This window comes from Mobula hypostoma, chromosome 6 (assembly GCF_963921235.1).
Source record: "Mobula hypostoma chromosome 6, sMobHyp1.1, whole genome shotgun sequence".
Lineage (NCBI taxonomy): Eukaryota > Metazoa > Chordata > Chondrichthyes > Myliobatiformes > Myliobatidae > Mobula > Mobula hypostoma.
The window spans coordinates 60,751,173-60,812,120 of record NC_086102.1 but is presented as its reverse complement, the minus strand read 5'-3'; the positions used below and the strand labels follow the sequence as shown (position 1 = coordinate 60,812,120).

Below are 60,948 nucleotides of genomic sequence, written 5' to 3'. Positions count from 1 at the left end.
TCTTCATAATCATTTAGTTTCAATTACTAAATACAAATATTAACCCCATTTTCAAAATACAACCTGCAAAATTAAATTTGTAACTTAATAAATTAGTTCAGTAGCCCTGAGAATACAATAACCTAGAGGGAATTATTGCAGCAAAATAGAACTAAATTTATTATCAAACTACACACATATATACCACCATATACTACCTGAGATTTGCAATTACCATTACAAAAAACACAGCAGCACCTCTACTTCCTTAGAAGTTTCCTAAGATTTGGCATGTCCTAAGACTTTCACAAACCTCTATTGCTGCAGCAACAACCTTGCACTCAACGTCAGTTAGACCAAGGATTTAACTATAGACTTCGGGAAGGAGAAGTCGAGGGAACACACACCAGTCCTCACCTTGGAGAGGATGCTGACTGGTTGCACTACGGCCGGGTATGAAAACACCAAAGCCCTTGGAATGGAAAAACCTACAACAAGTAGTCCATTCTATCATGGGCTGGTTGCACTATGGCCGGGTATGAAAACACCAAAGCCCTTGGAATGGAAAAGCCTACAAGAAGTAGTGGATACAATCCATTCCATCATGGGCTGTGCCCACCATTGAGCACATCTATAAGGCATGCTGTCAAAGGAAAGCAGCATTCATCATCAAGGATCCTCACCATCCAGGCTATGTTCTCTTCTCACAACTGCTATTGGGGAGGAGGCACCAGAGCTTCAGGTCTCACACCACAAGGTTCAGGAACAGTTATTACTCCTCAACCATGAAGCTCTTGAACCAGAGGGGCTAACTCAATAACAATCAACACTGGCGGACATCGACGGTGATCTGTACACCCGTGACTTTGTGACTAAGCGCAGCTCAAATGGCATCTATAAATATGCTGACCACACTACAGAATTTCAGATGGTGATGAAGAGGCATACAGGAGTGAGACAGATCAGCTGGTGGAGTGGTGCCACAGCAACAACCTTGCACTCAATGTCAGTTAGATCAAGGGTTTGATTATGGACTTCAGAAAGGAGAAGTTGAAGGAACACACACCTGTCCTTATCAAGGGATTGGAAGTGGTAAGAATGAGCAGTTTCAAGTTCCTGGCTATCAACGTCTCTGAGGATCTATCCTAGGCCCAAAATATTGATGCGATTACAAAGAAGACACGGCACTGGCTATATTTCCTTAGGAGTTTGAGGAGGCTTAGTACGTCACCAATGACAAACACAAATTTCTACAAATGTACTGTGGAGAGCATTCTTACTGGTTGCATTACTGTGTGGTATGGAGGGGCTGCTGCACAGGAACAGAAAAAAAAACTGCAGAAAGGTGTAAATTCAGTCAGCTTCATCACTAGCCTCCCCAGCATCGAGGATTCCTTCAAAATTTGATGCCTCAAAAAGGCAACATCCATCATCAGGGACCTCCATCATCCAGTACATGCCCTTTTCAAGGATGTGGTAGGGCAGCCTTAAGACACACACTCAACGTTTCAGGCACAGCTTCTTCATCCACCATCAGATTTCTGAATGGACAACAAATCCATTAACAAACATTTTATTTTTTCCCCTCTTTTTGCACTACTTTCTTTGTATCTACACTAAAGCAGGGATCTAATTCCTGATCTTCAAAGTTAAGCAGGAGTTATTTTTGTTCAAGGAATTAATTTTGTTAATAGGCTTTGAAAAGGAATGCAGATGTTGCTCATGTCACATTACTTGTGTATACCCCTGAAGAGAGCAGATGTATAGCAATAAAATCTGCTGCTAGTGCCCATACCTTAACAATTCACCAGAGATTATCTTAAAAACATTTCAAGATTTTTGACTGGAATGCATTTCTGATTCCCATGTGGTAACTTAGCTTAAAATATCAATGGTTATGTTCAGCTTTACATTAATGGGCAACTGACTGTACTGTCATTATTCAATATTTCTTTTATTCTGCATTTTTACATCATCAGCTTTACTATTCATCCATTGCAAATGTAACATATATCAAGTTATTTTATCTTCAGTTTTTCTGTACACTCTTCCACTTAATACACAAAATACATGCTGTGACAGCCTGTGGATAGTTCTCCTTCTCAAGAATGTAAGTGGAACTATCACCATGGTCTTTATTTTGAATTTTCTGATGATAGCAGAAACTGGTTTTGAATAAAACTGCAGTTCATCCTACTGTTAACAGTGACACACAATGTTAGAATACAATGCATCCTCCCTCCACCATGTCATGCCTATCAACATTAGTTTGATATGCCTTGTTCATATTGGTCAGTAGATCAGTGCATAGTTTTCATTGTCCTAGTAAATATCCTTAATGCTCCTCATTCTGATAGAACTGAAATCCAAATCATAAAAAGGACAATAAGTGATAACCTACAGAAATATTTTGAACTGTAATAACCTGAATTTTTAAAAATAGCAAAAGTAGTACTCGTTACTCGTCATAATCCAGATGGCTAATCTGCTACTAAAGCGAATACCATACAGGTTCATTGCTAACAGTGAGCAGCAAAATTACTACAAATATTATTTCTAAAAAGCCATTGGGGACATTCAGTAGGTGATGTTGTGGAAAATAATTTGAATTTTATTTTGTTTACAGATTAGATGTACATTGTTTAGCATAAAAGTGACACTGAAAATGGTTTTGTTTACAGGTACAAGGATATAAAGCTTCCTTCTCAAATCAACTGGCTTTTAATTAATTCATGTTTAATCCCAGTATAAAAAAAAAGTCTACACCTATTCAAAGAATTCTCTTAGCTGCCCTTAAAAGTGTATTAAATCCAATTCAATTGCTCAACAGTTTGTATTCCCTCTCAAGATTTGTACAATGAGCAATTGGTAACATTAATAAGAATTTTTTTAATAAACATATACATTTCCCTATTACCCACTCTCCATAATTTTCATTACTCTTCAAAAGTAAATTTTTCCTCAGAAATTCTGTCCAACACCAGGCCTGCATTATGATAATGTACAACACTGCTTCTTGCTGTAGTGAGTACACAAACCCAACCAAAAGAACTGCATTTGTTGTTAGTGCAATTTTCAAAGCTCCCAATGTCACAGTACAAATTAAATCCCAAATATGTATCTGTCAAGATAAAAATGCAACATAATTTCATCCACATATGATTATTTTATGGTATTGTGAATTACAATTACAAAGTGCTACAAGGACACTGGGGCACTATTGTAATATCAGGTTTGTGTTAACTTAGAAATCATGATGGGGAGAAGATGCTCAAATTGCACTGTGGGATTCAATTTCATGCGTTCCAATTCGGATACTTTAAACAGATTTTAGACAAGTTTATATTCTCTATATTTTGTAGGGATGGTGGGGGTCAGGAGTCAGCTAAATTACAAAGATTATGTTCAGAATAAAATTAGTATTCCTAATGATTTTAACAAATGTATTGCTTAAAACATGTACATTGAGGATAGTACGCATAACATTAAAGACTTCTGAAGACTTTTTTGAGTAAGTAATGTTAATCACTGTGTTGTATAAATTATTTAGTACCCCTTTTCTTTTAAATACTGTAATTTTCTCTCTTTTCATCCAACAGTGTGCAAATTCTTGAGAATATATTGAGGATTTAGTCTGCAAGTTATACAATAACGATCATAGATAGTTCATTTAAAATTAGTTTAAACTTAGATGCTATTTTAGGCACTAATGAATATAAAGCCCAACTTATACTTGAAAACTTACAGGATCCTGTAGAAATCTGATGTTGCATGCGGCTTTGAATTAAATATTTTATAAAATATAAAAACATGAAATTTTGGAATTATGCTGTACTATTTAGTTTCCCTTCACCTTCCAAATTAATCCTGATCTGCTGAAGACTTCAAGAGATTACTCCGTATTGCATACTTTCCATTAATCATTTCTCAGTACTTTTAAAAAGTTGCACCCCACTCCCCTTTTGCTTTTTTGTTGGAAAGATTTAATGATACAGAAAATACTAATCTCTGTTACTCACCTCCACCATGAACCTCAATCCAGTGTAACTAGATTGAAGTACATTGTGTAAAATAGGGTATTGCTAACCACCTGAGTTATTTCAAACTGACAATACAGTTTTTAACTTGCTAACTTAAGATTAAGCTGCAGTGTACTACAGAAAGCACTGGACCTTTTTTTTAAAAAACATATAGTGCTATTTCTTTTATTTATACAAGATACAGACATTGGCAAAATATAATTTTGGAAAAAAATGTGTACACTTGTAAAAACATGAATAATGTCATTCTTTTTACACAATATCTGGAAAAGTAAATTAGCTGAAAGAACTCTGCCACCACGATGCTTTGCTAGACCACACAATACAGGAATGAAGCGCATCTGGAAATACAAGTAGAACGTGGAAAGGCGGAGGAGGCCTTTAGGCTCAATGGTATATCACTGAAGAATTTTCTTTTAAAAGATGAAATTGTAAAAAAAAATAATTCAAATAAAAACAGAAAATATACTATTACCATAATACATTGCAGCTTCAGAAGCATATCGGAAAAAATTAACTATAGCGCAAACAAAAAGGAAGTAACAAAATACAGAATATGCTGAGAATGTGTTCAGCCAGTTAGCACAAAAACTGTAGCACTCCAAAAAACTGAGCAATAAGACAAACTGATAAATGGCCTCATTTGCCATCAATAGTTAATATGAAGCTAAATTGTTCTTGAATACAGTATCTAATCTTGGGTCCAGTAATTATAATGGCAGGGACCATGATCTGCAGCTGACTGGTTGCAACTAGATTGTTAGTTTCATCTCTTAAAAGAGTTGACACCATGTTGCAAAAAAAATGTCCATTTAATGGATTTCCAAGTCAAAGGACATACAACTTTCAATTCAAGCTAAAGCTCCAATCCATGACACAATACAATGGAGAGAGAGAGAGAAAGAGAGGGAGAGAGAAGTTAGTTCAGTAATCAGCATGAACTTAAGTTTCCAAGTCTTTAACAATTAAAGGACACAAATATTCCTTTTTTGTACAAATGATGAGAAGCAGATGCTTTCTAAATTGAAAATAGTTCACGATAGCCCCTCCACCAAAACAACATCTTTATGATGTCGAGAGATATGTTGGTTCTTTTCTGAAGGCCTTCGGAAGCCCTTTTTGCAGTAATCACAACGATGAGGATAGTCCTTTGTGTGAATAGAAATAACGTGTCGTTTAAAGCCCGAGGCATCGGTAGTGCTATACTCACAGTACTCACACTGATAAACTTTTTTGCCACTGTGGGTCTTCATATGCTTCTTGAGCTCAACCTGTTGACGAAAGCCCTTTTTGCAACGTTTACATCTGAATGGAAGATCCTTGGTGTGGACTGAAAGAATATGCCGACTAAGAACAAAAGGATCTGCAATTTTAAAGTCACAGTGCCTACACTGGTGCAGTTTTTTACCCTTGTGAGTTGACATGTGTTTCTTGAGCTCTGAGGGTCGATGAAAACCCTTGTCACATACCTCACATTTGTGTGGATAGTCCTTGGTATGGACTGAAATAATATGGCGCTTCAGATCACTGGAGTTAGAACTCCTGTGATCACAATGTGTACATTGGTGGGTTTTGTGTCCTTGATGAATGGCTGTATGTTTCTGCAGTTCTTTGGCATCCGTGAATGTCATTAAACAATGCTCACACTTGAAAGGCAGATCCTTGCTGTGCTTTGTCTTCATGTGGGTCTTAAGATTGGAGGCATCTGCTGACTTATAGTCACAGTACTGGCACTGGTAGGGTTTCTCCCCAGTGTGGGTTCGCATGTGTTTCCTCAGTTCTGATGGATGGCGAAAACCCTTTCCACACTCCACACATATATGAGGGAAATTCTTGCTGTGCACAGCTAAGAGGTGTCGGTTCAGAAGCCCCTGTTCTGCAGTCTCATAATCACAAAATTTGCATTTGTGCATCTTTGTAGCTCCCTTTTCCCGGTGAACCAACTTATGGGAAACCAGAGCTCCTGGGTGAGTAAATCTCTTGCCACATTCATCACACTCATAGGTCTTCTCCACCTTGTTCATGAGCATATGGCTTTCCAGATGATTATGTAAACTGGTCTTCTTGTTGGTAGTGTAATCACAGTCTGTACACTGGTATTTTTTCTTAGTCAGTTGCTCCGGATGATTCTTCATGTGCCTCTTCAGAAAGCCTCTGGACTTGAACTTTTTTCCACAGATCATACATGGATAAACTGTAATAGGATGCCCATCAGGCCCTATGATGATTGCTGTATCAGAATAAAGAAACAAAAGTAACTTAATTGGCATGATTGATAACAAGGATAGAGAAACAAAATTGAGAGAGGGATCATCAAAGTTCTTTAACTAAATTTTAATTCTTCACAAACCTATTTTATGTAGATTTAAGCAAAAGCCTTTATTTGGAAATTTCTTGTCCCCAAGTACAATAAATCAAGACATATCAGCTTCTCGGAGTAAAAGTAAACCCTTAATATTTGCTTCCAGCCCCAAATATTGAAAAGATCATCTGTGCAGATAAAAAAAACTGGAATATGGTGCAGGTTTGGGGGAATGGAAGGTTAAAGGAGTGAATAATGACATGACTCAGTAGCTTTATGAGGAAATGTGGTGATGGGAAAAAATAATGGGTTCCATTTTTTGACAGCCATTCACTTACAAGGTCTGGAAGCAAATGTTCATGCTTGGAGACATTAAAGCAGCCGGTATACTAAGTCATAAAAAGGTTCAATTTACCAAATACATTCACAGCATTTGGACACCCATTAAGTGCTAATCTTTGCAGAGCTCTACATATTTTTCTTTACTGAATAAGCATGGTGATTTGCCTATATTTTGTTACAATTTGCAAATCCATCTTCCAAAAACATCACACATTTATACAATGTAATCAGCCTTGGAGAACCCCTATCCATTGCCACCAAAAGCAGTTCCCTTATCCCACACTGCTGGCTGCTACCTCCTACAAAAATCCACAAAACTGACTGTCCAGGTAGGCCAATTGTCTCTGCCTGCTCCTGTCCCACTGAACTCGTGTCCTCATATGTCAACTCCCTTCTGTCCCTCTTTGTTCAGTACCACCCCCCCCTACACCACGACACTTCTCATGCTCTCAATCTTCTCACTAACTTTCAATTCCTTGGCCCTGAACCGCCTCATTTTCACCATGGATGTCCAGCACTTCTATCCTCCATCAAAAAGCTCTTTCCCTTTCTCTTATGGTCCACTCTCCTTTTCTCTCATATTCCTTACTCTGCAGCCCTTTACCTTTCCCACCCACCTGACTTCAGCTATCACCTTCTAGTAATCCTTCTTCCCACCTCCCCCCTCCATTTTATTCTGCTGTCTTCCCCCTTCCTCTCCAGTCCTGAAGAAGGTCTCAGCCCGAAAAGTCGACTGTTTATTCATTTCCATAGATGCTGCCTGACTTACTGAGTGCCTAAAGCATTTTTTTTTTTTTTTTTTTTTTTTTTTGCCTAATGCCTAAAGCATTTTGAGTGTGCTGCTTTGGATTTCCAGCACCTGCAGACTTTCTCATAGCTAATACATTGTACTGCTGCACTACAAAGTCAACCATGGAGTAACAGACTTACAAAATATAAAAAATGGCCCTTCAAGATAACTCATCCTTGCTAACTAAAGTACCTTCCTAAGCTACATCCAGTTGCCTATCTTTAGCCCATATCTTTCTAAACCTTTGCTATCATTCTATCAATTCAAACAGCGCCTTATAATTGTAAACACCTCTACTTCTTCCTGTGGCAGCTTGTACCACATACCTGCCACCACTTGTGTTAAAATACTTGCCCTCAGATATTATATAAATCTTCCTCTTTTCATCTTAAACCAATGCCCTCTAGCTGTAGACTCCCCTACCCTGAGCAAAAAAATATGAATATCCACCTTTATTAATACCCCTCATGATCTTGCACCAAGTTTCTGCAAAACATGTTGAGGTATAAAAGTGTCAAGAGATAGATGTTTCACTTTATGATCACCACATGATAAATTGCTCTCAGCATCACCAAAGGTGGTACCAAGAGAAGATTAGGAACTTACCTGCAAAGACTTAAAATAATTCTGTTTCAAAATAAAAGACTGACCAAGTTTTCGTAATCACTCACTCACATCTAAGGGAACAATTTATTTGCAACAATAGCAGAAGTATTCAGTCAGTGAATAAAGCAATATGTAATAAAATAAGATAATAAATAGAAGAAATTGATAGAATATATCCTTTCCTCCTATCAAAACAAAACCATTTCAACTACTTCCTGAGTATATGACTGTCTAAGTTTATTATTTGCTGCTTTAGGAGCAACAGGAGTCAATTAATGGAAATTTTAAAAAAATTAAAAATAAATTAATTATTTAAATTTGAGAGAAACGACATTACCTGCATATGTGAGAGCAAGAAAAATGCCAGATTTTTTCTGTTTGAGTAGCTGTCTCCCCCGCCATCTGTCAGTGGATTACAAGCTTCCTGACTGACAGGGTGCAGCAAGTGAGGCTGGGGAGCATCATTTCTAGCACCCAGACAATCAGTACCGGTGCCCCCCAGGGATGTGTGCTCTCCCCACTGCTCTTCTCCCTTTACACTAATGACTGCACCTCACAGGATCCATCTGTTAAACTCCTGAAGTTTGCAGACGACACAACTGTCATTAGCCTTATCTGAGACGGTGATGAATCTGCATACAGACAGGTGGTGGAACGGCTGGCCCTCTGGTGTGGTCAGAACAATCTGGAGCTAAATACGCTCAAGACTGTGGAGATGACAGTGGACTTCAGGAGGAGCCCCCCAATACTCCCCCCACTCACTATACTCAACAGTATTGTGTCTGCTGTGGAGACCTTCAGGTTTCTGGGTGTCACAATCTCCCAGGACCTGAAGTGGACACCCAACGCGGACACTCTTATCAAAAAGGCTCAGCAGAGGTTGTATTTCCTATGTCAACTCAGGAAGTACAACCTGCCTCAGGAGCTGCTGATTCAATTCTATTCAGGAATAATCCAGTCTGTTCTCTGTTCGTCCATCACTGTCTGGTTTGGATCAGCTATCAAACAAGACAAGAATAGACTCCAAAGAACCGTCGGGGCTGCGGAAAGGATTATTGGTGTGAAGCTGCCCTCGATCCAGGACTTATATGCATCTAGAGTCAGGAAGCGAGCAAGCAGCATCATTGTAGACCCATCACACCCTGGACATCACCTGTTCCAACTCCTTCCTTCTGGTAGGCGCTTTAGATCACTGTATGCCAGGACAAATAAGTACAAGAACAGTTTCTTTCCATATGCCATCAGTCTTATGAACACTTGAATTTTAGTCTATTATAAACCAAGTCCACCTGTACATACACAGGTATACCTCATTGTATATAGTTCACGATTATTTGCACTATTGTTTTGTTTGCTTTTTGATACTGTACAGCGAGAGCTCAGGGAAACCGGCATTAAATTCCCTGTATGCGTCCACATACTTGGTGATAATAAAGGATTCTGATTCTATGTATTAAAGAGCCTTGCAAAAAATGTTTTCAATGCCAAGCAATGACTCATAATAAAAGATCAAGGAAAATTAAGTACCTGTCTGATATTGTCTACTTTCAAGTCTCTTCCTTTTCCTTGATTTTGGTTTTACCAGCCTGGTAAGCTCATTTGTTCCATCTGCCTGGAGGAGGTGACTGCCTGTTTCATTTTTGTTGTCTACAGCATCCGAACTGTTACCTGAGATGACAAAATGACCAGTTTCAGGTATCCATTTTATTTAGAGATTTTAAGTTAATTCATATTCTATATAACCTCAAAAGCCACTTTATTATGTAGTTCTGCTGTTGTAGTCCATCCACTTCAAGGTTCAATGTGTTGTGCTTGCAAAGATACTCTTCTGAAGACCTCTGTTGTACCACTTGGTTATTTGAGTTACTGTCATCTTCCTGTCAGTTTTAAGTTGTCTGGCCATTCTCCTCTGACCTCTCTCATTAACAAGACATTTTCGCCCACAGACTTGTTGCTCACTGGATGTATTTTGTTTTTCACACCATTCTATGTAAACTCTTAAGAAAATTCTTGACCATGCTTTTAAGCATTTGAGTTGCTGCCACATAATTGGCTGTTTAGATATTTGTCTTAACGAGCAGGTGGACCTAATAAAGTGGACACAGTGTATATAAATCACTCTCATAATTCATCAGCTTTAGCCATTACAATCCTTACAAAGGGCTAGCCAAGCAATTTTAAAATATCAACTCAATCAAAAGTGGATTTAGAAAAATTGTCAAACCCAGTAATTGGAGTTGATTTTGTTTCATATATCATAATTCTTTGCATGCAGGAAAAAAATGAACTTTGATCCATTCACAGATTTGTATCAGTTACATGTGATATAGATCCAAAAAATTGTGCTGTTGATCTGACATTATCAATAATATGATAACAAAAACAATGTCAAAGTTCAACAAGTGCGTAACAAGTACTGCAACTGTATACATAGTCTCCTAGGTATCAATATCTGGCTTGCATGCAATACTTTAAAAACAGACTGAGCAAGCAGCTATGAGGTTAAAAATGGGTGCATGGTCTTTATGATATATAAAATTACTGAACTAATCCAAAATTCTTGGAGGAAGTCTTCAACAGAAAACAAAAACCCAAGTCTTGTGCTTTCATTATACATACATTGACTGAAGAGTTTTAAAAATTGTCAGAGACCACCACTCACTGGCCTCAGTTAACATGTATCTACAATGTGCTACTGCAACAAAAGCTTTTGTTTTGGGAGCACTGATATCAGTGAACATATTTTTTTATTTGATTTTCACAGCCAAAAATGGAATTAAATGATTTTATTTTAAAACTTTTCAATCAGTTAAGCAAGTTTTTCTCTTTTAAGTCAAACGTTTAGCTTCATTTGTGTTTAGGGTTATGATGTTCCCTAATTAATGGCTTAATTGCTTTGGTAATAGTCCTTAACTTATCTTCTGAGTGCACTGTGGTAACAATTTTCCACAAACTTATGACATTAACTACTTAGCACAAGAGATCAAACACTAGTTACTCAAACTTTATTCTAACTGGAAATAGCATTGATCACTGATCTTAACTGGTAGCTTTTTTAAAAAAAAGATACTTACCATATGCAGTAGCCCAAGCTACCGGAACAAATGTTTTGCTAATATCTGTTTCTTCAACTTGTTGTTCATGGCCAACTGCTGCTTCATCTTCTCCTACTATGACTTCCATGTAAACTTCATCTGCAATGTCAGCACAATCTGGGAAAACAAGCAACAATAAAATCTATTTCAATTCCTTCAAATAAGTTAATTTTCCAAGTTTCGCACTTTAAAAAATCACTTGGAATCACAATTATTATGCAGATAAACAAATCTCTATCAGTTATGTATTTGCAAATTTGTTTGGACCATAAGCATTTACTGAAAATGGAATTTTAGCCCAATCAGCCATGCAGTTCTAAATCTTCTTCTTGTGTACTTAACCCTGTGGAATACCACTGTAGCTCAAGCCCAGTGAAGAATGATTCAACATTATTCTGCTCAATATTGGATTTATACTGAAGGGATTATACAGAGGGAGGTTCTTTTAGTGAGAGGATGTAAAATGAGGGATTGTATAGTGAGAGGGTATACAGTAAGTGGTCTCAAAGTGGATATTGTACACTGAGTGGTCCTGGTGGCCTTACATGGAGGGGATTGTACTACAAGTGGTTTTATCATGAGGGTATTGTACATAGTGGTCTTAGAGTAAGGGGATATACCCTGCAGGGATACTGAGGATTATGTGGGGGTGGGGGGTGGGGTTGGGTTCAATGAGTGGTCTTACAGTAGGGATTGTATAGAGTGACCATACTGACTGCATGGACAAGAGGGATTTAGGGGGCTATGGGACTTGCATCTCTGGGCAATGCATGATATAGAATAGAATCATAATTATGGATATGGTTGGCTGAAGTGTGTGCTTTTATCCAGTAAGACTCAATGACTCTTTATTGTTTATAAAATGACGTAAAGACTCATTGACCATGCAGATGAGAACACCTACTCAACACCACTGAAGTTCCAGAATACCAATCAGACAACATTAAGGCATTAATTCAAACTCTGAAGCAATTTATCTGCGTGAAACAGGCCTATTATCGCCTGAAAATTGCACTAAAATGAAAAAAATTAAAGTCACTGAGACAAGAAGGATAACTGTACAGTGACTGAATTCATACCAAACATAAGTCAAGATGGTTTTGGCATTGCATACCAGTCGTAGCAGCCCCAGAACCTGACAGCAAGTACTCCTCAGAAGGCATAAGCATCAGATTAATTCCCTATTGTACAGCTTCTGCACTTACTAAGCAATTCAATCATTACTTCAGCACCATAGTCTTTCTGACCACTATCTGAAAGATGACGTCTGTTATGAGATGTCATTGCCATAGATAAACATCACAGTTCAACATCATGGGGTCCTGAAATTCCCTATCCAACATGGTTCTGAAGTATTTTCACAAAAGGAACTGCAATGATTCAAGATGGCCAACCCTTTTTAGGATTAAAAAATGCTGCTTCGTTACCCACAAATCAACAACATAATATTTTTCAAAAAGTTGGTATTAACATTTATACCAGCAGATAAATGGGGTAAATAAACTGTTTGTATTTTAGTCTAAATGTAATCTTACACCTGGTCAAACCTTGAGTACCTTATTAAGTATAAGACTCCTGTTACTAGTGTCAATGCTGCCTCCATTCAATTCTGTCTTTATCTTCTTCATTAAATTTATAAAATTTTCCAGAGCTAATGGTATTAAATAATCTATATGTTCAACAGATAGTATGCAAATACATTAAATCACAATATCTATTTTCAACTGATAAACATTTCCTTGTAGTAAAAATCATGCAAATTGTACAGTATGTACAGTTTATGATAGTATTATGTACACAGCAATAATTTGATTAATAAGCCACCTAGAATTTCTGGGTGTTCAAATTTTTGAACCGACAAATTTTAGGAGCAGTGAAATAAAACAATAGGCACTTACTTGCTTGAAGGTAGCAGTTCTCCTCATGCTGTGTTGCGTTCACTATGAGATAATCCATTGAAATGTATTAACTACTTTAACTGTAGAACATGTATATACCACTTAAATTTAAAAATTCACCCAATTTTAATATAAATTACTAATTATTAGTTTTAGTTTAGGTGATTAGTTTTCTAAACTAGCAAGCCAGTGGTTGAAAACTGAATGCACTTTGCCAAGGAACATAGTGGAGTTCAATAAATCTTGTAATTCTGGGCTCAGTATAATTACTGCAGCCTGGCTAATCTAGTTGACTAGCCAATGGATGAATGATATGATATAATCTCTTGAAGACCATGCAGAATAATCACTCAAAGCCTGCCTTTTCTGCCAACAAGTAGTGCCTGTATTACCCATACTCCAATAGTAGCCAAAATGTTTCACTGACAAGGCTGAACAGATATATTAAGATTAATTAAAATGGATTCAATTTTGCAGGATTTCCTCTCAAACAAGTCAGTGGTTTACTACTGTGCTCCTGAATGTGTTCCAATGGTGGACTTAGACATCAAGGAAAAAAAAACAGCAAAACTTCTGCTAATTCTGCAGTGGAGAATTTGCATGAACATTCTGTATCATGCAAATGTTCATTACTTCAGTTAAGGTAAAGAGCTATGCAAGTCTAAGTAGAAGATAATCTGGATTTTTTAAAGCTCTTAAATAGCTTTTAAATGTCATACAGATTCAAAGATTTTGACAATCATTGCATTTGGTTTAACTGGCTGTCAAAATAGCTTTAGGATTTTTATGAGTGGCGATTAAATTATTCTCTTTTCCAACATTTGATTGTTTTACACTGGGGTAGACCCTGTAGGACAGGAATTGAATAAACTTCAAACCACATGGCATCAAACTGTCATCTACATTTCAGGCATCAAGAGACTACTCACATGACCTACTATTCTAATACTCATCATTAGTGGTCACAAAATTTCACCCAACACAAACTCCAAATTAAATTATTTTAAAGTACCTATCTTAGATTCAAAATTGCATTCTAATTGGTATTCAAGCAATGTCATCACAGTTTAAGGTGGATTTCTAAAAGATGCTTGGAAACAGTAATCCATTCTGACTCACTAAATTTCTTTAATTTGCTCTGGAAGGACTGTATTTACATTGGGGCTCTATTTTATTAAGTACAAAACCTTTTTAGAAATCTGTACTTACTGATATCCTCATCTTCTTGATTAGGGTCATTAACAGTCATGTACACCATTTTCTCTCGCGATATTCTGCCCACGTTGCCCTGATCCAGTAGTCCAACCCCATGATCATTATCAGGTTCACTTTCGCCGATGTCTACAGTTCCACCTTAAGTTGCACAACACAAAAATTCATTATATTTCACCATTAAGCTAAAAATCCCCATGAATCGCACATGATCACTTTGTAAAAATAATTATTTACCTCCCCTTACACCACTCTTCTCCCCTATCTAAACACTTAAATTATGTGGAAATTTCAAGGGAATTTATAATGAAACAATGGAAGTACAAGATAAAATGGAAATTGTCTCAAATAGCTTTTGTTCTTTAAGAGTTGTCCCAAATAAGTGGCTGCCCTGATTAACTGATAGCCCAATTAACCAGGATCCACTATATAAGCAAACTAATGCTTTTTGACTCATCTTCATCAGCTACAGTATTTCAAAACCAGCAGCACAACAAAAAATACAAAGATCCTTACATAAAATGAAAGAAATCGGTGTGTCAAATATTCTTAATTTAAGTAACTGGTTGAATCACAAATTATGCCCACAATTCCTACTTGCCCCACCTAACCATGTTTTTTTTGGTAGGATTCAAAATGGAATACTAAAATGACATTGATCTACCTGATTACTCACCTAAATCATCCTCACCATCATCTGCCTTGAAAATGTAAACTTTAATGACATCACCACAGGTACTATCTTCTTTTAAATTTTCACTCTGTGTTGACAGTCCACTTTCAATTTTCAGCTCACCATTTCCTCCATGTTCAATCTTTCCTCCATCATCATCCACTTAAAAAAAACGAAGTTTAGTATTAACCACACACACGTCCTGAAACATGCAAATTAGGTTTTTACAAACTGCTTAGTGATCTGTGTCAAAGTAATTGTTTAAATATTTTCATTTTGTACAGAGTTGCATAATTCATGCTAAACAAAAATGTAGCTTTCTACAGGGAAAATACAACAAAATTCTGAAATACGAAGAAATTTTTAAAAAGTATTATTGGATAAAACTATTTCAATAAGTAAAAGCATCCTAGTAGCACTTGCTTTTCCTGGATAAAAATACCATGTAATTAGCAAACGACTTCAAAAATTAGAAACTATACTTAATCCCTTCTTATAGTCAAATATTCATTATGGACAGATAGTCTGCGCTGGTAATTGCTAAGTGTAATGGCCTGGTTAAGATTTCTGCCACTATGCTGTGAGGTAGTTTTCTGTAAAAGCAGTGTGCTATGCTGGAAACTGTGTTTTGGCTTCGGTAAGTTGATGACCCATGTCGTTCAACATAGGATTACAAGTCAGCCAATCAGGATTGTGGGATGTGAGAGAAGGTTCTAGAGAGCTGTGGGAAGGAGTTTCCTTAAGGACAATAGTGTAGCTTGAAGTCTTTGGCAGAAGCTGCAGAGTAGGGCAGAAGGGAAGATGCTGCAGAATGCTATTGGAAGGAGAGTCCCTGTTGCAAAAACTGTTTTGTCCAGATGAATGGCTCCAAGGAGGAAGGGCCAATATTCCTAAGAGAGCCAGTCCATTCAAGATAGTCTTCGAGGGGAGTTCAGAATGAGGCGCAGACTATGGGTCCAGAGCGTGAGTCAAGAGATACACCCCGACCTCTCCAGTATGAGCTCCAACATTTTGTGCACATTGGACTGGTTTAACAGTTATGGGCCATTTTATATTTCCTTTCTTTTTCTGTAATTGTTTGTTAAAGTTGAAATTTGGTAAATATATTTTCTTTATAATTTTATGCTGGTGTATGATCTGCCATTTCTGAGCGACCGATAACTGTGTATGGGCAGTATTTACACAGCATTCACTCAAAATCGAGGTTTCTTTAATAGGAATATCACTAAGTCCCTTTTTGGTTGAACCCCAATCATATTGACCCTAGACATATATTGTTTATGAAAGGTGGCCTTCTCACCAGTCACGTGGCTGTTCGCAGAGTTAGCTTGCGAGCTCTGGTGAGAGGGTCACATAAGCAATAAATGGGTGGTACCTTAATGAATGTGTTTTCTATCATTCAACCACATAGTATGCATTTTCATGTTTTTGTAGCTACTAACTTTAGCAGGAACACAGAGTACCCAGTGACTGTCTTCAAATGTGCTTGTGATATAGCAATAATCCCGACAACTTCAAATTCAATCAGTGACCCTTTTCCCAGCCAGTCAATCTCAGTAGACAACAGCACAGGTTACGACCACTCTCGGCATCAGAGGGAAGAGGAAAAAACAATATTTCAAGGTATTTATTATAAAAGCTAAGATGGGAAGGATTATTTAGAATACCAGATAAGGATAGGGCTGCACCTGGCTATGCTGAACTCATGGATAGGTAAGTTACTGTCCAGACTTATAAATGATGAGAAAAATTGTCACTAGCAGCTGCAAAAACATACACCACTAATGGAGAAAATGGAAAGAAAAAACACCTTAAAAGTTCACAGAGTTGTAACCAGCAAAAGCATAAACGCAGCAAAAATTCAAACCAAACTGATGCTAGAAAATAAGTATCAGGGCAAACAACAATGCAGGAAACAACGGCACAACAGGAACATTGAAAAATAGTGAAAATAACACAAAAATTATGCACCTTTCAAGGCACTATATGTCTAGGAATAATTATTATGCATCAGGTTTAAAGCAAAACAAAAGTGACACTTGATTATGACCAATAAGTTAGAAACCGTATGGCCTGAATACCAAAGGATGCCTATTTTATAATTAATGTACTCCAGGATAAAACATCAAAAAATGTACACGATAAAATGATAGAATGAAAAAACCAAAAAAAATGTCTACAGTTAGACAGGGAGAAAACAACCCTAAACATTCTCCCCCTCTTCCCTCTCCCTCCACAACCCTAAACAACATTCTCTAGAGTCGGAAATGAGCTCTTCAGGGTAACATGTCCATACTGTTTTGCCCATCTACTCGAGTTCCATTTGGCCAGAATACAACCATATTCAAGTGCTTGCCTAAATGTCTCCTATGTGTAATAATTGTATCTAATTCTACCACCTCATCGGACAATGAGTTCCAGATAGCAACTACTCTCTGTGTTTAAAAAATGTTCTCCTTGAAATTTCCTTTAAATTCCTTTCTTCTCAACTTAAAACCCATGCAGGGCGAGAGAGACTCTGCCTCTCACAATTTTATACACCTCCATCAAGTCACCCACCAGCCTCCTTCAACACAGGGAAAACAACACCCGATCCAATCTTTCTCCAAAGTCCTCCAATCCAGGCAGCATCTTGAAGAATTTCTCTCCAGCACAACTACAATCTTCCTTTCATGTCACAACCAAAACTGCACAAATGATACTGTGCTGGAATTGTATTGGTCCTCTGTAATTAAAATAGCCTACCATTATTAATTAACAAGGGTCATAAGTAAGACCAACTTGGGCAAGATATTTGAAAGTACCCAATGCTTGGGCAGGAACATTCGTCATCACTATGGAAAGGAGAAATATCACTGAGAAAAAAAGACTGGTTATAACTTTTAAAATCTGCTGGATCTCAAGGCACATGAGTGACTTGACACGACTCCATAATGTGTGAACACACAAACAACTGGATAGACATACGTATATTAGGAAATAATTTAGTCAGCTAAGTTCTTGGAAATTAAAGTTAAGAATCTATCCCAAACGTGCATTTTGTTTTACTAATCAACAAAAAGAGAAATAATTATCAGATCCAGTAGTTATTTTATAATAAAACCCATAGAAGCCTCAAAATGACTTAAAAACTTATAGCATGTTAACTAAACAACTAGTTAAAATTGAAGTCTGGCTTTACAGGTCAGCAAAGCAAGTTTAAACAAACTTGGAAATTAGAAATTAATGAAGGACAGGATGCAAAGCTTATGTCAAAAGTGCTAAGAGAATCTGGGACTATAGTGTGTAACATCTGAAAGTCACCCTCTGCAACAACCTCAATTTTGATGTGGAATCGTTACCCTAACTTAACATATAGATTCAGACAGCACAGACATAGATCCATTTGTCCAGCTCGTCCATGTTGCCTGTGATGTTAATCTATGCCAACCACATTTGTCTGCATTACACTCATTTCCCTTCCCAATCTAACACTTATCAAGATAAAACTTAGATCTCCTCTAAATTTCTCCTCTCATTCAAACTTGTGTCCTCTATTTATAGACTCTACTGTCCTGGGGAAAATAGACTCTAATCATCTACCCACTCTATGCCCCTCACAGTGGAAACAAACATAGCCCATACAATCTCAAAAGTACAGCCCTTCATTATCCCGCTGAATCTCTTCCACACTCCCTCTATTGATACATTGCTTCTGTAGTGTGGTGACCACAACTTCTATAGCTACAAAATGATGCCTAACTCTTGTACTGATAGACTCAGGGTATCAAGGCAAGCATACCAAAAGCTTTCTTCACTGCCCTGCCAACTTGTGTCACTACTTACAGCAGCAAGTTATGGGCTTGCATCAAACCAGGTGTCAAACTGCAAAAGTAAATGGCATTAATATATATTAGCAACAAGGGTCCCTACAGCAATCCTTGCAACGTACAATTTTTTACAGACTTCCAGTCAGAAAAACATCAATCCACCATCGCATTGCCTCCTTTCACTGAATCAATTTTCAGTCTAGCTTGCCAACACTCTCTTGTGCCTTAATCTTCTGGACCAACCTAACCAGCAGGAATTTGTCAAAAACCTAACTGAACTTCTCAAACTTGCACCCAAGTGATGCCAGTGAACCAACAATACACCTACTATTTCAATAGCAAAGCACATATTGAATATAAAATTAAATTATTTTTATTTCATACGTAAGGACGTAAACCCCACCAGCCTTATACTCCATTCATTCTAAGGACTGGATATAATACAGGCAGTTAAAATCAGTTAATCCATGACCATCCTAAACCAAAATTACCTTTTTAAGCTCATGGACTAGATTTCACAATTCTTCACTGAAAACAAATGTGTAGGTGCAGCGAGCAGTTCATAAGGCATGTGGCATTGTAAGAGGTTTTGAGTACAAAAGCAAGAATATCTGACTGCAGTTGTACAAAGTCTTATGAAGATTCATCTGGAGTGTGTGCAGTTTTGGTTTTCATGTCTTAGAAAAGGGATTTACTTGCTATAGGAGTACCAGAAATGTTCATCACAATTCTGATAAGGCTAGATTACCTAGATATGGAGACGGCATTTTTCATGCCTGGGTACCTAGAACTAGGAGCCACAATCTGGGCAAGGCATTTGGACCAGAAACAAGGAGAAATTTCTTCATTCAAATGGTGACGAAAAGGTGTAATTTTCTACCACAAAAGACCATGAATAAGTTAAAGAATTGGATAGGCAGATTGTTATATACAAAAAAGGATCAAGGGTTTGGAGAGAACAAGAATATTAGAATAGTTGAATCGTACAGTTCAGAAACAAGCCCTTTGGCCCACCATGTCCAGGCCAACATTTTTGACAATTTATACTAATCCTATAATCCCACATTAGTACTGAGACAGAGGACCAGCCATGATTGCATTGAATGGTGGAGCAGACTCAACTGTTTGAATGCCCTCATCCTCCATCCACTCTTGTATTTCACTGAGCTAGATTCTTGCAAGTACATATTTAATATAGGAGAATAAACAACTTTTATTTTTCCCCACAGCTAAAAATCCATCTCAAATTTACTTGCTCTTTGGGACTGAGCACATGATGAAAATTTGTCTGAACTCAAAAGGCATGTTCTAAACCCTTTCACACAACACATATAATTGCAATTCATGATTTTAAGCCATGAAACCAGGAACATTCACCATTTAGCTTGAGGGCCAGTTTTAGCTATCCTACCCACACTGAGTTTGAATTTTTTTTCAAAGGGGCTTGCAATTTAAACCATTTTAGTATTAAAAATTCATGGTGTAAATCATGGGCTCAGGGTGGACAAGCAAACTTGAGAAGGACTTTGTGCATTGGGAAATAGTGACCAAACAATAGAAGATAGTGCATAATTTGCAGATATGGAAACTGCAACTCTGGCAGTGCCAAAATTATCACAGTATCCAAATCCCAAATATTTACAGCCTCCATTAATGACATTAAAGTGAACAAGAATATGGCATCGAAATGTACTGAAGATATAAAGGGAGTTGGGAAAGCAAGATACGAACAGAGACACACAGAATACTCACACACTAAACATGAGAAGCTAGTATGTCAGCAAAGTAAACAATGATGATGGCAAGTGGAATATTGGCACATTTATTGTATATACTGTAAATGTGCCAATGGCACAAATATTGGCAATGTGTACAATTCAGATCTCTTAATACGTGGAAGGCTGCTCAAGCAGGTTGATTCATGGGAGGAAGGGGCTTGTCTTGAGGAAACATTCAGAAAGTAGGATCTTTACATCGGCATCTAGAAGAACAAGTGATGTAACAGAAACATGAAAGGTTGAGGCACTTTAGTAGGATAGATACTGGTAAGATGGTTCCTTTGTGAAGGATTCCAGAAATAGGGACTACGGTTTCAGATAAAAAGGGAGTTGCTCACTTAAGACTGAATTGATGGGAATTTCTTCTTTCAGAGGGTCATAAACTTCTGGAATTCCCACAAAGTGTGACAAAGAATGAATCCATTTCATATATTTTACAATTATAAAGTAAGACTTACTCAAATTAATTTAGATTGCAATCACTTTTTAGACTTGAATGAAATATTCAAAAGTTTCACAAACAAAATAATTTTATAATATCAAGTGAAACATTATGATTGAGTCAACTTTTGTGCAGGGATAAAGAACAAATTCCATTCATTTTCCATGTGCCAAAGGCCTACCTCTCTCGTCACTTACAGGAAATCATTAAATAATCTTCACTAGTGCCTTTATTTCCTACTGGAGCCTCGATGGTTACGGGAACTGTCTCCTGACTCTGAAGGTGTAAACTGCGTGCATCTATCACAGTCTCCGCAGTAGAGTCTGTCACCAGAACCTCTTCTACATCAGGCAATAAGGCATCTGTGACTATTTCAGCTTCACTGACTGCAATGTGCTCAGCAGTGGCCATATCAGACACATGTATCGACTCACTTGTCAGTACATGTTCAGCTACACACATGGCCTCTGAGGTAATGTCAGAAGCTAATACGTCTTCAGGGATTGTAGTCAGCGTTTCCTCTGTGCCAACATCTGTGTCCAGTACTTGTTCAGGAACAATTATGGTTTCTGGTTCCTCAATAATATCAGGGCAGTGGACATCTTCAGCCACTACGTCTTCAATGGCATCCTGTATTACAACAGAGTCAGTGTCATCAGAAACAAAGTGGGATTCTGGGTCAATAGTGGAATCTACAAAGACGGTTTCTTGAACTTCCACAAGAATATGATGTCCATCAATATGCTGTGAAGTCACTTCATGAACTAAAAAATTAAAAAAAAATCAATTAATATGCACAAACAAAACCTGGTTATTTTACTATAATAAGCAAACAAGCATCAAAATTATGACACAGGACTGTCATTTTGTCCATTACAATCAATATAAAACTATCAAGTTGAACCCCATCTTACAACACTTGGCTCTGCAGATCACAACTTCTCAAGTTTTTATGCAATGCAGATTGTTGTCTCTACCATCCTACCTGTGAACACCTGCCACCCTGTGGTGGAAACATTCTCCCTCACTGCCTTTCCAAATATTCACCAAATGACTTTAAATAAATGCCTTCTCTTTTTGAAACCTTGGTTTGGAGAAATTAATCTTCCCTATTTGCTTCTTCTAGCTCTCACATTCATTCTACAAACACAACCAGTAAGACAGAATAGTTATTCAATTTATTGTCTGAGAGATCCTGTATATGAATTTGACAGTAAAAGTGTCCATGAGGACCACGGAAAAAATATAACTGACATTTCCAAGTCCTTTGCATCAATTGTTTATCAGAGTATTTTCTTTTGCTCATGAGTGGAGGATGTACACTAGAAATATATAGCACAAGTCTTAGATAGCTTTATAACTGTCCAGTGCTTAAATCATATAATGGCAAATCGAAAAATAAAACTTTCAAATTAAAAACATACTCAGAATCAGATTCCGGCTTACTATGACTGACATATCATGAAATTTGTTAACTCAGCAGCAGCAGTTCAATGCAATACATGATAATATAGAAAGGGAGAAAAAAGTAAATGAATTACAGTAAGTGTATATATATGAATATTGAACAGACTAAAAATAGTGCAAAACAGAACTAATATTTAAAAATAAGTAAGGTATTTTTCATGGGTTCAATGTCCATTTAGAAATCGTATGGCAGAGGGGAAGAAGCTGTTCCTGAATTGCTGAGTATGTGCCTTCAAGCTTCTGTACCTCCTTCCTGATGGTAACAACGAGAAGAGGGCATGCCCTGGGTGATGGGGTCCTAATATTAGACGTTGCTTTCCTGAGGCACCCTCCTTGAAGATGTCTTAAGTACTGCGGAGGCTAGTACCCGAGATGGAGCTAACTAATTTTACCACTTTCTGTATATAAATATTGCTCAAATATTCTTAATATTCCAGTAAATAATATAGATTGTTTATTACCTGTGTTATCAAAAATCACCTTGGGCTCCTGTTGTTGCAGTTCAAGCCCTCCTACATCTTCATCCATGGTCTGCAAATTTCATCAGTCACCAGGGTATCTGTTAAACAAATAAAGAAGTTTAAAGAATGCTTTACAAAATATTTTGATTGTCACATCAGTTTGTACTCAAATTGAATAATCACAATACACTGCTCCTGAAAGAATTTGGATAGTTCATATGCAATTTGGCCAGTAATAGGAATCGAAAATTAGGCAAAATGTACATTTAACTATCTGCTACACTTCGCCGCTAATTTCAAAACGTCAGTACTCCTTAGATATGCCAAGGATCTATGAAACGTAAATGAAGAAAGAATAATACATGTTTTTAGAATTTGGGATATTTCATGCAATATTTGGCCATTAATGGGAATCAAAAATTGAAATGTTACAGCTAGACCATATTTACTCAGATTTCATTGTTCAGAAATTAAGAAAATTTTAATAGCTAGGCTATTAAATTACTTTTCTGAACCATGCTATTTAGTAATCAGCTATCGAACCTACAAAAACAACCATGTGTTCATTATTATTTCTCTCACACTCACAGCGCAAAGTTCCAATAACCTTTCAATTCAAGGGACTCAATTCTTTAAAAATAACAAATATAAGAAGCAGTACTAAAAAAGCAATCTTTGCATGCGTAGAATTGCATTCACATCTGTAAACTCTAGTCAAAATCCCCAATCTCAATTGTGATGGAAGGAAGTAGCAAACAGCAGATTACCATTTCCCTATAGGGAAGGAAAGAAAATCAATGGAGACAACGTATGTAATAAACTACACAGTATGTCTCACAGAATGTAATTTCAAAGCATCAGCGATCTGGCAGTAGACAGATTATGAAAACTAAGAAGGGAAATGGATTAAACTCCGTTTGCTAATTTTCTGCCATTTTGTAGCTTTCTGAAGCTTAAAGCTCAGTCTAGTTGCAAGTACACAAATGAACATATTAATCACTATTGTCTTGTCTCTTATAGTTCAATATTAAAATACCATTGTTAAACACTTATAAATAAACAGAAAATTGTCCGAGACAATGACATCTATTGGCTTTAGTATAAAGTACCTCCACATCACCCTACCTTAAAGGCAGTATCCGAAGAAAGGAAACAGGAAAGTGAGAATAAAGATAACTTGTTTAATCTGCAGTCTCATTGGTTGCTTTTATTTTAATACAGTCTGCATAGACTTTCAACTTACAATCAATCAGGAAAATGGAAGATTATTTCCCAAGTCTAATGTCTTAATAGGTGACGGTTCCTCATCTACTTTGTATTGACCAATGCCTCCTACAAACACTATTTGCTGGTTATCTGGCAATGAATAGTTATTTCAGCTCCCCCCAAATGTGTATTTTAGATTTAAATGTTAATATGAGCAATATTTTAAAAAACTAACACCAAACCACAGTTGGAGATATTTCATTCCTCCAAGAACTTCAAGACACAAGTAAAAGTTGTGGAAAAGGAAAGCAAAGTAAACAGGCAGAGAGATTTGAGAAAGCTACTCTGGGACTTAAGACTTCGGTAATTGATGGAATTGTGTCAGCAATGGTAGTGCATTTAAATTTGGAGTTTAAAATATGTGATATTGTACTACAGAGCTGAAGAAATATGACTTACTGCAGACATGGATACAATGTAAGAAATTCATTTGGAATCAAATATGACACTAAGATTGTGAACAATCTGCTTCAGTAGCCAGGAAGGGTGTATGGAGTTAATAGCTAAGGAATAGAGACCCATTTTCAATTTTGTGCTTTGTTAAAAGTTAAAGAAACAATCAGATATTTTACAAATGTTGAGGTCAGGAGAGATGTTGAAGCAAAGCTGGATTTCCTCTGTTGAAACTAATATGACTTGAATTTAATAACCTTGCTAATGGGCAACATAAGAAACAGAAGAGTACATGTACAGATCTCTGAGGAACCGAAGAGGCAATGCTGGAAACATGAAAAGAAACATCACTGGTGACTGAATACAATTGGGTAGACAAGAATGTAACTTGATGACTAGATCCCAGCTGTGTGACAGGAAAGGCACTGGTGGAAAATAAAATGTTCAACAGTATCAAAGAATGCACGGATTGGTTGAAAAGGAAAAGATAGGCACAGAAAACAACAGCTCATTTGTACAGTTATATCAATTATAAAAACTTACATGGGTGTACTTATGTAGCACCTAATTTGGAAAATGTATTTAGAAACCACATCTGCCTGATATTCGCTGCTGAAGGCTGTAGTTAATTAAAGGCGGCATATTCATTTGTCCAAATAACTGAAATATCATTCACACTGCATCTAATATATTTGGTTGGCCCCAGACTGGTGAAGAGTGTTAATGAAGTAAAAATTTGAGCTTCAAGCTCAGCGAATTCACTTCAATTATTCATGCAATAAAATGAAGTAACCAAAATATTTTTATTAGAAGAGGGAAAATCTTGTCTTTTGACTAAACTACCATCTTCATGTTTAAGGTTAAATTCTCTTAAAAAATATTTCTTACCTTAGCCCGGCCTTCCTTCAAATGTTCTCTGCTATAAGCTAAGGTCAAAGAAAGGAATTTTAGTTTACCAGGCCTGCAAATAAATGTATCAGCATAAAAGCTAACCTTTCAAGAAAAAAATAAACAATGGACATCTGTAACAGAAATCTCGAGCCAGTGCCTTGCGCTTGATTTCCTTACTTAAAGAAGGGTGTATGTGGGAATTGTGGGAAACAAATTTATTACTTGGGCAACATTAGAGACAGAAAGGTATAAGTACAGATCTCTGAGGAACAAGAGACAATGCTGAAAACACAGAAAGAAACTCATCCCTGGTGGCTGAATACAACGGGATAGACAAGAATGTAACTTGATGACTAGATCTCAGCTGAGTGACAGGAAAGGCACTGGAGGAAAATACATGAAGTGTTCTTCCCATGAGGAAAAATTGAGTTAAAAGTGCTTATATACTTTGTGGATTCAAAGAATGTGAAATGGTATCATTGAAAAATATTAAGATTCTGAGAGGACTTCCTAAACACTGTAATAAACACTATGAGGATATTTCCTTTAAAAGTGGAGTCCACAACGAGAGGATATAATCTCAGACAAAGGGTCAACTAATTAAGGTTGAAACAAAGAGATTATTCATCAGGAAATTTCTAAATATTTGGACTTTTGAGGACTTTGAATACTGAAGTCAATAACCAATAATTTTTAGATGACAAGACATGAACTACAATAAATCAAAAGATTTGGAAATGCGAGGAAAAGTGAAGTTGAGGCCATGAACCAGAACACGTGTGTAAAACTGTAATGTTCATTTATGCCCTTTTCCATGAAATATCTCTTACAACTTTCTTCTTAAGATCATAATGACATACACAGCTGTTTTTGCATAGACCCTTCAGACTTGTTATTTAAGAACACATCTCTTTAAAAATAATTACCATTCAAACTAATTTTTCACTGTGTATAGATGTCAATCACCATTTGGACATAGGTTTTCAGATGCATCTACATGAATAAGCCACCTGGTAAAAGAAGGAAATAAAGTCAAATTCAATATCATTACTTAATCAGACCACAAAATCTGCACACCCATTTATAAAACATGCCTACTGTACCTGAATCTAACATTTAAATTCCCTACATGATAGTTTAGATTTCAAAGGTAAAATTTCACAAACCATAAACTCTGGAATCTCCCATGGCTGTGAAAGACGACTATAACTACAAGCCTCCTTTTTTCCATGTCAAAAGACTGTGTGTAAATGTGCCAAAACATACACATACAGGATTTCAAATAAAGGTGATCCGTTTATGTAGACATAAAACATCTAATGTCAATTAATTATCCACCATGAAAAATAGAAGCATTGGTAAGAATGAGGGAAAAGAATAAGCTACAGCAAGATAGTTTCTGATAAATGGGAAGTTCAGTATCATAACTAGAGCTCTAATCATTGTTGTAAAGGTCATGAACTAACAGTCAACATGCATTCAACAGTTGTATGAATGAAGTATCATGGACCTAGCTTTTTAAAAAAAATTTGGCAGCTTAGTTAAGGGATCAGCATACCAGTGAAATTTCCAACTCTACCTTTCACATCCACCAGAGGGCAGATGGGCTTTAGTTTTATATTACACATGAAAAGCTCCCTTCCTCTACAGAACTGTATACTATAAAAGAAGACTAAATAGGCCCTTTAGTCACTGATATTCCACTGAGAGCAGTACTTATACCAAAGAGGGAATGTAAACAATTAACTTTGTCTGCCAGGCATCTTGGTCTGCTACCACAGTAGAAGCTACTTGCTCTGGGAATACCCAATATAAGCACTCCTAGGGCAAGAACCCTCCAGAGATTACCCTGGGACTTGTATCTTTCTGACCATACTTATTGTACAAATCATATTGAATTGTAAGCATGACAAAAGTCGGGAATTGCACATCTGGAGTGACTTACTGGTTTTCACCCTAAGAAATCTCTCCAGTTCTACAATACAGAAAAAGACATGCCATAGGCAAAGTAACTTCAGATCAACTGTGGGTAACTCTTGCTTTAGGGCGAGGATTGATAACGTGAAGCCTAATCTCAGGAGTAGAACAGATATGTGGTAAATTATCAGGATCCCTTGTGATGCTATGTAACATCAAGGTAGCTCAAAAATATCTGCAGCAACTTGGATTTCCAAAGTACCTCTCTCTCATTATCCCTCAAAATTAGTAGTCTGCTAATCTACTACAATCATTTTTTTGTTGTTTTGAAAGCTGTTGATTATGTCACTAAAATATACTAATTAAACATCAAAGGATCAACATTTAAAAAAATGATATGAAGTAAAATGATTTCCTAGCTCCCCTCCCGGCCAGTTAGCCAGAAAAGAACAGATGAACATATCCATTAAGACCATGCTGTTGCATGTGGAATCACTGCAATGGATCACCACACATGCCCAGCCAATGACAAGTAAGTGTTAGGGGAGGGGAGGTGGGTGGTGTAATAGTTTCTTTTGTGCTTCCAGCTTAGTCTTCTTTCAAAGGGCTGTATTTGATCATTTGCAATTAAATACGGTGCTGCATTTTTTTGCAATCCTCACTTACGTAAATTAGCCCCAAAGTTACTACAGGTTGGATACCCCTTATTCAAAATTCTTTTTTTTTCTTGAGTGCTGATATCACAAATGCAAAATTCCACAAGACACTGGGAACGTTCTCAAGTAATACACACATCTTTGCACAGCAAACAGTCCTGACAAGTGTCCTCACATATGTAATGAACAGATGTTAATGAAAAATATAAAAACACGGCAATAAAGAGAAAAATGAAGATCTCAATTGTGTATTGTCAACGTTGGAATGAACATACGCTGCTCATGAAACAAGATCTATCATAGCAAACTGAACATTGAGGGTAATTGTGAATATTCAGCAAGTTGGTAGCAGAACTTAAAGAAAAGGCATGGCATTAAATTTTTGAAGCGTCGCTGATGAAAATCTAATACAAGAACAAGTCTAGAGTGCTGCTTATCTTTTATCTTAGATAAAACCTTTAAAAAAGTTAGTGTTCTGTAACCTTTTAATCACAACACGGCATTATAGGTGGAAACTGCCGCTGTGTGTTGTTCAACAGCTGATTCGTGTATTCTCCTGATGCTGCTTTTGTTAACCCGGCACATATTATATTTTCATTATATTAATGGTATGTAATAATTTTGGTTGTTAAGTACATATGTGTGATGAAGAAGTGTAAGATAAAGACTGCTTACCAGTAACACATAAATTCAGTCAGAAATGATAGCAACCAAGTTATTTCATTAACTATTACAAATCCAAAATACTTCCAGCTCCAAGCATTTCAGATAAAGGGGTACTCAACTGTATTATCTTAAAATGCTGAATGCCTTCAGGTTCAAAGACTGAGTTTTATGTTTTAGTCTCCCAGTATCTTACAAACCCTCTAACCAACATATTTCCCATTTCCTTAACAGAAAAAAATTTAATTGCTTTTGACAAATTTTGTGCTCATACTTCCTGGTGAATAAGTTAATGCAAACTGTTTACAAATGAAACATGCTTACCAAACTGCTCTCTAGTTGTCATTATGATAGAGAAGAATGTATCAAATAGGCAATAACTGAATATTTTTCTTCACTGAACTGATAGCAGTTTTGATAAAAGGAAACCTCTAACTCCAGCTTTGCCTTCAGACAAAGCCCAAGGCTGCATTTAGGACCTCAGCTGCAGTCATCTTTCAGACCTCAATGCCCATCTTTGGAATGCAAAGGTTCAGATCAACAGGCTCTCGACATACAACCCATATAGATGCAAGCATGCAGGGGCGGATGCAGCATTTCCAGGAAGCCAGTTGATTCATTCTGAAGCATGAAAGACAGTGTCCTTGAAGAACAAGTAGATGACATTCAACCACCTCATTGCTCAGCTGATTCAAGATCTAGACCATAAACATCTGCTCGTCTGACACTCTCCACATATCATTTAACTTACTGAATATTTCCAACTGATGGTGTTTATTTCAGCAATATTTTCATATTTTTCTCTGCAGAAATTGATCATTTTTGGAGCATGTGTAATGGTTAAATCTATGTGTTAACATGTAGGAAGATGATGTGGTGCTAGATGGCACTCTTGTTCCAGTTTCTCCACAAGTAAAATTCACAAATTTACTTCAATCGACAGTAATTCAAATCTTTTGAAACCAAGAGGGCATACATGAACACTCTTGTTTGACAATACTTTATTAAAATTGGAATTCTCAGTATGGTAACTCAGTGGAACATTGACAATCAGCATTAAGGATGTAACTAGTAGAGTGGATAGGGGAGAACCAGTGGATGTGGTATATTTGGATTTTTAAAAGGCTTTAGACAAGGTCCCACACAGGAGATTAGTGTGCAAACTTAAAGCACACGGTATTGGGGGTAAAGTATTGATGTGGATAGAGAATTGGTTAGCAGACAGGAAGCAAAGAGTGGGAATAAACAGGACCTTTTCAGAATGGCAGGCAGTGACTAGTGGGGTACTGCAAGGCTCAGTGCTGGGACCCCAGTTGTTTACAATATATATTAATGACTTGGATGAGGGAATTAAATGCAGCATCTCCAAGTTTGCGGATGACACGAAGCTGGGTGGCAGTGTTAGCTGTGAGGAGGATGCAGGGTGACTTGGATAGGTTGGGTGAGAGGGCAAATTCATGGCAGATGCAATTTAATGTGGATAAATGTGAAGTTATTCACTTTGGTGGCAGAAATAGGAAAACAGATTTCTATCTGAATGGTGGCCAATTAGGAAAAGGGGAGGTGCAACGAGACCTGGGTGTCATTATACACCAGTCATTGAAAGTGGGCATGCAGGTACAGCAGGCGGTGAAAAAGGCAAATGGTATGCTGGCATTCATAGCAAGAGGATTCGAGTACAGGAGCAGGGAGGTACTACTGCAGTTGTACAAGGCCTTGGTGAGACCACACCTGGAGTATTGTGTGCAGTTTTGGTCCCCTAATCTGAGGAAAGACATCCTTGCCATAGAGGGAGTACAAAGAAGGTTCACCAGATTGAATCCTGGGATGGCAGGACTTTCATATGATGAAAGACTGGATCGACTAGGCTTGTACTTGTTGGAATTTAGAAGATTGAGGGGGGATCTGATTGAAATGTATAAAATCCTAAAGGGATTGGACAGGCTAAATGCAGGAAGATTGTTCCCGATGTTGGGGAAGTCCAGAACGAGGGGTCACAGTTTGAGGATAAAGGGGAAGCCTTTTAGGACCGAGATTAGGAAAAACTTCTTCACACAGAGAGTGGTGAATCTGTGGAATTCTCTGCCACAGGAAACAGTTGAGGCCAGTTCATTGGCTATATTTAAGAGGGAGTTAGATATGGCCCTTGTGGCCAAAGGGATCAGGGGGTATGGAGGGAAGGCTGGTGCAGGGTTCTGAATTGGATGATCATAATAAATGGTGGTGCAGACTCGAAGGGCCGAATGGCCTACTGCTGCACCTGTTTTCTATGTTTCTAAGTAACAATCTGAAAACACGTGTAAAGTGCCTTCAAGCGTAGCTTAAGAAACATAACATTAAATAAGCAGGAACACAACAACCTTGCTTTCAACAAATTCTCAGCATTTGTTTTGCAGTTTCATTCCTATTTGAACTCAAGATAACACTCCCTCACACCCAAATTATGTTTCCATACTGATTCATCTCATAGAATCTGCATTCTATGCTGCTGAGATTCTGACATCAGGTGCTCAAAAAATTCTATTGTCATCTCATGGGATCAGCAGTGTAAACACATGTGGAGTCAACGGAAACAAGCAAGTCCCTGACCCCAGTACTACAGGCAGGTGTGTGGCCAGGAGCTGATCAGGTGTGATCAAAACATGAGCAGGTGTGCCAAGTGGGTCTATGAAAGGCTACAATGAACAAAGGATTGAAGATGCAGCATAAACTCAGGTAGCTAGTTGGGAAAGTCATTCTTACATACAGACACACCAGACATGGGAGGCTCACTAAATAGAATAGATATTGCTAACTCAAACAATATATTTTCTTCCAACTCTGCTTAAGATGTGTTTGTCACTTTTTTTATTTCAAAAAGATAATTCTGCAATCTATGGAAAACTAAAACTAATGAAACCTATTGAGATGACTTTGAATTAATCCCATTTGTTATTTAATATTTTATTAATTTCCTTGCTCCAGGTGGATCCTTGGTTCCATACTCTTTCCACATTTTGATTGATTTTTCCCTCATGATGACAAATACAGAAGTATTTAATACTTTTACAATTTTTCTGGCATTCCTTGGAATTACCATCCCTAAAACTTTACAATTTACACATTTTAGAAGCTGTTATGATCTGTATTCAGTCTCTTTCAGTGGGATATTTTCAATTACCATAAGATGATAAGACATGGAAGCAGTAGGCCATTCAGCCCATCGACTCTGCTCTGCCATTCATTCTGGTTATTCTTCCCCCTCAACCCCGTTCTCCTGCCTTCTCTTTGTAACTTTTGATCAATTTAGAACCTGTTTTAAATATACTAATGACATTGCCTCCACGGAGGTCTGAGGCAATGAATTCCACAGATGCACCACCTTCTGGCAAAAGAAATTCCTCCTCATCCTTTTATTCTGCAGCCATGTCCTGTAGTCATATACCCTCCCATTACTGTAAACATCACCTACATATCCACTCAATCCACACCTTTCAATATCCAGTAGGTTTCAATGAGAGGCCCCCACTGTTCCCCACCACCCTTCTAAACTTCCGCAAGTATGGGTCCAGAGCCATCAACGCTCCTAAATTAATCCATTTCATCCCCAGGATCATTCTCATAAATCTCCTCTGGGCCTCCTTCAATTTGGGGCCCAAAAATCCCCAAATATTCTTAAAACCCTCTCCTCCACACGGTGGTAGAAGCACAACTTTTCAATATTTACAATTACACAGATAGATTGACATACAATGAGTAAAGCACTTCAAATCAGATTAATCATGATCTCTTGCTCCTTACCCACACGCATCATGGAAGCTAATATCTTTCCTGTTACAGCCTTTCATAACTATATCAGCATTCTTGCTCCAAGTTCTGTTACTAGCAGCTCTGTTCTTCTGTGATTGTCCAGCCTGTACCTCAACAGAAACAGTGTCCTGTCCCAAAACATGATATTGTTAAATATACATTTACTGATATTAAAAATCACTGTAAACTGCACAATACTGAGGGAAAATGAGAAAAACTATTAAAAAGCCTGCACCACTCACTACAGAAAATTACTTGGCCATCTAGATAAAATCAGTAAAATTAAGCTTGATTTTTTTCTGTGTTCAAAAGTTGTGCATTCTTCATAAATATAGGCATATCTGAGTTTTCCCATATCTTCTTTTAACATTTATACCCCATGGTTATGTTGAAGAAAGTAAATGGCTGAACAAAATATTTCATGCCATGGTGTAAACTATTCACATGCAGACACTGAAGAAATTTCTTAAACGTATGGAATTTGCTTTCAGAAATCAAAGCCTTTTCATCTTCTCGGTATACAATTTGATAGAAACAAAGCAGTTATAGGGTATAGCAGTTATATTATTATATGCAATATCAAGTATTGCATCTATTTAAATATAGGCTTCTCATCTCCGAAAATTGGATTTGTTCCAGCCAACAAATATAGGGAAAAGACAAGACATAGGATCACTGCTACGTGAATCGGTAAGAAAATAGCAAATGCAAATGAGGCAAAAGTACCTATCCTACCCCGGACCAAACGAGTGTTTTTTTTAACCGATTAAGTCCAAATTCATTATGGTAATGTTTCAAGCATTGTACTGGGAAAACATTAAAATAACCAGTTCCCATAGCATCAAAATGACCTATGTTCACGGGCGATTCTGAACTACTTTGAAGTAGCCCAGAATATACTGAGTGCACAATATCTCTTTTGATATCGCTACGATTAAGCCCGAGGTGTAGGACACTGGGATGAAGATGGACACAGCAGGGCATTCCCGACGAACAGTGTCGTGACCTGGCAATGAATGGCGGCGGTAGGAGAATCAAGCCGCCCAGTGTTTGACAGTGCCGAGTAGCGGCGAGTGGAGGGTCGGAAGGACGCAGTGCGAATTACTGTCAGAGCAAGTGGCGCGCAACGCTTGGCGCCCATTGACAGCGAGAGAGAGAGAGAGAGGGAGAGAGGGGGAGAGAGAGAGAGAGAGAGAGAAAGAGGAAGGGAGGGAGGGCGCGAAAGGGCCACCGTGACGACAACCATATTGAAATGGCGGGCTGGCTGAAGCATGCAAGCTGCCGACTCCTGGGACACCGACTGAACAGCGGCCAAGACCAACGGACTTCGCCACGGGATTCCGGAGGGGCAGATCGTCTGCGCGCCCTTCTTTTATTTTCATAAATTAAAAATAGCGTTGGATTTTTTTTAATCTCCTCTCCGCCCCACCAGCTCTTCTCTACGTACGCTGTGCGAGAGAAGAAAGAGTGGGGGAAAAGCAGAAGGTAACGCGGCCGTGGGTTGGCAGGGTCAGGCTCCGTGCTGCCCCTCAGTGAGAGGGAGAAAGAACACATTCACCGCCAAGATGGCGCCGGCGCCTTGCTCCAACCGCCGACATTTTGTCTCCGCCATCCGCCGCAAGATATACCTTCGCTTCAACTGCTTAACGCCTACATTTACCTAAAAAAACACTGAGCGCGCGGCGACCTCGTTCGGGCCCACCCAGCAAATCCTCCATGCAACATGATGTTTTTCCCTTATATTTTTTTAAATAATTTTCGGAGCGGCCTGAACCTCGAACCCAGAGCGGAGCCCTTTCCCAGAAGTTTGATCGCTTGAGGCCTAACTGCGGCCTCCTCGAGGCCTACTGGCCGCCATTAACTCCCACGGCGGGGCTCGGGCTGAGACGCCAGTGCCGCCTCGCCGTTCGCGCCCGGGAGAACGGCCGCATGTCCGGAGGGAGGCGGTCGGGAGCCCGGAGCGGCGCCTTTACCTTTACCTGGTGAGTGTGTTGGGCGGGCGGAGGCCGATTTCGGTTCGTTTCGACTCCTTCCTGGGCTTGGTTTAGGCTCAGCCTTTCCTGGCTGGGCCGAGCGCTGGCGGGTCGGGTCGGGCCTAGCCCTGCCAATCAGGCTTTGTTGTTTGATGGCTGCGGGGAGGAGGAGGAGGGGCTGACTACTCGGCTCTTCGCTGCCGCCGCCGCCGCCGTCGTAATACGTAACGTCAGAGTCTAACCCCTAGGAAAATGCGGAAGAAGCAAGTGCTGTCAGGCCAGAAGCGGGAGAGCAACCAAAGCCCTCCCAGGTTTAACGCCCTAATAATGGGTTCCCGCGAAACTAGACTCGTCACTCGGCCGGGATCTCTTGCAAGCTCCTTGAGGGTTTAAATTTAGTTTATTTTCTCTCTGCGGCTTGTAATCAGTGTGCTCTGACCTCAGTCAGGACACGGCGATCGGAGGCCAGACTTCGAGTGGAAGGGTTGCCCGTTGTGCCAGGCCGCCCGAGCGATTGGACAGTCTCAAAGGGCGAGAAAAGAAGATGACTGCCATTTACTCCAAGGTGGCCGGGGAAAATAATGCTCCTGGCCCCTGTGTTGAAGGCGCTGGCGCTTAAAACGTTCTGAATTGTTCACAGTAATTGGATTGAGTCTCATTATTCCCAACCCGACCCCGCCATTTTCCCCTCTCGGGCTACCATTTTACCATAATAAAAATCTTTTAAGTTTTTCGATTTTGTATCTAGTTGTTCAGGGGTGATGTGCAGAGCAGACAGTACCACACCACCCCTCCCCAGAAAAAAAAGTAAATGAATATTTGATTTGCACCAAGCAACGCTCACGCTTTTCCTCTGAACATCTCAGGCCAGGATTGTTTTTCTCGTAGAGATTTTCGTTAATATGGGGCGATGGCGTTAAAGACAAGGGGATTGAATTTGCTGCATGTTCTTGTAGTTTGAATTCTTGAGTTTAATAGACCACATCTGTTTTTCGAACGTTGGCTGGGGGGGGGGAGGGGGGTGGTGCCTGGGCGAAGAGTTGATTGGAGATCACTTTCCCCTCACTGAAGCCGTGAATGGAAACTTGAGGGTAGGTATGTTTGTATTTGTTGAAGGAGATGCTGTACTGTAAAGCATTTATAGTTTATATATGTACAATAGCCCCTCCCAGCAGCTCGCTACACAGACATCACCCGCTGCATCTGCCATTCACTTCTGCACTAGTGGTTCCTATAATGACTTCAGCTTCCAGCACTAGTGTACCTGGTTATCTCCCTCCAGTAGCTGTCTCCAATCTTCATATCTGCACCTCGCTTTTTCTTTGCAACCTCTATCATCCATCTGCCACTCTCCCAGCCCCACCTCCTTTACCTAGCACAATCTTACTGCTTTTTTTATATATATCTTTCACTCCTCAGTCCACCAATCACTTTGGACTGGTGTCTCACCCACTCTCCTTCAGTTCATTATAATTTCCCACCAGATTGTTGTGTAATAATATGATCAGAGAAATGTTAACTGGCAAGAAATTCTGACATGCATGGTAAATTGTTCCCTTATTAAGTTAGGGTTAAGCGGGTTTTTCAGGTGTTGCTAGGGTGGCGTGTTTCCAAGGGCTGACTCCACACTGTAAAGATAACTAAAAAATGTGTTGGGAATCTGAAAAGGCAGAACACAGCACTTGTTGGGAAAGAAAACTTAATATTTCATGTTGATCTTTGCAACAAAAATAGTTAGGAATAAAGAGGTTTTTATCACCCAGATAAATGTAAAGTATTTTGGTCCTGGGTGAAAGACTTTGGTGTATTGAATAATTCTATCAGGAGTGGAAATTGGTGAAGATGGAGTGAACTTGAGAATCTTAGAACCAAAAGTCTTTTCAAAAGGAAGGAGGGGGATCTACAAATGGAGATGTTAGTAATTGTTAAATGTAGAGTGTGGAAGGCAAACAGGGAATGCTATCAGCTTCTAGAAATGGGAAGAATCTGCTTATAAAATTGTGGAAAATGGGAAGGTCAATTAGTCAACTTGTAGTGAAGGGGAATCGATAATTTAGGAAATGTGATGAAAACAGAACCTGAAAGTGTAGAAAAGTTGGAAGGTGATGTGTTTTTGAGTTTGGAGATGAGCCAGTGGAAATTAGCAGTAAAAGACCATTTTCCATCCCTTGTCCTTCACACCCTGTAGTACTGCTCTTAAAGAAAACCTTGCACTATATATTCTGTAAAGCCTTCTCAGAACCTCTTGAGTTCTTATTGGTGCAATAAGCTCACCAAAAAGAGAAAAATTGACTTAGGCCTATTTTAGGTATCAGATAAACTTCTTGCATTTATTGGAGTCTGGGAAGCAGAATGAGGCAAAGAGGAAATTAAATATGTGGGTAGGTAATTATCAATACAAATATTCTGGAGTATTCTTCTGGAATTACAGCCCAATAATATTGGAAGGTGCTAATTCAATTTTATTTTTGCTGAAAGTAGTTGTGTATTTATTAAACTCAAATTTATCTCCTTTGTACTTGAAACACTGAAGATATAATAATAGTAGGGAATTTACTCTGATTTTGACAGATGAAGTTTTGTTGGGTATAAAAGCACCAAAAGATTGAATAAACCAGATAAAAATCTACTAGCAAAAGAGAGTCAAAAGGCTTCATTTGAAAACAGCTTGTGGAGAATTGTTTCCATGGGTGGAAGTGGGTTTGCATGGGGAATATAATGATTAGAAATACAGGATATATGGTTTGTATTGGTGTTGGTGATTCTGACTCGCATTAAAGAGTTCACAGGATTTGGCAAGTTTGACAGTTTGAGACTTGATAATAAATTGAAAGGACAGGGTCTGTGAATACATTATTGCGGAGATTAAGGAAGCCTGGAGTTGGGAAGGGGGACAATTTAAGGTGCTAGAAAAAAAGGATGAATGTGTAGATTTCCATGATATTGCTGTATATGACAAAACTTTGGCAAGGAATAATGTGCTACTATTTGTGAGCTGGTATACCAATGCATTCTTCCAGAATGAGGTAATTTGAATAAATATGTATATTGAAAAAAGTTTTAGAGGGAGCCTGAATGCTGATCTTTTGATTATACCTGTATATATTTATGAGAGAGTTGGTGAGAGAATATGGGAGTTGCCACTCATACATGAGCGGTTATAAATAATTCAAAGAACTTCTGGATATTGTCAATAGTGACATGGAACATGTAGAAATCTAGGAAGTTGAGTAAATCAAATAACAATTTCCCAAGCCTCACTATTGTAATTAAAGATAAAATTCAGGCAGTTGCTGCACAAATATTTTGGTCCATCCTATCCCATTTCTCTACAAAGTTTGTTACACTGGTTTTTTACCCTGCAGATTGACATTGAGACCCAGAAAGGTGTGAACTTAAGCTTCATTCAAGTATACATGAATTTTTAACAGCATCGTCAGTCTTAGACATGACTTTACCAATTATTTTGTAATGAAACTTCAATTTTACATTTGAGTCTCAATTTTCTTGCAGAAGTTATTAGAGATCAAACAAAAATATTTTACTTTATTCTCTTTTGTCTGTTCACACTTTCTTCCAAGAGAGGGGATGCATTTTGTGAAGAAAAATTGCTGCGAACTTTTTTAAAAATTAAGGAAAATTGCTGAACAGAGGAGATGTGGGGTTAAAATGCTTAGTTCCCAGAAAGTGGCAATACAAGTAAATAGGGTGGTGAAGAAGACGTATGGCAATTTTACTTTCATAAGCCAGTATATGCTGGTTATCCATCATGTCTGACAATGACAGGTACCTCTGCAGGAGAGCTTTGAAAGTGGAAAAGCTGTTGTAGTGGAGCAGCTTCATTCTCTCAAACCTCCGAAATCTGGGTCCAGTGGTATGAACAAGCGTCAAACTGAGGTCTTCCTTGGTTGCAGTGGATGACTGTGACTTCTTCTGTGTCTTGCCATGCCCTTCGCTCTTCACGGAGTGCTGCAGTCCCACCTTCATAGCCATTGGCTCTCACTGTAAATCTCACCCACCCAGTCTGCTGGAACTGACTTTGCACGCTCTTAGCGGAAAGTGAGGCTGCGGGCTCACCTGGTTTAGCCTGCCTGTCAAATCAGTGTACCATGGTGTGGCTGCTGTCATGTGCCAACATCTACTTGGAGCCACATGTGAGCTGTGTCCTGTGGGGACCAAAGGTGAGTGAGTTACCCCAGAATGGACGTGACTAGCCTCTACACCAGAGGTGCTTCCTATACCTTTGGACACCCCATGCACCCCAGTCGGTTACCTGAGGTTGGTTACCTGAAATAAGTAGCAATGCAGTTAACTTCCCAATGTATCTTCCTCAACAAACAGATCAGTAATGATTCATGGCACTATCTATAGTCTCCCTCGATATCCACTCTTACCTTTGTTCTCTCCAGCCCTCCCATTTCTGCAACTTGAAAACAGATTTGTTTCGAATATGAGTTCTGAAGAAAGATTAATATTTTGATACATTGTGAAATCCCTTATGTATATTCAAGAATGCTATAGCAGGTCATTATTAAGTCAATTTAAATATTGAACCTGCATGTTGAAATCACCCACAACCATTGTAACATTGCCATTTTTACATGCTGTTTCTATCTCCAGATGCAATTTGTACCACATCCTGGCTACTGTCCAGAGGTCTGCATATATCATTTTACAAGACCTCTTCAGCTTTTACTCTTCACGCCATCCCTCCCCCCCCCCCCCGAAAATGTCTTGTTGATCCATTACATGATTCATACATCTTCAGTAATAGTTTTTGCTTCTTTTCCCATATGATCTCCCGGATACCCATTGGTCCACTTTTTTCAGGAGTTGTCAAATAATAGCTTTACTTCTCCACGATCATACTTGATTCCAGAATTGATATTGCTGTCTAGTGCCAACTCTCTAGACACCTCCTCCTACTTGCTCCTCGAACAAGACCCCACTAAGGGACGCAGGCCATCATGCCCCACTGAGCTCATATTGGCTTACCTTGACTCTGTTTTATTCCCCCCCCCCCCGTTCACTCCCTTCCTACCTACATCTGTGACACCTCTCACACTCTTGATCTTTTCAAGGATTTCAAATTCCCTGGCCCCCATCATCTCATTTTTACTATGGATGTCCAGTCCCTATACACCTCCATCTTCCACTAGGAAGGCCTTAAAGCTCTCAGTTGTTTTCTGGACGTTATGTTAACCAGTTCTTTTCCACCACCACCCCCCTCTGCCTAGCAGTACTTGTTCTCGCTCTCAATAATTTCTCCTTTGGCTCTTCCCACTTCCTTCAAACAAAAGGGGTAAACATAGGCACTTGCATGGGTCCCAGCTATGCCTGCCTGTTTGTCAGCTATGTGGAACAGTCTATATTCCAAGCCCACACTGATGACTGTCCTACACTATATCAACGACTGCATCGGGTCTGCTTCCTGCACACGCACTGAACTCATCAACTTCATCCACTTTGCCTGCAACTTCCACCATGCCCTCAAATTCATCTGGTCCATTTCTGACACCTCCCTTCCCTCTCTTGATCTCACTGTCCATCTCTGGAGACAGCTTATTCATCAGTATCTATTACAAACCCATGGATTCTCACAGCTACCTAGACTACACCTCGTCCCACCCTACTACTTGTAAAAATGTCAACCCCTTTTCTCAATTCTGCCGCATCTGCTCTCAGGCTTTTCATTCCAGAATGAAGGAGATATCTTCCTTTTTCAAAGAGAGGGGCTTTCCTTCCTCCACCCTCAACTGCATCTCTTCTATTTCATGCACATCTGCTCTTACCCATCCTCCTGCCACCCTACTGGGATAGGGTTCATTTTGTCCTCACCTACCACCCTACCAGCTTCCACGTCCAGCACATAATTCTCTGAAACTTCCACCACCTCCAATGGGATCCCACCACCAAGCACTTCTTCTTCTTCCCCCCTCCCACCCTCTCACATTCTGCTTTCCACAGGAATCGCTTCCTACGTGACTCCCTTATCCATTTATCCCTCCCCACTGATCTCCCTCCTGGCACTTATCCTTGCAATCAGAACAAGTGTTCACCTGCCCCTACATCTCCCCCCTCACTACCATCCAGGGCCCTAAACAATCCTTCCAGGTGAGGTGACACTTCACCTGTGAGTCTTTTGGGGTCATTTACTGTGTTCAGTGCTCCCGCTGTGGCCTGTACATCAGTGAGACCCGATGTAGATTGGGAGACCACTTCACTGAACATCTATGCTCCTTCTGCCAGAACAAGCGGGATCGCCCAATGGCCACCCATTTTAATTCCACCTCCCATTCCCATTTTGATATATCCATCCATGGCCTCCTTCACTGTTGTGATGAGGCCACACTTATTGGAGGAACAACACCTTATATTCCGTTTGGGGAGCCTCCAACCTGATGGCATGAACATTGATATCTCAAACTTCCAGTGATGCCCTCCAACCCCCACCCCCTCCATTTCCCATCACCTTAGCTTGCCAACCAACTTCCCAGCTCTTTACTTCATTCCTCCTCTTCCAGGTTTCATCTATTACTTGGTGTTTCTCTCACTCCTCCCCCCGCCTTTTAAATCTACTCAGCTTTTTCCCCAGTCCTGCTGAAGGGTCTCCGCCCAAATCATCAACTGTGCTCTTTTCCATTGATGCTGCCTGGTCTGCTGAGTTCCTCCAACATTTTGTTTGTGTTTCTCAGATTTCCAGCATCTGCAGATTATCTCTTGTTTGTGGTTTGATTGCTACCTAGACATCCTTTTGGATGAAACAGCTGAAAACAGTTGTCACATTAAAAACCACGTGCAATGACATAGAACGTACTGCATGAAATAGACCATTTAATTCAATAAAGCTATACAAATGATAAAATCTTCTTGGGCTTCTAGCTGGGCATAGGTAGCAATTTTAACCAATGTCTCAATGACAAACTCTGTTACCTTCCTCATGATGCTTGGGAATATCTAGGTCATGGGGTAGGGATAATGCCCTTGCCCTGGCATCTCAGAAGAGAAACTAAACAACAAAGAAGCCTTGTCTTTTCTTTACGCAATGATTCAAAATGATGAATATTGCAGTGAACTCCCCATAGAGGTAATTGGAAAAAGAATCTAGTGCTTTCACTGTGCATGTGACAAGTAAACTCTTCTCCGGTTTCTCGCCAGGTAGACATAGCAATTTTAACTAATGTTTTGATGACAAATTACCATCTTCATCTGGGATGATGCCTAGATTCTCCTTTCATGTGTTCTTTTTATGTACCTCAACAATTCAAGGTAGTGAATTATGAGAGGAGAATGTGGATATGATAGTGAAATAGAGGATCAACCATGATCAAATTGAATGGTAGAACATACTGCTGTATCAGTGTAGTTACTGTACCTAAATTTCACATTCAAATGACTCCATAAAAGTGTTGATCTTTCATGTATTCCTCCAAGTTTTGTTTTCCTCCACATGGTATAGTCTTGTTATCCAGTAATAACTACCTAAAATTTCAGATCTTTGTTTAGTATTTCTTGGTAAGTATAAATTCCCAATTTTAGTATCTGTTCTTGTAAACCTTCTACCCCTTTCTTCCTTAAATGCTCTGTAGCTTCCCTTCAAATACAATATCATAGTCACATCAACTATTATCATGTGGTGCCCAATTCTACATGTACACTCTTGTATCTAGATAACATTTTCAAAGTGTTAACAATATTTTATTGACAATCTGCAGTTTTTGTTCTCCAAAGTAGAAACATTCACCTTTTCAATGAAAAACTTCCATAACATTGAAGAATCCAATTAGATAATGCCTCTATTTTCAATAAAATGCCCACTATCAATGCTTTTCTGTTGGTTCAACCTTAATTCTATTACCATCTTCCAAATCTTTGATGCACCACCTTATCTAGTGCCCATAAATCATTTATGTAACAACAAGCAATTAACTTAACATTGATTTTACAAAGCTTCAGTGTTTTTGAATTGTGTCTCTCCAATAATAAACTCAAATGATTCATTTGTGTTTTATTTGGGTTATTAAGATATTAGGGATGTGTCCTGAGATTGTAAACAGTTTTATCAATGATTGTTATCTGTTGAAATTAATTCAGCCATTAAATGCCATAAGACATAGGAGCAGAATTAGGCCATTTGGCCAATGGACTCTGCTCCACCATGGATGATTTATTATCCCTTCCAACCCCATTCTCGTATTCTTTGACACCTTTACCAATTAAGAACCTGTCAAACTCTGCCTGAAATATACCCAATGTCTTGGCCTCCACAGTTGTCTTTTGCAATGAATTCCACAGTTTTCAGCACCCTCTAGCTGAAGAAATTCCTTTTCATCCCTGTTGTAAAGGCACATTCTTATATTCTGAGGCTGTGCCTCTGGTTTCCGCCGCCCCCCCCCCCCCCATTACAGGAGACATCCTCTTCGTGTTCACTCTATCTAGACTTTTGAATATGACAGGCCATTCTTCTAAATATCAGTGAGTACAGGCCCAGAGCCAACACTCATATTCACTTCACTTCAATCCCAGGATTATTCTCATGAATCTCCTCTGGAACCTCTCCAATGCCAGCACATCCTTTCTTAAATAAGGGACTCAAAAATGCTCACAATACTCCAAGTGCAGTCTGACCAATGCCTTATAAAGCCTGAGCGTTACATCCTTGCTTTTATATTCTAGTCCTCTCAATATGAATGCTTGCATTGTATTTGCCTTCCTTGTCATTGATTTAAAGTGCCTTACTAATATCTTGAACCTCAACCCCATAATTGGCTACTGCCTTAGAGTGCTCAGGAAGATCTAAAAACAGTGTGACGAGAATACACATAGATTAAGATGTTAGCTGTCCTGTGCTGGCACCAGTGGGATCAGCAGTTGGTCTGCCACCTGTCTTCAGAAGAGAGAGAGGGAGATAAGGAAAACAATGGAGCAGCATTTGGAGATGTTAATGAAGGGACGGGAGAGAGTAACGGAAGGAGAGCTGTCAAGATCGGCTCCCCCTTTGAACCCTGAACTGTTTGAAGTGATGGACAGGCGATACCCCAGCAGGGGGATAAAAAGGGACAGGTTGGTTAAGGCAGGACACACACGACACCCCGAGGTAACGAGACCCTGGAAACGGTGCGTCTCCCACAAGCCGGTGGGAAGTTCTTGGACAGCTGATCGCGGGATCAAGCCATAGACGCTCAGGGTGGAAAGGCACGATTGGCGGGAACCTGGTGTGTGTCCACCCTTGCCTGAGTGCCGGGTTCACCGCAGAGAAACGATCGTATCTGGAAACGGAGGGGTCACGGTCGGTGACCTCAGATGACATCACAAAGGACTCGCCCGAAAGCTGACTGTGAAGGTCTGTGTGGAAGCCGTTTTGAATATTCATTCGTTTTGCTCTCTCTCTCTTTCCCCCCACTGTCCATCGCCACGGCAGCGATTACTGCGAACTGAACTGAACTAAATTGAACTGAACTTTGCGTCACTTGAAACTGGTCATTTACCCCTAGACAACGATAGAGCTTGATTGATCCTGTTATCTTAATTCTGTGCACATGTGTGTTTATCATTGCTGAACTGTTGCATTTATTATCCTTTTGATTAGAGTACTGTGTTGCTTGTTTCTTTAATAAAACTTTCTTAGTTCTAGTAATCCAGACTCCAACTGAGTGATCCATTTCTGCTGGTTTGGCAACCCAGTTACGGGGTACGTAACATAAGTGGGGTTCTCGTCCGCGATTTTGAACGCTAAATTTGGGACAGAGTAAATTGATTGGGTCAAAATTCCCGAAAGAAAGAAAAGACAAACAGCAGAAATGGAGGCTGAGGAATTTATAAAGGCGCCGACCTTGGAGGCATTAGAGGGTGCCAGGAAATCGGAATTGGTAGCTGTAGCCAAACGGTTGAATCTTGCTAAGGGGAAGTCGACAATGAGGAGAGAGGAGATACACAGAGCTATCGTAGAGCACTATGTATCTAAAGGTGTGTTTCCCCAGGGCGAGCTGGAGGTGGTGTCTATTGAAAAACCTGCTGGAGACGCGGTACAGATGCAGCTTGAAAAACTGAGACTCGAGCACGAGTTCCGGGTAAGGCAGTTGGAGCAAGAAGAGAAAGAGAGGGACAGACAGTTGGAGCGAGAAGAGAAGGAGAGAGAGTTAGAGTTAGAAAGGCAGGAGAGAGAGAGAGAGACAGTTGGAGTGAGAGGAGAAACAGAGGGAAAGGGAATTCGAGCTGGAGAAGTTAAGGATAAGGGCAGAGCAGGGGCCCGTGCCGAACCAAGGTGGCGGGTTCCGGGCGACCCAGGAGGTTAGGCTGGTTCCCCCATTTGACGATACCGACGTGGATCGGTACTTTCTCCATTTCGAAAAGGTTGCTACAAGTCAGGACTGGCCGAGGGATAAGTGGGCTGTTTTGCTTCAGAGCGTACTGAAAGGGAAAGCCCAACAAGCATACTCAGCTGTGTCCGCGGAAGATGCCCAGAGGTATGAGGTGGTGAAAGAGGCCATCCTCAGGATTTATGAGTTGGTCCCGGAGGCATACCGGCAGAGGTTCCGGAATGCGAGGAAGCAGTGGGACTGCACGTATTTAGGGTTTGCCCGTGAGATGCAGACATATTGTGAGCGTTGGTGCGCCTCGAAGGGGGTAGAGGGGGATTATGACAGACTGCTACAGCTGATCCTGATTGAGCAGTTTAAAGGTTGTGTCCCTGAGGGTATGAGACCCGACCTAGATGAGAAAGAGGCAGCCATGTTAGCCGCAACTGCTAAGTTAGTGGATGAGTATGCGTTGACGCATAAAATGAAGTTTGCCCCGAGTAAAGGCTAACAGAAGGGTAGTCAGGATGGTGGGGAGAGTCCGCCAGAAAAGTCAGAAAGTAAGCCGGGGACTAGTGAGAAGGATAAGGTAGACCGGGAGCAGTCTGGTAGGAAGTCTCCTGGGGTCCTCTGTTATAATTGCGGGAAAGTCGGACACTTTGCGTCCAGGTGCTTTGCCCCAAAGAAGGAGACGGGAAAAGGAAAAACGGCGATTTTGACTGGCTGTATCGAGCTGGTAAATGAACCGCTAGGACAGGACAGGTCTGCCAAAGTTCAGGAAGGGCGCGAGAGGTTTATCTCGGCCGGATTGGTGTCGGTGAAGGAAGGGTTAAAACCAGTTCCAGTGCGGATCTGGAGAGACACAGGAGCGTGTCAGTCACTAATACTGAAGAGTGTATTAGAGTTTAGCTCAGAGACCCAGACTGGGGAGGTCAAGGTCAAAGGTATTGTGGAAGGGACAGAGGCCGTCCCTTTGCACCAGATACACTTACGAAGCAACCTGGTCTCTGGACTAGTCACGATCGGGGTGAGGTCCGAATTACCAATGAAAGGCGTGGAAGTCTTGCTCAGTAATGACCTCGCCGGGGGAATCGTGTTCCCAGCAGTGAGATTGACAGGTCAGCCTGCCAGCATTGAGGCCCCGCCCATGGACTCACAGGTTCATCACGGGACTGCGGTAGTAAATTTAGTTGAGACGTTTCTGCCAGCCTTGTACGAGAAGGGGGTAGAAAGTGAAAAGAAGGAGTGTAGTGAAACAAGAGGTAGTGAGGGAGCTGAGACAGACTTAGCATTAGCCAGGAAAGAATTTGTGCAGGCGCAGGAGCGAGACGAAGGGCTGATGGTTTTGGCAGAGACAGCTCTCTCTGACACAGAGTTAACAAGGGAACCAGTAGGCTATTGTGTGGAGGAGGAAGTGCTAAGGAAGAAAGGTAGACCAAGTACCGTACCCGCAGATGAGGAATGGGGGGTGGTGCAAAAGAGTTATGGGGATGAGAATTTTAACCTGGCCCACAAGGTACCCCCTGGTGGACATTTTGCAGTGCTGGAGGAAACAGTTGGTGGAATCATGAAAGAGGTTTACCGGCTGCCCATGGGGGAGGATGTTATTGATTATGGCCAACGCGAACTGAGACGGTCACAGGCTTTTGATATGCTAACAAACCTAGTCGGTGTTAGCACGGAAATCAATGAAGCTAGGGTCCCCCTGATAAGAGAAAAAAACCATTTTGAAAAGATGATTATGGTATCGACCAGATGGGAGAAGGCTATTGTTTTGGCCAGCTCTGCTGATAAGGTCTCTCCCTTAATCCCCGAACAAAGTGACTCTTTAGGAGAAGTAATTAAACGCACACGTGTGTTTGATTGTCCTGAGGCGATGCAAAGAACTGGGACGTTGGGTGGTGTTTGTTACCCTAAGCTAGCCTAGCGAGCAACACCCTATAGAATGAGTAATTCAGTGACAAAAGGGCTGACGAACACAGAGGTGTGTATTGGTGATGTAATACGGCTGTCTGAAGCCAGCTTGATAGTGAACCTTGAAAAAAATGAGTTCGGCCACACGAAGGTCACTTACCTGGGAATTGTGGTGACACAGGGGCAGCTGGCAGCGATGCAAGCTAAAGTGCGGGCTATCTCTGACATCCCAACCCCGACAGACAAGAGGGCCCTCAGAAGGCTCTTGGAGATAGTGGGGTACTGTAGGAAGTTTTGCAATAACTCTGCGGTTACTACCCCTCCCCCTCCTACTAAGCCCTTGCGAGAGAAAACTAAGTCGGAATGGGACGACCCTTGTTATTGTGGTCCGGGACGAAACCAAATGAGAGGTTACATTGATCGCAATTCATCAGTGTTTTTGGCCACTATGAAGTTTGCTAAATTGGAGCCTGGTCTAAGGGATTATTAATAACACATATAAAAGGAACAGAAAATGTGATGGCTGACTGTCTGTCAGGTGTTGACAACTTCAAATTCGCTGTATTAGCCAAATAGCTGATAAAGATGTGTATTTGTGTGTATCAAATAATGTATTCATGTTTGTAATTTCTACCCCGGTAAAAATCCTTAAAGGGGGGAAGTGTGACAAGAATACAGGTAGATTAAGATGTTAGCTGTCCTGTGCTGGCACCAGTGGGATCAGCAGTTGGTCTGCCACCTGTCTTCAGAAGAGAGAGAGAGATAAGGAAAACAATGGAGCAGCATTTGGAGATGTTAATAAAGGGACGGGAGAGAGAAACGGAAGGAGAGCTGTCAAGATTGGCTCCCCCTTTGAACCCTGAACTGTTTGAAGTGATGGACAGGCGATACCCCAGCAGGAGGATAAAAAGGGACAGGTTGGTTAAGGCAGGACACACACGACACCCCGAGGTAACGAGACCCTGGAAGCGGTGCGTCTCCCACAAGCCGGTGGGAAGTTCTTGGACGGCTGATCGCAGGATCAAGCCATAGACGCTCAGGGTGGAAAGGCACGATCGGCGGGAACCTGGTGTGTGTCCACCCTTGCCTGAGTGCCGGGTTCACCGCAGAGAAACGATCGTATCTGGAAACGGAGGGGTCACGGTCGGTGACCTCAGATGACATCACAAAGGGCTCGCCCGAAAGCTGACTGCGAAGGTCTGTGTGGAAGCCGTTTTGAATATTCATTCGTTTTGCTCTCTCTCTCCTTCCCCCCACTGTCCATCGCCACGGCAGCGATTACTGCGAACTGAACTGAACTAAATTGAACTGAACTTTGCGTCATTTGAAACTGGTCATTTACCCCTAGACAACGATAGAGCTTGATTGATCCTGTTATCTTAATTCTGTGCACATGTGTGTTTATCATTGCTGAACTGTTGCATTTATTATCCTTTTGATTAGAGTACTGTGTTGCTTGTTTCTTTAATAAAACTTCCTTAGTTCTAGTAATCCAGACTCCAACTGAGTGATCCATTTCTGCTGGTTTGGCAACCCAGTTACGGGGTATGTAACAACAGAAATCTGAGAAACACTCAGCAGGTCAGGTATCTGTAGAAAGAAAACAGATTTAATATTTCACTTTTCAATTTAGTTTCAAATTGTGGATTTAAATAGGGAAGAGATGGACCAGAAGGAAAAACAGACACCATTGAAGGTGAGCAAGGGACGAGCAGATAGAATTCACATTGGAGAGATGCAGAGCTTCATCAAGCTTTGCCACTCCTGGATTTACCAGTAACTTAAAAAAACACAAATGCTGGAAATCTGAATTAAAACAAATGTTAGAACCATTCAGCCAATCTGTAGGAGGAGAAACAAACTTAATTTTTCAGACTGAAGATGCTTCATCAGGACTGGAAAAGTGAGAAAATTTAGGACTGAGAAGTCCTTGCCCAATCCTGCAATTTCAAACCCAAATTCTTTTCTCACTTGCCCAACATCTTGAACGTGACCTATTAACACTGTTTCCTTACCACCAACACTGATCTTTTTTTTCAGTATTTTATGTTTTTATTTCTGAATTCTAACCTGCAGATTTTTTTTTTGTTTTTCTATCAGAGACAAAAGTAAGAAAGTGGTGTTGGAAGGAGATTGGTTAATTTGGCCAAGTTGATGATTGGAAAAAATGAGATGAATAGTATCACAGCAGACCAGGCAGCATCTGTAGGAAGAGGTGCAGTCGACGTTTCAGGCCGAGACCCTTCGTCAAGAATAACTGAAGGAAGAGTGAGTAAGGGATTTGAAAGTTGGAAAGGGAGGGGGAGATCCAAAATGATAGGAGAAGACAGGAGGAGGAGGGATAGAGCCAAGAGCTGGACAGGTGATAGGCAAAAGGGGATACGAGAGGATCATGGGACAGGAGGTCCGGGAAGAAAGATGGGGGGGGGACCCAGAGGATGGGCAAGAGGTATATTCAGAGGGACAGTGGGAGAAAAAGGAGAGTGAGAGAAAGAATGTGTGCATAAAAATAAGTAACAGATGGGGTACGAGGGGGAGGTGGGGCCTTAGCGGAAGTTAGAGAAGTCGATGTTCATGCCATCAGGTTGGAGGCTACCCAGATGGAATATAAGGTGTTGTTCCTCCAACCTGAGTGTGGCTTCATCTTTACAGTAGAGGAGGCCGTGGATAGACATGTCAGAATGGGAATGGGACGTGGAATTAAAATGTGTGGCCACTGGGAGATCCTGCTTTCTCTGGCGGACAGAGCGTAGATGTTCAGCAAAGCGGTCTCCCAGTCTGCGTCGGGTCTCGCCAATATATAAAAGGCCACATCGGGAGCACCAGACGCAGTGTATCACCCCAGTCGACTCACAGGTGAAGTGTTGCCTCACCTAGAAGGACTGTTTGGAGCCCTGAATAGTGGTAAGGGAGATGTCTTCCTTTTTTAAAGAAAGGGGCTTCCCTTCCTCCACTATCAACTCTGCTCTTAAACGCATCTCCCCCATTTCACGTACATCTGCTCTCACTCCATCCTCCCACCACCCCACTAGGAATAGGGTTCCCCGGTCCTCACCTACCACCCCACCAGCCTCCGGGTCCAACATATTATTCTCCGTAACTTCCGCCACCTCCAACGGGATCCCACCACTAAGCACACTTTCCCTCCCCCCCCCTGCATTCCGCAAGGATCGCTCCCTACGCAACTCCCTTGTCCATTCGTCCCCCCCATCCCTCCCCACTGATCTCCCTCCTGGCACTTATCCGTGTAAGCGGAACAAGTGCTACACATGCCCTTACACTTCCTCCCTTACCACCATTCAGGGCCCCAAACGGTCCTTCCAGGTGAGGCATCACTTCACCTGTGAGTCGACTGGGGTGATATACTGCGTCCGGTGCTCCCGATGTGGCCTTTTATATATTGGCGAGACCTGACGCAGACTGGGAGACCGCTTTGCTGAACATCTACGCTCTGTCCGCCAGAGAAAGCAGGATCTCCCAGTGGCCACACATTTTAATTCCACATCCCATTCCCATTCTGACATGTCTATCCACGGCCTCCTCTACTGTAAAGATGAAGCCACACTCAGGTTGGAGGAACAACACCTTATATTCCGTCTGGGTAGCCTCCAACCTGATGGCATGAACATCGACTTCTCTAACTTCCGCTAAGGCCCCACCTCCCCCTCATACCCCATCTGTTACTTATTTTTATGCACACATTCTTTCTCTCACTCTCCTTTTTCTCCCACTGTCCCTCTGAATATACCTCTTGCCCATCCTCTGGGTCCCCCCCCCCCGTCTTTCTTCCCGGACCTCCTGTCCCATGATCCTCTCGTATCCCCTTTTGCCTATCACCTGTCTAGCTCTTGGCTCTATCCCTCCTCCTCCTGTCTTCTCCTATCATTTTGGATCTCCCCCTCCCCCTCCAGCTTTCAAATCCCTTACTCACTCTTCCTTCAGTTAGTCCTGACGAAGGGTCTCGGCCTGAAACGTCGACTGCACCTCTTCCTACAGATGCTGCTTGGCCTGCTGCGTTCACCAGCAACTTTGATGTGTGTTGCTTGAATTTCCAGCATCTGCAGAATTCCTGTTGTTTGAATAGTATCACATTGGCATTTCGGTATCTACAGAAGAGGAGGTTAGATAGAAAGGTCTACATGGAATAAGAGTTCTTAAGTGGACTATTGTACAAATTTTTGTTTCTTATTTGATGATAAAATCTTCCCTAATCGCTTCTATTTGACAAGGAATTGGAGTTATACAATTCAGTGTTCCCAAATCATTTGGTTTAAATTTAAACCAGACTAAGTGGGGGGAAAACTCTGACTCAGTCCCCATGCATTTCTCTTTTTTTTGATGGCAGTAACTCATGATGGGAACTGAAGTCTAAATTTACCAGAGGGTGCATTTTGAGGTTTTTGTACTTGGATGTGCTAAAATACATAAAATAGAATTCAACTTGACAGATGATTAAGAAAAATGTAAATCATATACTGTGCTATATTCTGAAAAAGGGTTTTATTCAAGAAAACTGAAGGTATATTAAAACCATGAGGTAAGTTTTTGCCCTTGGGAGTTTTCTGAATTGTCCACAGAAGTCAATTAAATGAAATGCTATAAATCAACTGAATCCTTAAATAATAGCCAGGGAAAAAAAATAATGAACTTTAGTGGCTGTACCATTCAGCTGTAAACAGGAAAATTGATGGTATCTGAGAAAGGTGAAAGAGACTATATCCACCTTGCACAAGATGTTTCACGTAGAAGAGAAATTCGAAGAAAAAGCACTTTTTTTTTAAACACAGCAACTTAATGACCCAGAGATGTTACTGGACAGACTATATCTGTACAATACTATTTTATATAGATATCGTTGCAAGCAGTCAGTGCCCCCTTTGGATATAACATTAACATTACAGGTGCATATGATGATAATCCTATATCCAAAGAGGGTGCTGTTTATAAATGTATGGTTATATAAATTTTGAAATATTACTAATATTCAGTATAGTACATAATGATAATCTGTCCAATAAAATCAACCCAGAGTGCCCAGTAAATGACCTGTGATAATTTTGGTTGTTAATCACCATTATATTTATGGTACTCTGCACTGGCTATAATACTTTGTAATCAGTTAAGTAGTTGGTCTTTTTACATTCCTCAAGATCAGTTTATCGTCCAATGTACTGTAAAAATATACCCAATCCAGAAGTTGTACCAATAAATCTTCATGTGGAAGCTAATTGACTCTACTTCACATGTCCAGTGTGCATCTCCTATTGCCTACAGACCAAATTAGACCAATTGTAAGCCAATAAGACAATTTATATCTCTCAATGCAAAAATGTTTTCAGTGAAACTGAATCTGCTTCTATAACATATATAACATACTACTTACTTCCCTTCTGCCATCAGATTTCTGAACGGACAATGAACCTATGTATATTACTTAAGTTTTTTGGGAGGGGGTGCTTTCTTTTTGCACTGCTGGTTTAATTTAGATAAATTCATGTGTACATATGTGTGTGTATATAAAATGTATTGCACTGTACTGCTACAGAACAAATTTCTTGACATACAGTAGGCCTGTGACATTAAACTTGATTTTGAATCTATAATGGATGAAATCAGCTTATCTAATTAGTTCTCCAAAACTAATTGACATAACGGGTGGGTTAATTGGTTATTGTCATTAGATTACTGTTTGTTGGGGGTTTTTCGGGTGGCATGGCTAGAAGGGCATAATTTGCACTGTATCGCTAAATAAATAAATTTGGTTACGAGCAATCTATGACTTTGTGGCCATATGTGAGAAGTGATTGACAAATTACCCCAGTTCATTTAAACGAGCATCTCAACAGAAACACAATAATAATTCAAAGTAATTTTTATCAATGTACATATGTCAGCATATGCAACCCTGAGATTCATTTTCTTGGGGGCGTACTCAATAATCCATAATAGAATCAATGAAAGACTGCGCCAACTTAGGTTGGGTGCTGCCTGGCCTGCTGAGTTCCTCCAGCATTTTGTGATAGTTGCTTAGATTTCCAGCATATGCAGATTTTCTCTTGTTTGTAATTTTGATAACCAACTTTGGTGTTCAAAAGACAACAAACCTTAAATATGAAAATGAAATAATAAATAAATTAGCTCTAAATATTGAGAACATGTGATGAAGAGTCCTTGAAAGTGAGGCCATGGGTTTGTGGGAACATTTCAATGATGGGGCAAGTGAGGTTGAGTTAAATATACCCTTTGGTTCAAGATTCTGATGGTTGAGTGAGTGGTTGGTGGTGTGAGTCCTGAGGCTCCTGTATCACCTTCCTGACAGCAACAAGAAGAGAACGTCCTGGATGGTGGGGGGTCTGTGATGATGGATGCTGTCCTCCTGTGACAACATTTTGTGTAGATGTGCTCAATGTGGGAATCGCTTTACCTGGGATCCAAGAAAGATATGAACTATTGTGTCAGTAACTTGATTAAAAAGTTTAAAATCAGTTGTATATGGTATTCACTTTCGATTTGCAGTAACCATAGTATATAGTTGGAAGTTATTAACATGTTGAAGCTTACATGCTGTTTTCAATGCATCGTCCTTAGCATTCCCTTGTTGGTAGCCAACATATCACATTTCAAAAGGCAGGATGATCCTATAGTCATATATAACATCAAATTTTTCTAAATATACCTTTCAATTTCAAGTGGTAGTCCAGGCTAAATGCGAAATATAAGTTGTCTCATTTTGCATGTCCAAGTGTCAGTCTCACCTAAAGTACCATATGATTTTAGAAAGGTCATAATTTTATTTGTCATCAAGTCAGCATTGTACAAGAATCATTTAATTCACTCAAAAAAAATTGTTCCCTGATGAATCGTAATACCTTTACCCTATCAACATATGTTATTAATTTTAGACAAGTATTGGCCAGTCTTGGTGGTTTTTCTTTTTGAGGAGTAATATCTCTGTCCAGTTTGCTGTGACATTTATTGTTATACCTCCATGGATCTAAATTCAAATTCTTAGCACCTGTGAATCCTTTCCTTGGACTTTTCCATGAAACGGTACTTTGTATTGAGAACAGGTCAAGTGAACTCAGCCTTTTTTCCTTGGAGCGACGGAGGATGAGAGGTGACCTGATAGAGGTGTATAAGATGATGAGAGGCTTTGATCTTGTGGATAGTCAGAGGCTTTTTCCCAGGGGTGAAATGGCTAGCGCGAGAGGGCACAGTTTTAAGGTGCTTGGATGTAGATACAGAGGAGATGTCGGGGTATGTTTTTTTACGCAGAGAGTGGTGAGCGCGTGGAACGGGCTGCCGGCGATGGTGGTGGAGGCGGATCTGATAGGGTCTTTTAAGAGACTGCTGGACAGGTACATGGAGCTCAGAAAAATAGAGGGCTTTTGGTAACCCTAGGTAATTTCTAAGGTAAGGACATGTTTGGCACAGCTTTGTGGGCCGAAGGGCCTGTATTGTGCTGTAGGTTTTCGATGTAACTCCATTAAATTATTTTCTTGCCAAAGATAAGTAATGAACACCATTATGACTTTTTCAACTTGGTGGAACCTCAGTCTGAAATGCTCAAAACCACCTTGCAATTAAAATTGAAAAAAAACTTTGACAAGATGGAAATTTAGATTCTAGTCTCACTGTTTTTACCATGTCATTCACAAACTTCATTTCTGCTCCCTCCAATGCCAAATACCATGGATTTAACAGAAATATACACTCAGTGACCACTTCATGCACGTTAATGCAAATATCTAATCAGCTGATCATGTGACTGCAACTCTGCATAAAAGCATGCAAACAAGATCAAGAGGTTCAGTTGTTCAGACCAAACATCAGAATAGGGAAGAAATGATCTAAATGACTATAATGGTTAGTGCCAGACGGAGTGGTCAGAGTATCTCAGAAACTGCTAATCTCCTGGGATTTTCACACACACCCGCCTCCAGAATTTACAGAATATGATGCCAAGAACAAAAAACATGCAGTGAACGGCAGTTCTGTAGGCAAAAACACCTTGTTAATGAGACAAATCAGAGAAGAGTGGCAGACTGGCTCAGGCTGACAGTAACTCCAATAAACGCGCGTTACAACAGTTGTGTGCAGAAGCCTCTTAGCAGCATGGATGATAGAGGAGGGAACGGCAGCATCTTTGGAAATAAATAAACAATCAACGTTTCAGTCTGAGATCCTTCTTCAGGACTGTTAAGGAAGAGGGATGGCGCCATAACGGAAAGAGGGTGAAGGATGACAGCTAGAAGGTGATAGGTGAAGACAAGTGGGTAGGAAAGGTAAAGGGCGAGAGAGAAAGGAATCTGATAGGAAAGGAGAGTGGACCATAGGACGAGGAAACGGTGGTGATAGGCAGGTGAGAAGAGGTAAGAGGGCAAAGTGGGGAGGGGGGCGGATCTTTTAGACCGGAAGGAGAAATCGATATTCATAAAGTGCTGTCTCACCTGGAAGGACTGTTTGGGACCCTAAATGGAGGTGGGTGGGGAGATGTATAGGTGTAGCACTTAGGTGTTCGCAGTGATAAGTACCGAGAAGGAGATTAGTGGGGAGGGACGAATGGACAAGGGAATACGGAGGAATGAATGAATCCTACAGAAAGCGGTGGGGGTGGAAGGTAAAGATATATTTGGTGGTAGGAGCCCTTTGGAGAGGGCGGAAGAAAGTCATGTTTAGGTTTGTTTTAAAATACCTGATACTACAGTAGCCAAGCAATTGAAATGGTAGATTAGCAATTCATTGTGCTGGTGACGAAACTGCACATCCCTTTTGATGCTTAATGCCTGTGGTGTTACTTAGTTAAAATCTCTATTGTTATTTAATTTGTCTCTCCTTACTCTACCACACTATCGTGAAAAAAATTATGTCACCATAACGTCATAATAAACATATGACACTACTGTTTAATATTTTAATAACGATGTCAATTTCTGACGATGTGATTTTGCGGAGAAGTAACATATCATTATTGTGCTTATCCTGAAGTTTCTAGTGGTAGGGCTAAAGTCGCTATATTCAGAGGCAGATTAATGCTTGTGCTACTGGCAAACTAATCAGTATTTGCGACCAGTATCACATCAAAGCCACAGACATTTGTATCGCAAATCGTCTCAGATTGAATAATTGAAAAAAGAAATTACAGCTTTAAATATCATAGAAATTCAACCATAGATATGATTGCATTCTATAGAATTGCAAGTCAAACCAAAAAAAAGGGTTCATGTCTCTGAGTATTCCAGACCAGGGAGATTGTTGCTGTTTGTGATGAATTAGTTAATGTCATCTTAATATTACTAAGGGTTTTCTCAAGTTTTCCATCATACCTAATTGCTAAGCAGTGAGCCCTGTGTCTCTGCTGAGAGATTTGTGTAAATTAGAAGCGCTTGGGTGATGTCTTCTACAGACAGACAGCACATACTATCAAAATATACGAATGCAGTATAAAATGATGTTTATGACATTTAGTCTAGTTTTTGTCAAACAAAAAGAACTATCCAGCTTCGCCCATTTACTACCTGTGTCTACAGATTACAGATCTTCAAATCTTTATCCATTTAATTACTTTTCTTAACGTGACTAATGTTTCTGGCTCAGTCTCTTCAGGCTGGTAGCATCAAACCAATATAATTAGAGGAAAATAAATTCTTCACATTCCCTCCATTATCTTAAACATTTCACTTCCACTCTCCATTGAATCCCTTGCATGTAAAATATTAAAGACGCATACAGCTCCACAGTTCTCCCCCCACCTGGAATATCATATCAAAACCTGGTTCACCTCATGTTCTCGTATAAGCCCAAAGTACAGTTCAGCAACAGCTAACTACCACCAAGATAGTAAAGAAATAGTCTCCAGAGCCCATTGAAGCCTTGAAGGGCTGCTTTGAGGTTGCTAATTGGAATGTGCGTTGTGAACCATATGGGGAGGACATTAATGGACTTACTGATTGCATCACCTTCTGTGTGGACACTGTAATGCCATCAAGGATTACTTACTGCTTTCCTAACAACAAGCCATGGGTCACTTGTGATCTAAAGACTCTTCTCAACCACAAAAAGAGAGTCTTTAGATCAGGAGACAAGGAAGAATTATAATATGTGCAGAGGGAGCTAAAGGAGGAGATCAAGGTGGCTATAGAAGAATACTGGAGAGAGCTGGAGAGCACATTTAGGCAGAGTAGCACATGGGGGGTGCGGAGAGGCATGAGGAACATCATTGGCTTCAATCAGCCTAGATGTAGAACCTTGGAATGCATGGGCTAATGTGTTAAATCAATTCAATAGGTTTGACGATTGCTCTCCTGTTCACATCCTCCTCAGCACACCAGTCCAGGTGCTGAGGCACCCAATACTCCCTCATCACCAACATCTCCCCTTCTCCTCCTCCCCCCAGTTTAACACATGGATGAACAACACTGGCTACCACGTCTACATTCCCTTCCTGCCCTGCACCTACCATCCACACCTCTACATACCAATTGCTATCATCCTGATCTTCACCTCTCCAACTCCCACCTTCCACTAACTCTCCAGTCATCATAGACTCACCTTCACTATTGAGCTGGGGATCCTCAGACACGGCAAAGAATTGGGACCAGATGATGTGAACCCCAAGGTCCTGAAGAAGTGTGCTGAGCAGCTGCATGGAGTTCTCCAGAGGATTTTCAATCTGAGTCTCAGCCCAGAAAGGGTCCCGACTGTGTGGAGGATATCATGTATGGTTCCAGTACCCAAGAAAGGTCAACCAAAAGTCTTGAATGACTACCATCCAGTGGCCTTGACCTCATACATTATGAAGACCCAAGAGAGGCTGGTCCTGGCTCCCCTCCAGCCCCTGGTCAGATTAGCCCACAATGCCTGCAGTTCACCCACCAGGAGCACATTGGAGTCGGCGATGTATCATCTACCTGGTGAACAGAGCCCATTCCCATTTGTCTGTTGATTTCCCAAGTGCCTTCAGTACCATACAGCCCTCGTCACTAGGGGAAAAGCTCAATTCAATGCAGGTTGACACTTCCATTGTATCCTGAATAGACTACCTGATTGGCTGACCACAGTTCGTGCTGCTTCAGAGCTGTGTGTCAGACATAACTATAAGCAGCACTGGGGACTATACTGGCTCCTTCCTGTTTACCCTGATAACCTCAGAGTTTAAATACAACACTGAGTCATGTCATCTGCAGAAATTCTCTTGATGACTCAACCATAGTTGGGTGTATAAAGGGAGGATGGGAGGATGAATACAGGGCCATGGTGGAGAACTTTATCAAATGGTGCAAGCTGAATCATCTGCAGCTCAACATTAGTAAGACAAAAGGGGTGGTGATGGACTTTAGGAAGACTAAACCTGCACTGCTCCCTGCCACTATTGATGGTGAGGATGTGGATGTGGTGAGGACCTACAAGTACCTGGAGGTGCATCTGGATGACACACTTGAGTGGAGCACCAAGACAGAGGCTGTATACAAGAAGGGCCAGAGTCACCTTCACTTCCAGAGGAGACTGAGGTCCTCTGGAATATGCAGGTCTTTCTTTCTCATGTTCTACCAGTCTGTTGTCGCCAGTGCAATCTTCTAGATGGTGTACTGGGGCAATGGCATCAACATGGGTGATGGCAACAGGATCAATAAACTGATTAGAAAGGCTGGCTCTGTTATAGGAGTCAAACTGGACACACTGGAGTCTTTTATAGAACAAAGGCCCCTATGGAAAATCCTGGCAATTCTGGATAATGTTTCTCACCCTCTACATGCTACCTTGCCTGAACAGAGGAGCACTTTTAGTAATAGACTAAGACAACTGTGCTGCTCCAAAGAGCACTATATGAGGTCATTCTTACCCTCAGCCATTGGGCTCTATAATAAGTCAACCAAAAGCTGGGGAAGTGGTGATCCCCTCTGTTAGACTGTTTGAGGTTACCTATCTTTTTATTCTTTCTTACTTCTCTTCTAATATTTGTATATCTGTGCACTTGTAATGTTACTGTAACACTTCCCTTGGGATTAATTAAAGTCATAGTCATACTTTATTGATCCCAGGGGAAATTGGTTAAACGTATCTCTCTATTAGTCTTTTTACTGGGGACAATTCACCCGAGTTGAAAATATATTAAATGTCCCTAGATTCACTTTATCTTTAAAAAAAACCTTCTCTTGCCTGACCAGAAGCAGAACCATTAAAAAAAAATCAGTGTTCCCTCTTGACTGGCATCACATTTTTCTGAACTCTGGTGATAGCAAGTTTATTACACTCTGGGTAGAATTTTCCTGCTTTGATGTCTTATTTCTGGCCAGTGAGGAGAATATTTTACATGCATTTTTATCCACCATTGTGTCTTCAGGGATCTGGTGTGATGTGGTCCAAGTTTCAACTACATTTCTCAGCTTTCCACCATCTTTCATGTGACTCTGCCTGTCTAACCTGGTTCTCCTCCTTTCTGCAGTCTATAGTTAATTTCTTCATTCATTTGGTGAATTCTGTTTCATGATGTATTGTTTGAGCTTATGGAAACACCAGCAGACCTTTAAGAATTCTCCCCCCCCCCCACAAATACATAAGTTTTTAAAATCAGTGAACAATTCCAAATTGAAAATATAAATACTTGTGTGTATATTGTATATATATTAAAATCAGGTTCTAATTAAATAGTTTTGAGTTAAAGTACTTTTTTAATAATTTGAGTGAGACTTGTGGGGCAGTTATGATTCTCCCAGAAGCCGGACTTTGGCTAGAACTTATCCTAGTTCTGTTAAAAATAATCCTTGGAAGTACAGAACACTAAAGCATTAATTTTTGTTACATAATGAAAGTAGAAGCCCTCCAAATCATGGTCAATCCACTTTCCTACCAGATTACCATATTTCCTAATCCCCTAACTATCCAGAATCCATTGATATTTTTTCCCAGAAATATACAAGATATGTCCATACATTTTGTTAGATACCAGCTCATGTATTGTGGCCTTCTTGGACACCACACTTCAAATCAAAGTCAATTTATTATCAAAGTACATAAAGTATACTATTTTGAGATTCGTTTTCTTGCAGGCATTGTCAAGAAAATAAAGAACAATAGCATTTATGAAAAAGTATACATACACTTTGAGAATGTTAAAGGCTGAGGGAGCATATACAGATTTCCAAGAACAGGAGCAGTCTTGAAAGACAACCAAAAGCTATGCAGAATGAGTTCTGAGTACAGAATTCACTGTCTGCGAAATCAGTAAACGGAATAAGATAAGTATTTGAAAATATCTGCTGTGCTATGTAAACAATTTAGGACTTCGATTGATATCTGTCAAAGAGTCAGGTCAGATATGCTGAGCCAACTGACCTGAGCTTTCGTTCTATAATCTTACATGACATGTTTCTTCAAAAATTACTGTATATCCCAAACTAGAAGTCCTTTGTGATTTCTCCAATTCACGAGGCATCTTAAACATAAATATGTATTACAGGGTGGGAGGAAAATTACTGCAAATCTGTGTTCAGTAAATGAGCTAAGCAGAAACAAGCAACACACAAAAAATGCTGGAGGAACCCAGCAGGCTATGCAGCATCTATGGGAAAAAGTAGTGAATGTTTCGGGCTGAGACCCCTCAGCAGGTTTCTGCCTGGCCTGCTGAGTTCCTCCGGCATCGTGTGTGTGTGTTGCTTGGATTTTCAGCATCTGCAGATTTTCTCTCATTTGTAAGCAGAAACAAGAGAAGCCTGCAATGCTCAGAGTTCACAACAATCCACTGACACCTGCCAAAGCAAAAGAACTAAAAAGCTTTAAGTATACCCACACATGGTTCAAGAAAAGTACAATGTGAGAACAATGTACTCATCTGGAATTATTTAAAACAAAATATCTGTACACCATCTTTAGACTGGCACTTTAATATCTGGGGAAAAGCTAAATAACATTCATTACTTTAACCAAGATCCAACGCCTTGGGTCTATTCTTAATTGTAGAAACATTTCAAACAGAAGTAATGGTTAAAAGTGTTACAATGGACCTGTTGTTGCAAAGCTCCTTATTGTCCATTTGGAAGTTTATTATGAAAGAGGATTTCACTGTAATATGGAGACACAAAAGGCTGCAGATGCTGTAGACTGAGGGAAAAAAAACTGCTAGAGGAAATAATCAGGTCAAGTAGCATCTATGCATGCAAAGGGATAGTCAATATTTTGGTTTGGGACCCTGCATCAGGACTGTTCTTTTCAGTCCTGAAGAAGGGTCTTAGCCCGAAACGTCGACTGTTTATTCATTTCCATAGATGCTGCCTGACCTGTTGAGTTCCTCCAGC

At 40.1% G+C, this 60,948-nt stretch overlaps 1 protein-coding gene across 4 annotated transcripts; it reads right to left on the bottom strand.

The window, feature by feature from the left end:
* Positions 1-650: 650 nt before the first annotated feature.
* Positions 651-35,222, bottom strand: LOC134348062 (zinc finger X-chromosomal protein-like). 4 transcript variants are annotated; one of them, XM_063050872.1, is made up of 12 exons: positions 34,130-35,222; positions 32,461-32,597; positions 26,371-26,454; positions 25,442-25,479; positions 22,895-22,992; positions 21,164-21,730; positions 14,941-15,099; positions 14,262-14,405; positions 13,053-13,094; positions 11,134-11,271; positions 9,587-9,727; positions 1,687-6,249 (listed from the first exon to the last, which is right to left on the bottom strand). In XM_063050872.1, exons 5-12 carry the CDS (start codon positions 22,959-22,961, stop codon positions 5,054-5,056), a joined length of 2,454 nt encoding a protein of 817 aa, XP_062906942.1. In that variant the 5' UTR covers positions 22,962-22,992; positions 25,442-25,479; positions 26,371-26,454; positions 32,461-32,597; positions 34,130-35,222; the 3' UTR covers positions 1,687-5,053. The 4 variants fall into 4 exon arrangements, with proteins under 4 accessions (XP_062906944.1, XP_062906942.1, XP_062906943.1 ...); XM_063050873.1 differs by having other exon boundaries at positions 34,449-35,222; XM_063050874.1 differs by lacking the exon at positions 32,461-32,597 and having other exon boundaries at positions 651-6,249; positions 21,401-21,730; positions 34,449-35,222.
* Between the last annotated feature and the right edge of the window lie 25,726 nt (positions 35,223-60,948).

Bases quoted from the DNA above. Each gene is read 5' to 3' on its own strand.
- LOC134348062 (XM_063050872.1), bottom strand. From the start codon at position 22,961: ATGGATGAAGATGTAGGAGGGCTTGAACTGCAACAACAGGAGCCCAAG. The intron at 21,731-22,894 runs GTAATAAACAAT...TTAATTTTTTAG, and splicing joins GGTGATTTTTGATAACACAG to TTCATGAAGTGACTTCACAG. The intron at 6,250-9,586 runs GTACTTAATTTT...ATTCTGATACAG, and splicing joins AAGTAGACAATATCAGACAG to CAATCATCATAGGGCCTGAT.